This window comes from Primulina eburnea, chromosome 5 (genome assembly GCF_022965805.1).
Source record: "Primulina eburnea isolate SZY01 chromosome 5, ASM2296580v1, whole genome shotgun sequence".
NCBI classification, from domain to species: domain Eukaryota; kingdom Viridiplantae; phylum Streptophyta; class Magnoliopsida; order Lamiales; family Gesneriaceae; genus Primulina; species Primulina eburnea.
Genome location: NC_133105.1, coordinates 11662648 through 11734736, shown reverse-complemented (window position 1 = coordinate 11734736; position 72089 = coordinate 11662648). Strand labels below are relative to the sequence as shown.

General features: G+C 34.5%; 5 protein-coding genes across 5 annotated transcripts in view; 2 read left to right on the top strand and 3 right to left on the bottom strand.

The window, feature by feature from the left end:
• Window positions 1–1820, top strand: part of LOC140833011 (pentatricopeptide repeat-containing protein At4g32430, mitochondrial-like) — a 2866-nt gene extending 1046 nt beyond the window's left edge. The window contains 3 exon segments of the mRNA XM_073197371.1: window positions 1–598; window positions 600–1191; window positions 1194–1820. The exon segment at window positions 1–598 is cut by the window's left edge and continues 1046 nt beyond it. Coding sequence (XP_073053472.1) covers window positions 1–598; window positions 600–1191; window positions 1194–1510 — 1507 coding nt within the window. The 3' untranslated portion in view covers window positions 1511–1820.
• A 474-nt stretch (window positions 1821–2294) lies between these two features.
• LOC140833010 (uncharacterized) lies at window positions 2295–7440 on the bottom strand. The gene is given in 7 exon segments (XM_073197370.1): window positions 2295–3711; window positions 3714–4325; window positions 4327–4518; window positions 4520–4789; window positions 4791–5278; window positions 6169–6337; window positions 7171–7440. Coding segments are annotated over 7 exon segments (3021 nt in total). The 5' UTR covers window positions 7285–7440; the 3' UTR covers window positions 2295–2535.
• A 19989-nt stretch (window positions 7441–27429) lies between these two features.
• Window positions 27430–28437, bottom strand: LOC140831369 (protein ANTAGONIST OF LIKE HETEROCHROMATIN PROTEIN 1-like). Its single transcript, XM_073195119.1, has one exon. The coding sequence runs from the start codon at window positions 28435–28437 to the stop codon at window positions 27430–27432; it is 1008 nt and encodes a 335-aa protein (XP_073051220.1).
• A 4247-nt stretch (window positions 28438–32684) lies between these two features.
• On the top strand, window positions 32685–36561 carry LOC140833009 (auxin-induced protein PCNT115-like). Its single transcript, XM_073197369.1, has 5 exons — window positions 32685–33063; window positions 33512–33712; window positions 34475–34647; window positions 34776–34878; window positions 35987–36561. The coding sequence occupies exons 1-5, from the start codon at window positions 32848–32850 to the stop codon at window positions 36317–36319; spliced, it is 1026 nt and encodes a 341-aa protein (XP_073053470.1). The 5' UTR covers window positions 32685–32847; the 3' UTR covers window positions 36320–36561.
• A 24619-nt stretch (window positions 36562–61180) lies between these two features.
• Window positions 61181–62596, bottom strand: LOC140831755 (ethylene-responsive transcription factor ERF062). Its single transcript, XM_073195500.1, has one exon. It carries the CDS (start codon window positions 62507–62509, stop codon window positions 61295–61297), a length of 1215 nt encoding a protein of 404 aa, XP_073051601.1. The 5' UTR covers window positions 62510–62596; the 3' UTR covers window positions 61181–61294.
• Between the last annotated feature and the right edge of the window lie 9493 nt (window positions 62597–72089).

Here is a 72089-nt window from a genome sequence, read left to right as displayed (position 1 = left end):
ATTCACTAGCGTAATTACAGCTTGCAGCCAGAAAGGAAACTTGGATTTTGGGAAGCAGGTGCATACTTTGTCAATGAAAAGAGGGTACAGAACACATGTTTCGGTTTGTAATGTTCTGATGTCATTGTATTCAAAATGTGCGATTGTTGAAGATGCCCAATTGATCTTTGAGAATATTGTTGACCGGAATGTAGTTTCGTGGACCACAATGCTTACCATAAATGAGGCAGATGCTGTGAACATATTTAGGGAGATGAGAAGACATGAAATTTATCCAAATGATGTTACTTTTATTGGGTTAATCCATGCCATAACAACAAATAGTATGGTGCGAGAAGGCCAAGTGGTACATGGATTATGTATCAAGTCAAATTTCCTCTCAGAATTGAATGTCGCAAATTGTTTCATTACTATGTATGGTAAGTTTAACTTCATGGAAGAATGCATTATGGTTTTTGAAGAGCTCAACTACAGAGATATTATATCATGGAATGCTCTATTATCCGGGTATTCGCTAAATGGAATGTATCAAGAAGCTTTACAGGTGTTTTTATTGGTTTCGTTTGAGTCAAGACCAAATCTTTATACATTTGGAAGCAGTCTTGCACGCAATTGCCTCTTCTGAATCACTTTCTCTAAGGCAGGGACAACTTTGTCACTGTTTTATAAGAAAACTAGGATTGAATACCCATCCTGTTGTTTCTGGTGCACTCCTCGATATGTATGCAAAGCGTGGGAACATATGTGAATCCCAGAAGATCTTCAGTGAGTTGACAGAGAGAAGTCAAGTTTCTTGGACTGCAATAATCTCAGCCTACTGTAGGCACGGGGACTATGAATCAGTCATGAATTATTTCAAAGAAATGGTTATGGAAGATGTGAAGCCTGATTCAATCACATTCCTCTCAGTGTTAACAGCATGTAGTCGGAATGGAATGGTTGATTCAGGGCTTGAAATTTTCAGTTCAATGATCAATGACTATTCTATCGAACCTACTCCTGAGCATTATTCTTGCATTGTTGATATGTTGGGCCGAGCAGGTAGGCTGGATGCAGCTGAACAGTTCATGAATCAGATTCCTGGAGGTCCAGGATTATCTGTGCTCCAAAGCTTGCTAGGTTCTTGTAGGATTTACGGAAATGTGGAGATGGCTACGAGGGTTTCCGATGCTTTGATTGCTATGAACCCAATGAATCTGGTTCTTACGTATTAATGTCTAACTTATTTGCTGAGAAAGGGAAGTGGGAAAAGGTAGCAAAATTGAGGGCCATGATGAGAAATATGAGAGTGACAAAAGAAATAGGTTTTAGTTGGGCAGACATCGACCATGTCGATGATTCAGCATATTTGCATGGATTTTCGTCGGGTGATAAGTCTCATTCGATGTGTAAGGAAATCTATTGGATGGCAGAGTTGTTAGGATCAGAAATGAAAAGAAGAAGAGAATACCATGCAACATTTGTTAACAAGAAACAGGAATTTTCGGTCGCCTTAATATCTTCAAGTTGATCACTCTGTGAAAAGAAAACAAAACTATTTATGTTGCAGATATGGTACCATTACCTTATGAGCTCCACGTGAAGGTCATGACAATCAATTGTATTTGTATTACCAAGTGAGTCACATTCAAGAAATATGACATCAAAAAATTGCTCAAATTAAGACCTCAAGAAACCTTCGGCTTGATTTTCTGGTTTCTATTAATTTTGTTATTAATATTCGCACGTTCATTCAGGATGTATTATAATATTTTGATTACCAAGGCCTGTCAAAAATTATATGTTCACCTTCAGCGATATGTTTCGATGTAATTTTTTTATTTGATGGTCTGATCGATTTTTTAAACCAATTATTTTTGTATACCAATGGAACTTTTGTGTTTTTTTTCTTTTAATCATATACCAATGGAACTTCTGAATAAGTATATTAGTGATTGAAAACAAACTGAGCATTGCGGGCCCCTCGGTCATTTGTCCTTTCACGGGTTCAAAATTCATCCTTGTATTCAGCTCGGGGATGGGATGTTTATCGCATACCCAACCTGGACACGGCCATTGAGTAGGCAGCACATGCTACGTGCACTAGCACGTCTTTTATAAATACATATTAAAGTCGGACATAAAAGAGTTAGATGAGTGGAGCTACATGTCCACATCTTACCCCAGCAGGTAGATTCAGTGCACAAGTTCAAGCTTTAGGCATTGCAGGTGAATTAGCTTGCACAACCTCAACCGATTATAAGAACGTCACACTCTACATGCAAAGAAGAAAAAGGCAACACATTTTTCACAACAAAAACACAACATGGAATCCATGTCTAGATTTTAGCTTGCAACAATCCTTTCATAATCGTGAAAAAGAATACAGTGTCTCGTATAATACAACTTCACGAAAGACACGGCACAAATTGCTTAAAGTAAAGCACATTTCAGATCTAGTTTCTGGCATAAGTACGCAGTCAACTCAAGCTCATATTTAAAGTAATGCTCCAAATAAATTGGACTGTTACCGCTCAAAGAATTACCAACAATCCATCATCTTGAAGTTAAGGACTGCAACTTCTTCTCGTAAAGCTTGGCACGTCGAAGGGCATCTAACGCCTCAGATTGATTTCCCAAACGTTTCAAGTTCACTGCCTTTACCTTCTCAGCCTTCCACAATTCCATTAACTGATCTCTCTCGCTGTTACTATTATCTACGTTAGACTTGGGTGGCTCTGGTATTTCGGCATCACGATATGTATTTTGGGAATCTTCCAATCCAAGTGACCGCAAAGCAGACAATAGCTGAGGATCCAGAAAATCCTCGACACCAACATCATCAACTGGTTCAGAAATTTTAGAAGAATCCAAAGATTCTGACTCTTGCAACTGAGATTCAAGGGCTTTTGCCAATTCTAATTCAGCATCAGCTTCTGCTGTTTTTCCTTCCCTTCTAAGCTTCAGTGCTCGTCTCTTATGATTAAGGGACTCCTGCTGTAATTTAAACCGTTCACGACTGGATAATGGTTTCACTGCGGAACTAGTATTAGCCTCTTTCTTATCCGAGGAAGAGACCTTAGTTATTGAAGGATTATTAAAGTTAGTGCTTGCATGAGATGTTTCCTCCTCCACACGCTTTTCCAAGAGCTTTGCCTTCCGAAGCTCCTCCTTTGCTTCAGCCAATTTTCCTTCTCTTTTACAGGTGATTGCCTTCCTCTTGTGAGCCAAGATTTCTGTTTGGAGGGAACTAAAATGCGGTTGAGTATCTCCAGCCTGAGAGGAAGTCAATTCATGAGTAAATGACTCGTCATTCTCATGAGGTATCTCTTCAGGTTTGTCAAGTCCAACATTTTCAAGGTTTCTTGAATCTCCAATTTTGTTCTTATGCGGATCGACCCGAAGGCAAAATACGGTATTTTGGAGGGCATCAACGGATGCACTTCCTTCATTATTTCCATATGAAACTTCTGGTTCTGTTGGTTCTTCGTATGCTTGCAATTGTGCCTCCAATGATTTTGCCATTTCCAGCACTTCATCGGCCTCCTCGGTCTCCCCTTGGCGTCTCAAAGTGAGAGCTTTTCTTTTCAATGTTAGCAATTCCCTCTGGATTTCACTCTTACTTTTTCTATGTTTCTCAGCTTGGACATCAAAAATAGATTCTATATTAGAGGATCCACTCCTGTACTTTGAGCCCTTGTTTATTTCTTTAGATGTATTAGATGAACTTTCGCATTATCTTCATCCTCCCACCCCATGTTCTTCAACAGAGAGAGATAAGACGGATCATTCATATCTTGATCAGTCACGTCCTCTTCATCTCCGTCACCGGAAGTCATATTCCCCTTGTCAGGAATCTGCCTGTTTCCGGTACTTGGCAGTGTGATAGAGGGAGTTTTATTCATATCCTCAAGCTGCTCCTCAAGAACCTTAGCCCTTCTCAGTTCTTCTTCCGACTCATCGAATCTGCCTTCTCTTCTGAGAGATAGAGCCTTCTTCTTCAGGGATATAAGCTCTTTTTGGACAGCCAGTTTACTACTGCTGGTATTGTTCGAGGGGTTCAAATTTTTGACAGCTTCCTTAGCTGAAAAGGACGGTTCACTCGCAGATTGGGAGATAGAACCTTGGTTAACTACGAAAGATCCGTGAGTATCAGAGCCCTCGAGTTCCTTCTCAAGTACTTTTGCCTTCTTTAGCAGTGCCATTGCCTCTGCAGTATTACCAGCCCTTTTTTGTATCACAGCCTCTCTTTTTAAAGATTGAACCTCAATTACTAATGATTCCCTGTTAGAAATCACATTATCGTCCAGAAAATCCCCACCATTGGTATCTTCAGTCCAACCCAAGTGATTTCAAAGCAGAAGCCATTTCTGGATCATCCATATCTTCATCAGTCACTTCAAAATTACCATGAACACCAAGATCATCGGAAAGGACTACAAACTGATCTAAATCAAAATTAACATCAGATTTAACTCTTGCAGAAAAATCATCATTTTCATCAGCGGTCATACCACGCATCAGTAATGATAGTTCATCAGTCAGAATCATCAGCCTGACCCAAAAGTTCCTCCTCTTCTATCTTTCTCTCTAGAACTTTTGCTTTTTTTAATTCTTCCTTGGCCTCAACGAGATTCCCCGCACGCTTCAATTCAAGAGCATTTTTCTTATGAAAAATAACCTGAGACTTTTCAACACTCAAAGCTTGGTTTTCTCGATGAGGTTTCTGTGAGACTTCTTTAATGAGAGTAGAAAGCTCACCCTCTAAAGTCAAAGCCACAGGCTTTTTTTCATGTGTCACGAAGATCTAAGTCCGACCATCCCAATTCTTTGAGTTCGGACGAAAGATCATCCTTTTCTTTAGTAATCCGTGTTACAGACTTATTCTTTTCAATAGGTGCTTTAAAATCATCTTTATTTTGCTGAATATCATCCATGCTACTCGAAGATAAAGCCTTTTTGCGATTTTTTCTGATAGATAACTCCAGCGCTCCAGCCTGCCTCTCAAGTTCCTTTCCCCTTTTAAAGGCTTTCATTGCTTCTTCAGATTTTCCATCAGCTTTTAAAGTTCGGTATTTATTCTTTTCAACCAGAGCTTGGTGACGCAAGTCTTCAGGGGTAGCTGCTCCAACATCTGAAAATGATCGAGCAGGCTGCTCAAGAGAGAGATTTCTAACTATATCTCCTTCAACCTGAGAAACTATTTCTTGTATGTTCGAGCATGATGGTGCCGTGTTGTCATCACCCAGAACTTGGTTAAATGTTTCCTCCTCTTTCTTTGAAGTGAGTTTGGAGCCACCTGCAATGAGAGACATATTGTACAATGAGATACAATCTGCAAGATTTAGCATATACTATAACCTGGGAATTAAAGAATCTTGACAACTCCATTTCCCACTCAGGATAGACATAAAAATTTGGTACTTAATATTTGTTATTTCATCAGCTGAAAGGAATTTAGAACAGCAGACATACATTGTTTTCAAAATTCATTCCCAGTTTTACTCACAAGACAAAAGATTTCAACAAAATCTCTTATCATAAATTTGAAAGATGAGTAATCTAAAAAATATTTGGAACTTTTCTCACCTAACAGTCAACGTAACTAAATTAGTTGAAGAATTAGAAAGTCGCTTTGGCCCCAGTCAAGTAACAAAAAGAGCTCATGTGACTAGAACTTCGACTAAAATCATTAGCACAGATTAGACTAAATCATCTACTGACAATCGTGGAGTAAATTATTTAGAAACACAATAATTTTTATCACTTTTAAGAACTTTCTATAGTAATAGAGCAAAAGAATAATCTACTCAGTTAAGTGTATTGAAAATAGGAATTCAAAAACTGATCCAATGGTGTGAAGAGAATATCTTATGCTATTTATGTAACCCATTTGTTTAAATAAATTCAAGAAAAGATCTTATGCTTTAACATAAAATAAATCTGGTAATATAAAGAGCTATAATCCAAGGAATAAATCACAGAGTACGTAAAACAAGGACAAACAATAAATCAACAGGAGAACCTCCATGAAGAGAGTCAAATTTTCCATAAATGATAAAAATTAATATAAAAAAGATCCCCAATCGAAGGCCAATAGTGGATACATGAAATTACAGCACTAAAATAATCAAAGAATAGACATCACAACCTTGAATAGCATAAAGTAAGATAAGTTTGAAAAAATACCTTTCCCAGATCTATTTTTATATCCATAGCGCATTTCAAAACGCGCAGCCTCTTCTAATGCTTTGCAAGATTCACAAATACGCACCGGTGAATCACCTTGTCCACGTAACACCATTCTTGACTGGGTACAACTGTTACAGAACAGGCCCCCACACCTGCGGCAATGGTGCTGGAAATTCATTGAGAACTTCAATAGTTAACACTGAGTGGAATTCATATTATTCATGGGGTATTTCTTACAAAAGGAGAACAATAACACGCTTTAAAAGACACCAAAGTAAGTTATGTGATCTTTACAGTACATTAAACCAACTTCTTTGGAAATATATGTCAACCTAGATTATATTTAGCGAGATATTCGAAAATATATGCTATAAGAAAACATTGAAATCAGAAAAGGTTCAGCAACCATGAATGATTGCATAGTTCACCTCAAGAACAAAATTCTACCACCGAGCCCAGTGCAGAACATCGCATGACCGAGTATTAAGCAAAAATATGAAGATCACCACTTCGAGATCATTCAACAGAATCCAGAAGAAACAATTTGGTGGCCAGGTGTTTGTATATATTATTATAGATATACTAGGTAGCTACCTAGCTATATCAAATTTGCCATGTTTAATATACAAGAGATAACAAGACCTTTCGAATCCACTTCCAACTTAAATATCATTGTATGATGTGATAATACAATCCATGGTTGCGCACACTTGGCCACGGATCTAGATTTGCCCCTAGACCAGCTAGGGGAAAAAACTAAACCAGCCTCTGATAAATGATATCTCCATACACCAAGAGCCACTAAACCCCAGCAGGAAAAAACTTCTTCAGACATGGGTATCCGAGAAAACCACAAAAAAGGAAGACTTTGATCATCAGAATATACGAAAGCCACAAAAAACTCAAAATCATCGAAATGAATCACATGGGAATCAAGTCAAGAACGTAAAACAAGAAAATCAAAAGGCCCAGGAGTCAAGGAAGATGAACTAAAGGGACCTTGCGGTTGATGAAAGTGAACTGCGATGAACATCCCTGGCAATGTGAGGCGTCAACCACCCAATTATTCCCCCTCAAAGATGGCTTCGGCGGCAACCCAATTTTCTCCAACATCTTCCCCCTTTTCCCTACTCGCTTCTTCGGTTAATTTTCAGATTCTTTGATCCGCAACGCTTATGGGAGGCGATTTTGATCGATTCTTTTATCGATCAATTAATAATAATAAACTGAAAATCGCAGAAAAATCAAATTTGGGATGGATAATAATAATACTAATACATAGGGACCATCGGTGAAGTTTCCTCTTGACTTCAGGCCTCAGCACAAAGACGACGTCGTTTCAAAAAGTCAGGAGAATTATGATTACAATTAGGAACTAAACAATCGAGTTGTTCGAGAGCTATTCATAGCTCGGCTCAGTAAAAAATTCATTCGAGTTAAGGATATTCGGTTCGTAAGTTCATGAACTTGTTTGGGAGCTCGATCTCAAGCTGACTTGTTTATGTGGCCCGAGTTCGAGCTCGACTAGTTTATTGAGTTATTTTGTTGAGCCGTCAATATAACATGTGAATGTTTTATTTGTTTTGTCTCCCACTAAAATAAGAGTAAAAGACAAGACATAGAAATTATATAATATGAGAAGTCTGCTCCCTAAATTTTCATATATTAGTTAGTTTTTGGCTAAGAGTACTCAATGAGCTTGAAAATAAATTTGTTTAACGTGCTTGCTTCAAGAGATGAACTCAAGCTAAACTCGTTAAATATGATAATCGAGTCATTAACGTACCGAGCTTGAGCTATTAAATATTAGGCCTCATATGATATGGTATCACATATTTATATTCGTGAGACGTGTCAATCTGATTTATATTCATAATTAAAAGTATTAATTTGATAATAAAAATAACATTTTTCATTAATCTGATCAGATCGAAAACTCATCTAAAAAAATTTGATCCGTGAAACCGTTTCATAAAAATATTTTTAAAAAGAAAAACTAGATTCATCTCTAAAAAAAATTTAAATTATCGATCATTAAAAACATTATTTATACTTGTGTCTCGCTCCTTCCTCACCTCATCTCGTTGTGTGTTTATCTTCTTTCCTTTCTCGACCTCGTCGACAAGCAAACAAGCACTCGACTATCATTATTTTTCCGGTCTCTCTCTTTTTGTTCGATGTTCTTTGATTTAGAGTACAAGATGATCTAACAGTGGGAAAGAGTGTTGGCAAATCACCAATTTTCAGTCATATCGTTGAATTTTTTTTTTAACAAAAATATCTTTTGACAGATTTTTAGCACACGTTGATTGTTTTTTTTTTAGTTCTTGTAGAATAGTTTTAATTCATTTTTAGTTCATGTGGATTGATTTCGAATGATTTTAAATTTATTTGATTAGTTAATGTGACCATTGAAGTAATTAAGAAGAAAAGGTTACACTTTCACGTGTACTGATTTTTGTTTATTTTATTTAAATTATTTACATGTGTTTATCCCAAATAGATGAGCCATTACCCAACTTGTAGTTATTTAGCCAAAGTCTTGGGAGCCCAGGAGATACAGCCCAAGCAGAGAAAAAGCCCAAGTAAAAATACAGTGGCCCAATGAAGAAACGTGATAGCAGTTCACTGCCACGGCCCGACGTGGAAGGAAGTGGAAGAACGTGGAGTGACGGGGGAAAGGAAAACTGTCGTACAGAGTGGAACAAAAGTGGGTGAAGACGATCAGAAAAGGACTCTCAACAACTACACACAAAAATCTACAGTAAAAGCTCTGCAGAATTCTATCATCAATTGCACGCTCATTTTTCATTTTCCAGTATTTTAGTTTCTTCATATTTCGCATATTCCTCCAACTTTCTTGTGAAAATGTCGTTCAAATTCATAGCAACGTAATTAAATTTGATGTTGTTAATGGATTCCTTCTATAATTTTGTCATATTCCTTATTTCGTGTTTACGTTTTTGAGCCATTTCGAAGGAGTTATAACTTACGGCCGAATCGAGACCCGCAACGCTTGGTAAACAAAGTCAGATTAATTCACATTTGGCACGAATACGTGCCTGGCACGCCCGCAAATTTTCGTGACAAACAAGTTGGCACGCCCGGTGGGACCAAATGTCTCCAAAGCGTACTGAGAAGAATGAAGGAATTCCTCCATCACATGGAAAAAAATCATCGTTCACAGGAGGAAGAAACTGATGCAGAAGGAAGAACGGTTGAAAGGCTTGTACACCAGTTCGAGGAAGAAACTATGAAAGAAGGAATTGCTATTTCTGGTGGTGACGGGTCCTCGCTGAACTTTATGTTGGCTATGGAGAAAAATATCCGCTGTGATTTCAAGAAAATGACCCAAACTTTCTCTACTGTTATGATGGAATTTGTGGCAGAAATGAAGGAATGAAGGAAATCTGTAAGAGGAGAGGCTGTTACACCAGAAAATGCTGAACTCCAAGAAACTGACGTTAAATTGCTAAAAGATCAAGGCCAGGGATCAGGAATTTCTCAAGCAGGTGAAAATCGCCGCTTGGGGGAAACACGAATTCCAGAATCTGTCAGGGGAGGGAGATACACTCCTCCGCACAAGAGGGATGAGGAATTGGGATTGAAGTTCCAAAACTGCAACAATGGCAAACAAATGGCTGGTAACGTGTTCTCTGTGACATCTCCTAACTCACATCCAGGGATGTATGTTGACGGGAGAGTGCGTGGATATCTAGCGCCAGGTTCGGGGAATAACACTCGGGGGGCAACCTATTCTCCTCACCATTTAAGACAAACTCCAGCGTTGGATTTTGAGATGGTACGTGATGTGATTAAAGAGTTGTATGGCCCAGGAGTGAGGCCAATCAACCGACCAAAATTCCATAAACCGTATCCTGATATCGTGGATCATGAAAACCCTTACCCAAGAGGATATCGCATTCCAGACTTCACGTTATATTCCGGGGAAGACGGTCAATCCAGCATGGAACATGTAGCCAGGTTTACAATTTAGTGTGGGGAATTGGCAAATTTGGAGAACTTTTCTAATTACAAGTTACGTTTGTTCCCAAATTCCCTGACCAGTACTGCTTTCACATGGTATGCAACGCTGCCTCGGAACTCTATTATGACTTGGCATGATATGGAACGTCAATTCCATACACAATTCTTCAGGACGTTACCTGAGATTAGTATAGCAGAATTGTCAAGAGTGGTCCAAAAACCCGGGGAATCTGCTAATGATTTCATTTGTAAATTCAAGAAGGTGAGAAGCAGGTGCAGAGTTTTCCTTCCTGAATCAGAGTACGTGAAGATGGCACAGCGAGGACTCGATTTTGAACTTAGAAAGAAGTTCCAAGGGATGGAATTCCGTGACTTTTATGAACTCGCTGCCAAAGTGTCAGAGTATGAGGAATTGTTACGAGAGGAGAGCCATAAAATAAAATCTACAGTGGGCTCTTATTTCCAGGAAGTGGAGGAAGTTGCGTTGGCAGAAGTAGCAAATTCCGGATCACGCACTGTCCCTTCGTTGAGGCGCAAGTGTGAAGAACTTTCCAAGAAAAACATGCCTCCAGCGCAAACTCCCTATACGTTCGATGCATCAAGGACGGAGGAAATCTTTGATCATTTAGTGAAGGAAAAGTTTATAACATTCCCCCCAGACCATAAGCTGCCCACTAGGGAGGAATTGAAAGGGAGAGATTACTGTAAGTACCACAATTCCTTCAATCATAATACTAATGCTTGTTGGGCTTTCAAGAATGTCTTGCAGGAAAGAATCAACAAGGGGATCTTGAAATTCCCCGAAAAAAAAGAGGCAATGATCGTGGATGAAGATCCTTTTCCCCCGATAGCCAATGTGAACATGAGCAGTACTGACTTGCGCTTCTTGATCAATGAGAGGAGGAGGAGTGGAAACAGGGACATGTCCATTAGGCCAAGAATTACTGTAAAGAAGTGTTGGGTGCCTCGGAAAATGATGTTTGAGGATAAAGAGAAGAAATCAGAAACTTGTCATGGAAAAGACCGCTATTACAGTGAGGAAGATCTGCATTATACTGGAAGGAATATGAGGTATGACAGGGAATCCATGGCCAGAAGGCCGGTGAACCAGTACCTCAGAAGGAGCCCGTATTCTTGGTCGATGAATAACGAGAGAAGAAATGGCCAGCAGTCATCTCATAAGATAATACAGAGGCCATCTTTTATGAACACTGATAAAAAATATGAGAGGAATTCCCGCTTTGTTGTTCCTCCCAGAGCAATCCCTGATGGTGTATGGAGGCGAGTAGAACATCCAAAATTCCCAAAGCCTCTTTCTAGAACCCAAAAACGACGTTTGTTGAGAGAAAAAGTTGCCGAACGTAGGTCTGGGGTAGAGGAGTCATTTAAAGAGAAGAAAAAATTTGGGAGGAAGGCTACTGAAGATAATGAGGAGGAAGATGATGATCTATTATCGGAGGAAGACAGTGAAACAGTCAAGAGGGCTACTGTCAAAGTGGGGCAGATTTTGATTTCATTTGAATGTGCCACTGGCTCGTTAATGTTGCCAGAGGAATTCAAACGCAAAAGGATGTGTGAGTCCGAAGTGTTCGCTGGAAATCAAAATGGTACACAACCTGTTCAGACTGAGATTTTGAATGAAAGCGTCGGTGTTTTTGTCGATGAAGAGAAAAGAGTATTGATGAAACGACCCACAAATGAAATGACTCAGCATATTAAACCACTCTATATTGTAGCGCATGTGAATGGAAATTCGTTGTCTAGAGTGTTAATAGATAATGGGTCTGCTGTGAATATTTTGCCGTACAGAATTCTTCAGAAATTGGGGAAGGAGGTGGAGGATTTGATTCCCACCGAAGTTTCTGTGGCAGCCTTTACCGGGGAGTCTACAAAAACTCTTGGGGTGTTGCCAGCAAACATCACTGTAGGCTCCCGATCTTCGTTGTCAGCCTTGTTTGTGGTAAATTCAGTGCTAGTTTCCACGCTTTGTTAGGAAGAGATTGGATTCACACCAATCATTGTGTACCATCATCCATGCACCAGTTATTGTTGATGTGGAAAGGGAATGAAGTGGAAGTGGTACAGGTTGATTCACAGCCGTATCAGTCAAACTCCAACGCAGTAGAAGCTAGATACTATGATGGAGCCTTCGGACCTATCAGAATTCGTGATTACAAGGTGAATGGGCAGCAAGGAGCAGTCTACATGGACGCCAAGAAGGTAAGGGAAGCAGTTGAAAAAATTCTCAAACCCACTGCCATGGTCTCTCCTAGACCCATGGTTCGACCTATTATCGAGGTGGTCGATGATTAAATTCACTAAAGAAGAAATGGAAGTGGCTGTAACTTCCGAGTGGAAAGCCACATTGCAGCAGCTGGTGACTGAAATCCAATCTCAGGAATTATGGGACATTGATGGAACTGAAGTAATATTTGAAGACGGATTTAATATTAGTGAGGAAACAGAGTTACAATTGGAAGACATAGTCTTAGCTCCGGCTCAAATGGAAGATCGGCAGCCGGAGACTCAAGACCCTTTGAAAGAGGTGAATCTGGGAACTGTGGAATGCCCTAAACCCACGTACATCAGTGATTTATTGGGGGAAGAGACGCAAAAGGAAATGGTGAAACTTCTCACATAATTCAAAGATTGTTTTGCATGGGAATATGAAGATATGCCTGGTATAGACCGTAAATTGGTGGAACATCGACTACCAATTAAAGATGGTTTCAAACCATACCAACAGCCGGCTAGAAGGATGTCCAAGGCGATTGAAGCAAGGGTGAAAGAAGAAATTGAAAAATTTCTTAAAGCAAAATTCATCCGTCCGATAAGGTACACGGAGTGGCTGCCAAACATCCTCAAGCTGACTCGTTTATGTGGCCCGAGTTCGAGCTCGACTAGTTTATTGAGTTATTTTGTTGAGCCGTCAATATAACATGAGAATGTTTTATTTGTTTTGTCTCCCACTAAAATAAGAGTAAAAGACAAGACATAGAAATTATATAATATGAGAAGTCTGCTCCCTAAATTTTCATATATTAGTTAGTTTTTGGCTAAGAGTACTCAATGAGCTTGAAAATGAATTTGTTTAACGTCCTTGCTTCAAGAGATGAACTCAAGCTAAACTCGTTAAACATGATAATCGAACTATTAACGTACCGAGCTTGAGCTATTAAATATTAGGCCTCATATGATATGGTATCACATATTTATATTCGTGAGACGTGTCAATCTGATTTATATTCATAATTAAAAGTATTAATTTGATAATAAAAATAACATTTTTCATTAGTCTAATTAGATCGAAAACTCATCTAAAAAAATTTGATCCGTTAAACCGTTTCATAAAAATATTTTTAAAAAGAAAAACTAGATTCATCTCTAAAAAAAATTTAAATTATCGATCATTAAAAACATTATTTATACTTGTGTCTCGCTCCTTCCTCACCTCATCTCGTTGTGTGTTTATCTTCTTTCCTTTCTCGACCTCGTCGACAAGCAAACAAGCACTCGACTATCATTATTTTTCCGGTCTCTCTCTTTTTGTTCGATGTTCTTTGATTTAGAGTACAAGATGATCTAACAGTGGGAAAGAGTGTTGGCAAATCACCAATTTTCAGTCATATCGTTGAATTTTTTTTTTAACAAAAATATCTTTTGACAGATTTTTAGTACACGTTGACTGTTTTTTTTAGTTCTTATAGAATAGTTTTAATTCATTTTTAGTTCATGTGGATTGATTTCGAATGATTTTAAATTTATTTGATTGATCTTTTAGTTCATGTGACCATTGAAGTAATTAAAAAGAAAAGGTTACACTTTCACGTGTACTGATTTTTGTTTATTTTATTTAAATTATTTACATGATTAATCAATAAAAGGCTTGTGATGTAGTGAATAATCTCCTCCCAATAGAGTACATGTTTGGATTCGAATTTAGGTCATAACATGTGGGGACCCAGACGCTAATCATACTCTTAATCATTATTGGGACAATTTAATTAATTATAATAAACAGGGTCTAAATTTTATTTTTTATTTTTATTTTTTGTAAACAGTATTAAACACGGAACGTAATGGAATTCAATTTAAGGTACATCTCAGTATAACAGTACAAGTCTTGTACTAAAAACATCAACTCAAACTAAGGTTCAACAACTAATGTCAAGTGCTGAATCCTATCAGCAGTAATGTCAAAGTCTGTGGTCTCCACTCTAATCACGATCTCTCTTCATCTCCTCGACCCTGAACCTGTCCCTACCTGTTGTCATGCACACATACAAACACGACAACAGCCGGATAAATCCGGTGAGAATAAAATCCCAGTATAAATCAACGAAACATGCAATCATATGATAAATATAAAAGCATGGACAGATAACAACAATATGTATAAAAATCTGAAATATAATAAATATAAAACAGTCAACGATACTCGTGACTCCACGACTCAGACTAGACTCAATCCTAGTCTAGGGATCCCGGTTTCCAGACGTTGGTATTCCTATATCGACCAACAGTAATAGAAGAAACTCCGATTCTATCCACGTCGATATAACCAAACATCCAGTGTCTTGACCTATCCGTCACAGACTGTGGCACTATCGCCAATATACTATCTTTTGACATCGTAAAATGTGCCCGTTGCGATCCCATCACTATCAAGCACTTCTGTCACAAGATCACTCGTCTACTTACTCGTTTAATACATGCTTCCTATAAATCAATAGAACAAGCATATCAAATCAAATCAATGCATATAATAGCAATAAGTATGTGATTTAGGGAAACTCAAGTATATCCTACTTGAGTCGATCTCTCAATATCACATTGACTTATACATTTCGTTCGTAGTCTCGGTCTGAAGCAATAACAGTTCTGAACTCAAGACTGTCTCTGTAAATCTGAAACGACATATCCAGAATCATAATATCAATATTCCATTCTCAATTCAACACTGAATCTGATTAATCTGGATTTAATTCAAATCACGGCATAACGGACACAATCTCAGTATCCTCGTCAATACCATATCAACAGACATCAATTACAAATCATAACTCATATCCGATACAATTTGTAATTCATTCATAATCCAAATCCGTCCGATTTCAAATCATTATCATCAGAAAATCATAACAATTCCATAATCAATATGTTTCTCAATCTGACTTCGATTCTACAATGTCTAACATGCCAAGAACATCATCTATGAATCATATTCGATTCCAGCACTATCATAATTTCAAGACATGACAAAACGTAGTAAAACTTACGTCTGCTGTAGCTGTCGACGAGGGGATCACAAAACTGTGCTCGGATTCAAAATCTGACGGACGGATCGAAATATAAAGGCGTAAGGATTTTCAACAACTCTATGAAGACTTTTCTCGATTTTTCTTGCCAAATTTGAAGAAATGAAACGATTACATATTATATATGCATGTGAAGGGCAAATGGCTCACCCTAAGAGCAACACGTCTCGCGCATATGCGCGACATCACTCGGCGCATATGCGCGAGACATAATGTCTCGGCGCGTATCCTTCACTGCAGCTCGTGCATATGCGCGTCCCTCTACCGCGCATAGGCGCGAGGTCCTCTTGAATTTTACTTGGCTTCTCAGATGACTCGCGCATATGTGCGCACCACTTCCGCGCATATGCGCGAGACCCTCTGCCCCTTTCGCGCATGTGCGCACGTCTTGTCGCCCATGTGCACGAATGGTACTGTCCTCGCACATACATTATCACATGTTACCTCAAATCATGTCTCGGTTGGTCCTTTTCATAATCACATAAAATTATAAATCAATAATCATTAATTAACAGCGATTAACTTTCGGGCATTACATAACAAAACCAACCCTATATTAGTTGCAATTTTTTATAATTATATTAGATTTTATCCTTGGAAATATCAAATATTCTCAAGTTTCTTTGACCAAAGTATTAACAAATATAAAATCCTTTGAACAAAACACAAACTAAAATAGACCTAATTTTTTAATCCTCCCGTATTTTTTTTTAGTTTATTTAAGTTTATTTTTCTAATTCACCCATAGTTTCAAAATCACAAACTAAAATAGACATGATATATGTCTTAAAATTGTTTTGAATATTATCTACACCAAACATCTTTACAACAAGAGATTGAGAATTTAACAAAAACTAACGAAATATGGCGAAATACAAAGGATTTGACTAGTCAGGTGCTTGCTAAAAATCAAATAAAACTGGATCGATCGATTCCATTAATTTTAATGATTTTTATGATGATTGTTTGATAATTTTTTGTTTCATCATAATTTCTTATTTTTGTCAATCATATCAGAATTCAGCATATACACAATTTTCAATTGGTAAAAAGTTTGTCCGCTTTTAATTTTAATCCCACAAGTCATCGAATTCGATTTTGGTCAATTATTGATTGTTTTCTCTTTTGATGTCTTGAAGTTGTATTGGGATATTCATAACATTAAAAGATATAGGAAGAAAAACTGCAATTTTGGTTATTTGTTATTTATTGTCTAATTTTACTTTTAGTAGTGTAAATTTTAGTTTTTTGCAATTTTATTCTTTCTTATCATGTCGGAGTTACGTAAGCGTCACATAAGTGCAACATCAATTTCACGTTGGAAGAAAGGGAGCAAATAGAAGAAAATCAGCAAACCATCTCCAAAAAAATTCCGAAATATTTACATAACAATCATCTTTCATCAAAAATATCGTGTGTAGGTGATGTAACAAAATCATCAATCTATTTTGCACAAAAAATCAAGATCAACGAATAATAGTTTTTGGAAAAATTCCTGAAACTTGTTTCAAGTAGCTACTTCCATCAAGTTTTGTCCTTTTTGAACGATTTTCAAATCTCTAAAATTAAATTTATAGGAAATTATCTTGGCTTTGGATTGAAACCGAGAATAAAGTAAGCTACCAAGGTGATATTTCTCTATATCGTAAGGTTTCAACCGTCGAGTTTATTACTGTTTTTCTTCAATTATGGTCATTTTAGCATTCGTCTTGGAAATTCCAGTAAAGTTTCATAAACTACTTATTTATTCACATATCTATTGCATCATATCATGCAGATTTTATTTTATTGGTCATATTGTAATTCATATTGAAATTTTAAATTTATTGATCTTGGCTGGTTATGATTGAATAACTAAATGAATAAGTGACTGAATGATTGAAGCCCATGACAACGGTACATGCATCGGATTTCTAGTTCACTAGACAACACAACTTCGACCAGAAATTGTGAGTCCAATGAACAACGTATTTAAGACTTGGTATATGGTTCTTCTGAACAACATGACTTCGGTCCGGAAATGTGTGTTCAACTTGGCTTGTAAATGATCGATTGTACGGATCTTACTTGAATACGTGGGAAAAGTGATATACTGAATGTTTGTATGATACACCTCTTTAACCCATGGTATTCACTTCAGTGTCATGAAAAATCACTTCATTTCACTTGACAAGATATTTTGTGACTATACATTATTACTGATAAATATCATCTCATATTAAAATATTGCACTGAAATATTAATATTATATTTGTTAACTATATATAAGCCGAGTTTATTTCCTCATAAGTCTCCAAAGAATTTTTTTTCTATTTATTTTAAATTCCAGATACATGATTTCAAAACTTCGAATATGATGGAAATTGAGAATTGAAATGTTGGTTTATCAAGACTGTGAATTTTATGTTAAATTCATAATTTTTTTATTTTGTAAAATTAAGGATGATATGCGCTTCCAATACTATAAGTTGAATTGATAAACATAGTCATATTCTGAGTGTATCAAGCAGTGTTTATTGTTTATGTCCATTATCATTGAGAAATCCAGAATCAACTAGATTGTTCTAGCAGCTTCTTTCAAATTTTGATTCCTTCTCTCAGCAAAATTATTTTGCTGAAAGGTTCTAACTGCAGAGAACTTATGTTGGATTCCCTGATCATCTAGATAATTAGATTCAAGAATTTTGTTTGTAAACTCAGTGTCGCGATAACTTCAAATCCTATCAAGATTTATCATTTTGAATAAGTTTTAGAAATATGTTCAGCTTGACACTAGCATGAATTTTACCGCTTAGGAAGATTACCCAAGTGAATTTTGAAAATCATCAATAATAACAAGAGTGTACTACATTTCTCATAAGCTTAGTACTGATATGGTTTCGAAAAAATCCATGTGCGATAGTTCTAAGCATCTAGAGGTCAGTTTACTCCGTTTGTTCTGAAAATATATCTAAATTGCTTGCCTAACTAACAAGCTGAACTAACCTTATTTTTACAACTTGATATTTGTCAGACCAATAGTCAAATCTTTCTTATACACATTATTAATGTATTTAAAGTTCAAGTGATTAAGTCATTTATGTAATAACCAGCGTTTATCATTATTAACAACTGCAAATCAAGTCAGAGAGAGTAGATTATCGATATTCCAATCAATTTTATATTTATTGTCATTTCTGATTCGAGTCAGTAAAGATCGATTATTAGCATCCTTAATTAAGCAATTATTTTTATGGAATTCAACTAAATAACCATTATCACATAATTGACTAATAATGGTTAAATTATGACGCATATTTTCAACAAGTAAAACAACATTAATCACAATATTTTTTTGAGTATTCTTACTCTTACCCACGGTCTTACCCTTAACGTCCACCAAAAGTGACCTTGGATCCCTCACATTTGATCAAATCTATCATCATTTGGGCTTGACTAGTAATGTGTCTTGAACATCTATTGTCCAATTATCAGACTGAATTTTCTCCTTTTTGTGGACAAAAATATTATTAACTAGTACAATCATATTTGAGTTCAAATTGTATTAGTCTTTTTGGAACACACACTTGAATCAACCTAATTGACTGACCATTCTAGGTATTCACAAATGATTGTTCATAAATACGCTCATGATATGCTCTGTTTGTGTTACTGACTAAATGTTGTTTCACTTTTCTCGCCTCATTTTTCAGCATGTATCTCTTTTGAACAGGCTTGTTGTTATAGTATTAGTGATGCTTACCCTTCGTAGAGCTATACCTTGCCAAACTGTACTTGTAACCAGACCAGTTAGACTTGGTAAAAGAACTCTCAGGTGTATGTCCAATACCAAACTTTATACCAATGTTCATTAGTTCAGCAGGCTTCTCAAGTTGAGAAGTAGGATCATAATGTTCGTATATTGCATAAGATCTTACAAAACTAATTAATTTTGTTTTGTCTTTTTCTATACACACTTGAGATTTACGGCTAGTGAGGTTATTGTCATTACTACCAAAGCCGATACATGCCCTGTCTCCATATGAATTTTGTAATTATTGCATTTTCTCAAGATTGACAAAAGACTTGTTCCACATTTTGATCAGTTCAACTAATTTCTTATTCTCGTATGTTAGTTGTTAATTCTCAAATTGTACTCACTGAATCTCGGTTTTCAGCTTTGCAACTTCTGCCCTTAGAATTGAGACTTCTCCTATTTGTTCTTAGTTAGGCTCCATATAGCCTTAAATTTCTCAGACGATTGAGATAGCCTCTTATACTCATTAACAATACCATGAAGTGTTGTAATAAGGTCATCTCGTGTAAATTTATTTGAGTTAAAATCATATACCTCTTCAATGGTGGATTCCGTCTCGACATCTTCCATGGGGCAATGGACATCTTCTTCATCACTGCCACTACTGGAGCTCTCTGATTTAGATGAATCAGACACAGAGTTCGTCCACTTACTTGTTTTTTCTCCTTTACCGCCAACACTTTCTAATCCCTATTCTTTCAAAATGACTTCTTGTCATCCTTGTATCTTTTCTTTTTGTCATGGGACCTCTCGTCTTTTCAATTGACCTCTTCTTGTCCTTATTTGGTTTGGGGCAGACAGCTATGAAATGTCTGGTTCTTCCATAGTTGAAACAAACATTGTCTTCCTAAGTGGACTATTTCTTGTGACAATTTATTTGGTTAGAACTCTGAAAGTTGCCCTGATTATTCCTTAAAAACTTTACAACTTTTTTATGAATATTGACATGACATCATTCCTCAATTGTTCTACGGATTTTCTTTTAAAACAAGAGACTTAATTTTTTCGACAACCAGTGCTTTAGTCATATTTGAAGTGGACTCACCATTAGTCCTGATTTCAAGTTCAAACTCATTATCTTTAAGAAATGCAAACAGATCATGCAATTCTAGCTTATTTAAATCCTCTGATTCTCGCACGACCATTGTTTTGACATCACATTCTCTTGGGAGTGCCCTCATAACTTTCAATGTTATTTCCCTGTTTCCATATTATTTCCTAGTGAATCCAATTCAATTATTACGCTAATGAATCTCTCATAAAAATCAAACATTGATTCACCGACCTCCATCTTGATATTTTCAAACTTATGATTGCAATAGAAAGTTTGTTCTCTTTCGGTTGATCATTGTCCTCACATAATTGAATCACCTTTTCTCAATATCCTTGGTAGTTAAGCACATTTTAATCTTGATGAATGTGTTCTTATCCAGTGTCTTGTGTAGAATGTTCTTAGTCACATTATCTAAATTGGCTTACTTCTTTTCTTCAATGGTCTGTTCCATCCTTGGTTTTTCAACATCTCTGGCGCACCTTCTGTAATTGCAACAACCAAAATCTTCATTGGTTTGTCTATTACCATATATCATCATCTTAAGCAAATAAATGAGTATGCATCCTTATTTTCTAGTTATCGAAATATTCTCTAGAACATGAGAATCTTGTTGAGCTGACCATATATATATTTGATGTTTTGAGACAAGAATTAACCTATCTGATACTACTTACTAGGATCATGAGATCGACTAGATGAGGGTAAATAAGAAATCTACACAAAATCTCCGAAATTCTATTGGGTTAGAAAAACTTTGAATTTTTAATTCTTGTCGTTTAGGCTTAAAGAAGTAGTAAGGTAACTGTGCAAAAGTAGTCTAACTGAATTGGTTGAAAAATATAATCAGTAATGCTCAAAGATAGTAATGATAGGAAAATTGAAATAAAATACATAACACAATTATTTATGGAAATTCGGAGAATTAAATAATTATAATTCTCCCATTCTTTCGTTTTCGAAAGGATAGTACTAGAAGATTTTGGTCATTAAAACACTTTACTACAACACACTTCAGCAAGTATATCTTTGGCTTACTGAAACTCCTAGCTAATCTCACAATTTACACAATCAGGTCAGTAAGACTCTTACTATTAGTTACAAGTATTTTCAAACAAAAAACACTTAGCACAATCGGTCCTCAAATATGGGATATGAACACTTATTTTGTGCTTCAAAATATACTTGATCAGTTAGGCTATGAAAACTTAGATCACATAATTTACAAGTTATACAGAGCTCGTGTAAAAATGTAGAGTCTGAATGTCCACACAGCTAATCTATTTATAGCCAAAGATCTAACGATCGACCTTTTAAATCAGATATCCATTTCAAATATAGTAATGTTGTGCAACATCATCGTATTTTTTAACAAAAGGTACATTCTAGTAGTAAACATGAAATCTGACATTTTAATCGATTAAAATGCTGTTATAGTACGGATGATATTCATCTGATGATGTCAGTTGGGCTCTAATTCTCAAAAGGAAAGTTCTAAAAACTTTAGAGAATGTTTTTCGAAATGCCTTACTGATTCAGTTTGATAGAGCAATCATTAAACCTTATGAATCTGTGACATTTGATATTCAGCTGACTACCAATAATCTGTTATGTTTTAGTTAAGTGACAAATATTGTTATAAATCACAAATAATCATATACCCACAACTAGATATATTCCTAAATAGTTGACGATAACACAAGCTCTAGTTTCCATGCTCCTGTTGAGATAATCAAATTCAAAGAGTTGAATTTGGTAGTTGAAGTTTGATGTGATCAAATATTTTAGCTTGTGAAGGAATTTATGAGAGTATACTCACTCTTTGAAGGACAAATAATAGGCGTTCAACCAAGTTCAGTGAGCTTGTCTCTGCACATTAAGATATTTGCTCACTCACTACACTCAAGCACGACTAAGATAACATTTGTTGCTGCGAAAATACATTTTTGATCCTAACATGGAAGTTCGAAGAGTAATTACGACTTATAATAAAGAGTGCATTTGCCTAAATTATGTGAAAGTGTTACGAAATAGGCAGTTGCCATAAATATAATATGTCGTTCAGAAATATATTTTACATCATAATAACGAGCTATTTAAACTCGTTACATCTGTAATATCAAATCTCGATGAAGATTATGATGAGACCACTGTGATGGACTCGAGACACAAGGGCTTGGAGAGTCCAAGCCGATCGACCTTCTAGAAAGAGTTCTGGATAAGCCTGAGTCCACGCAACTAAGTATAAAACACTAGTGCAAGACCTTGATTTTTAACAACATTATATTCACCCTCTCTAGATCACATTTATTTTTTATTCGATCATAACAAGAAGTCAATATTTCCTAGAAATACTTACGTCAAAACGTAGGCTAGGATCACAACATATACATGTATCTGAATTTCGATGGGCGAATGGGATGGGATCTGACTTGGAGTCTCAATTCTCTCTCAATTTTCCAAAAAACCACAAAGAAAAATGAAGGGAAGACAGAAATCTGCCAATGTTAGCATGTATTGTAATGATTTTCGAGCAAAAATATTGATAAGAACTGGGGAGTCATTTTTTGGGTGCCCCAACGCTGAGACTCGTGCCTCAACAAAAAAAAAAGTTACTTGGGCAACCCGAACGCTATTTTGATGTTTCTTACATTGTTTCCGAGCTTTTCTTTGTCCATTATTATCTTATCTCAGTCGATATTAACTTTTAGAATATTTTAGGATGCCTGGATTAATTTTTGAAGTAATAGACTCAATTGTTCCTAAAAATGCGAGTTACTAAATTTAATCCAGTCCAGTATGATTCAATATTTGTGGGTTATTTTATGGACAATTTGGAGAAAAATACATCTGCATATGATTTCTTTAAGATTCAGTATCTATGAGTTTTTTTTTTTGTATTTTAATACCTGACAAAAGACCAACTTAGTTTTTACTACATGTTTCATGCATTTTTACCTTTTTATCCTTGTAATTAATAAAAAAATATATAAATACCTATTTTCATTGGTTATCTTCTCTTCCACTCATCATTCCCGATGCATTTGGATGACATGTATATTTAATTTAAATATTTTTTATTTAAAAAAATAAATTCGCAACTAAGGATTGATCTTTTTGAAATACTTAGTTTTACTTGCGAAATATTTAATTTCAATTTCAAAATACTTGATTTAGTAAATGAAATACTCAGAATGTGTATTAAAATACTGGATATTCGAATATGCAACGCAAGTTCACTAAATGCTCTCATTTCCATGCAAGATGCATTTGGATGACACGTTCATTTCATTTATTTATTTTTTTATTGTTTTAAAAAACAAATTCACAACTAAGCATTTAACTATTTCAAGTACTTAGTTTTACTTGCAAAATACCTAGTTTCAGTTTTAAAATACTTGATTTGGTAAATGAGATAATCAGAATGTGTATTAAAATACTAGATATTCGAATATGCAACGTAAGTTCACCAAATGCTTCGCATTTCCATCTAATATGCATTTGGATGACATGTTTCATTTAATTATTTTTTTTACTTTTAAAAAAACAAATTTGCAATTAAGCATTGAACATTTTGAAGTATTTACTTTTATTTGCGAAATACCTAATTTCAATTTTAAAATACTTGATTTGGTAATTGAGATACTCATAAAAGTTAATAAAATACTAGATATTTTAGTAGACAATGTAAGTTCACCAAGTGCTCGCATTTCCATCCAAGATGCATTTGGATGACATGTACATTTCATTTAAATATTTTTTATTTTAAAAAAAAAAAACAAATTCGCAACTAAGTATTGAACTTTTTGAAGTACTTAGTTTTACTTGCGAAATATCTAATTTCAATTTTAAAATACTTGATTTGGTAAATGAAATACTCAGAATGAATATTAAAATACTGGATATTAAAATATGCAACGTAAATTCACCAAATGCTCGCATTTCCATCCAAGATGCATTTGGATAACATGTTCATTTCATTTAATTATTTTTTTATTGTTACAAAAAAAACAAATTTGTAACTAAGCATTGAACCTTTTTTAAGTACTTAGTTTTACTTGCAAAATACCTAATTTCAATTTTAAAATACTTTATTTGGTAAATGAGATGCTTAGAATAGGTATTAAAATACTGGATATTCGAATATGCAACATAAGACGACTCGTTGACAGAGTGTAAGATTTGTCAAAATTCTCGGTACATGCGTAGCAGACGTCGATCTACTAATCGTAAAACTCAAACTCCGGACAAAAAAATGTATTACTTTCCAATCACTCAACGTTTGCACCATTATATGCGTCAACAGCTACAGGCTCACATATGCGTTGGCACAAGGAACATCATTTCGATGGTGACACAATGACACATCCTTCGGATTCTCTAGCGTGGCGTCATTTCGACGCTGATGCATTCACCATTCACATCTGAGATTCAAAATGTGAGGTTAGGAATGTCAACCGATGGATTTCAACATTTTGGTCAAAGTGGTCAGCAATATTCATCATGGCCTGTCATTGTCACGCCATACAACTTACCCCCTTGGATGTGTATGAAAGAGGAATACATGTTCTTGACGGTGATTGTACCTGGGCCAAATAACCCGAAAGAAAAACTCGACGTATTTATTCAGCCGTTAATTGCAGAACTCCAATCACTATGGTGTTCTGGTGTGCAAACAGACGACATGCATCTGAAACAAAAATTTAGTGGGGTGTATTCAATTCAGAGTTTTGATGACTTTTAATGACTTTTTTAAATGATAGACTTTTATGGATTTGATAAATTTTTATTGACTTTTATGGAATCTCACAGATTTATAAACAGATTTATGTGGATTTCTGTAGACTTTTTTGCAAGATTTTTATAGACTTTTGTAGATTTTTTTTATAGAATTTTATAAATTTTGTACTTAACTATAACATGTGATTTTTTTATTAATTTCTTTGAACCAATAATTAATTGACATATATAACATATTCAATTTGAAATTATTTTTAATATTTATATTAATAAATAAATTTAATTATTTAAAAGTTAAATCGTTTAATCCTTACATGTATATATATGTGGGTTTATATGTATGTTTGTAAATTTTTTATAATACATCAATTGATTAACATGTAATCTTATTTTTAAATTGATAATATAAATGTAAAAATAATATTATTTATTATTGTGTGAATATAATTTTGTATAAAAATATCATAGCTTACATATTAATTAAAAATACGAAAATGAATTTAAAAAATCATTGTTGTTACGAAACTATTCAATTATTAAGAATTAAACAACATTTTTTTGATCATCTTTTATTATTATTGAATATTACATTAATTTGTATAAATCATAAATTAAAAATCACAAAATCAATTCTATAATTCAAAATTTCCCCTTGTTATTAAAATAAAAAATTATTAAATGAACAATCAGCCAAAAAATGAAAAATTTGAAAAAGAAAGATGAAAATATATATAGAGATACACTTCGAAAATTTGAGAGAGTAATAGAAATAGATGAGAGGAGAGAATATATGAAGATATGTGATGTGAAGCGATAGAGAGAGAGAGTTAGAAGTTTTAAAAATCCATTCAAATCTTTGGGGTGAACCAAATACAATTTTTTACAATTTGTAGTTATACCTTAGGCTTTAATGTTTGTATGTCAATGAATTCCATGGAGTTATTAAAAGTCCATGGAAAATTTGAATACATGTAGACTTTTATAGAGTTTATAAAAGTCAATGTTGAATACCACTTGACTTTTTAAAACTCCATGAAAGTCTATTTTGAATACCACAAGACTTCTATAGAGTATGCAAAAGTCTTGATTGAATACCTCTAGATTTTTAAAATCTACAAAAGTCATTAAAAGTCAATAAATTTCCCACGTTAGTTTCATGATAGATTTGTTTTATACTACTTATTTTAGTGATTGTAAATAAAATATAATCTATTAATGTAGATCTGCACAGATATTGAGATTTATGATCTTCTTCCTTGATTTATTTTTCGAAAATTGAGTTCTAGTTCATATATTTCTTCAAGGCTCTGGATGGAGAAGAAGTATACTGTGAGAACTTCCTTACTAAAGTATAAACTTGATTCGACACAACTTGGATGTGATGCATGTTGAGAAAAATGTATTCGACAATATCTTCAACACTGTTTGTAACATACAAGGACGCACAAAAGATAACGAAAAATCAAGGGCAGATCTTGTCGAAATGAATACAAGACCAGAGTTACATCCCGACGGAGAGACAGGTGAATATCCTAAAGCATCGTACACTCTTGACAGGAAAGGTCGACAAGTTTTACTCGGTTGGCTTAAGGATGATAAATTTTGTGATGGTTATATCTCCAAAATGGCACGTTGTGTGAACATGCAGAAATTACGAATGTTTGGGATGAAAAGTCATGACTGTCATGTGTTCATGCAACGTTTGATTCCTATTGCATTCAGGGAGTTGTTACCACGTCATGTTTGGGAAGTATTGACAGAGCTGATGTGAGGACCCGGGGCCGAAGATGGCGGGGGGTGATCGCCGGTACCATGAGGAGGCACAGACAATGAGTGGCTCATGGCAGGCTTCTAGGTGGAGGGAACATGAATGAACCGTTCTTAAACCGGAAGGATAGGCATTCCGAGACTGTTAAATGTAATGGACCTGTACAGTTGAAGAGGGCTTAACCGATTTGATTGGTACTACTCATATCAAGAAGATGCATCTTCTTTTCGGTGGCTCATCACATAAAAACTCCAAAGTTATCACAGAGTTATGTTCCTCCGACGCAGGGGTACGGGGATGGAGAGGACGACGACGACGACGATGAAGAGACCCAGTCACTGGAGCCACGTTTTTTTCTTATTTTTTTTCGACATTTGTACGAAAAACTTGTAATATTATTTGTAGATTAATAATATGATTACATTTCTCAAATTTTGTTGTTAATTTTATTTTCAATTATACTGGACAAAATATATTATTATATCACTAAGTATTTAAGAATTTTTTTTAAAAAAATAAAGCGACGGTTTTGTCAAACCACACTTTGATAAATTAAAACTAACATATGAAATACTCACGGATTGTTGTTGTATTGCCCTCAGATATGCTCAACTAAGTCTGCACGAAGTTGGTGATGAACTTGAGTGTCACGTAGCTCAGAATTTGTCCGAAGATAATCCTGAAATCCTCGGTTTGAGCCATGGATAGGTTGTGCAGGTTCGTCACCTTCATCGTTGTACCAATTTGTCACGTGACCTCTCTCATCCTCAACGATCATGTTATGCAAAATAATGCATGCTAACATGATTTGTTTTAACTTTTTCCTATACCAATAACAAGCTGGACCTCTGACAATCGTCCATCGAGATTGAATCACCCCAAATTCCCGTTCGACATCTTTTCTTGCGGACTCCTGTCTTTCCTTAAACAACTTCCTCTTGGGATCCTCCGGGCAAGGAAAAGCCTTAACGAAAGTAGCCCACTCATGATATATTCCATCTGCTAGATAATAAACTTTCGTATATGCAGTGTCGTTCACCGTGAAATTGATCTCTGGCACATTTCCTTGCAAGACGTTGTTGAATATGAGAGATTCGTATAACACGTTAATATCGTTACGTGAACCGGCGATCCCAAAGAATGCATGCCATATCCACAAGTCATGAGACGCGACTGCTTCAGGCACGATTGTTGGTGACTCATGTCCCCTTGTAAATTGACCTTCCCAAGCAACTGGACAATTTTTCCATTTCCAGTGCATACAATCAAGACTACCCAACATGCCAGGGAAGCCGTGGATCTCATCATGCATTTGAAGAAAACGTTGAACATCATCATCATTTGGTCTCCTCAAGTACCTATCACCAAATATTTCAACCACGTATTCGCAGAAATTGAAAAGACACTTGATGACAGTTGATTCACCCATACGAAGGTACTCGTCAAGATTGTCGGCGGGGACTCCGTAAGCCAGTTGACGAGTCACAGCTGTGCATTTTTTTAGTGGTGAGAACCCTTTTCTTCGCACAACATCGTCCCTCTGTTGAAAAAACGTTGAATGATTCTCTAATGCATTCACTATGCCGAGGAATAACTCTCTTCGCATTTGAAATCGTCTTCGAAATATTTCATCGTTATACACCGGGTTCGTAGAGAAATGTGACCCGTAAATTGGATTAAACCTGCATACTGTATTTAAATAAACTTTTATTATGAGTATTTAATTCTTATTTAAATTTTTTATTTTGCAGTACCATTGATCTTTCAGCATAAGTGGCCGGACTGGAATGGAGTATGAAATAGCTATAGCTTTTAGAGTGGTAATTTAGAGGTTCATTTTTAATTTGTTTATTTTATGATAATTAGCAATTGTTCATGAATTTAATTCGAAGAATTTAGATATTTCGACGGGATCGAGACGAAAATTTGTATTTTATACAAGATCTATTTTTATAAATTAAGTTAAAATATTTTTAAGTGTATTTTTCAAAAAATAGGAATTTTTGGGGTGTAGATTTTTTTTTTAATCGGTACGCAAATTTTATCGAATAGGGGAACTTTTAATGGTTCGACCAATATTTTAAAAATCTTTTCAACTCGATATATTTTTCGAGAGTGCGTTTGGATTTAATGGGCCCACTTTTGGACTTATTGGACTTAAAACTCATTTAAAAATCTTTAAAGTACAATTATGGCCCATTAACTTAGTATTACCTATATAATTAGCACTTAATCACCAATTACCCTAAACCTAAACTTGTATCAGCCGACACTCACCCCCACTCTGATTCCCTCCCCTCGGTTCCAGCACCCAGCAGCTGAAAGCTTCGGCTTTTGGCTTGATTTTTTTGCAAGAAAAGTTCATCCGGGTTCCATTGTCTCGATCTTTCTCTACAAACGCATCAAGGCACGCATGTATTCTTTCCTTTGTATCATTCATGTCATTATTATGTAAATTTGAGTGTGAGTGCATAGCAATCTTTCGATCCATCATGGGAGTACGTTCTGTTGAAGTTTTGACATGAAATCTTATTCTTTTGGTTGCATGTTCACGTTTTTTTTGAAGGCATCTCACGTTCTGATTGTTTTGGTGCAAAGGGCCGCTGTTGTATCGTTGTAGGGGCTGAATGTTGTGCAGATCATAGAGGTCTAGGGCTGTGCTTCGATCGTTTCACGGCTGGTAGAAAGGGCCGTGAGTTTCGGGTGCAGCGTGAGTTTGTGTACAGCGTGAGATTTGGGTTGTGCTGCATGTGGCCGATCATGTGACTAAGGTAGGTCCTTTAAAGTTTAAGCTAGGTCCATGTGGGGGAGTTAGAGAGGACCGAAAGGTTTTTGGAGTTGGGTGACATGTGTTGTGATGAGTTTTTGGGAGATTAGTGGGCATGAGGTGGTGTGTCATGAGAGGGCCGAGAGTTTTGTTAAGTGCTGGAAGCTTCGACGTGAGTTTAGGGGCTTAATGACAAGGTTTTAGGAGTATTCTAGTGTTTGTAAATTATGGTAAAAAGTTGGGGCAGTTTTAGTTAATTTTCGATTCGATTCGGGTTAAAACCGGGACCCCGGTCCAAGTTTTAAAACAAATAGACTAAGTTGGTTTTTGGGCTCGAGTTTACGACTAGGGATACTTATAAAAATATTTTGGGATATTTTAAGGAGTTTGGTAAGCTTCGGGTCAATTTTAGAGGTCCAGGGATAAAATGGTAATTTTCGGGTTTTCAGGGGCAAAATGGTAATTTTGCACCCGGGATGAGATTTTAGTCCTAGCAGCGCCCTGAGCACGAATCATAATATTTTTAAATGTTCATGCATCACGTTTACGATTTTTACGCTAGTATATTAATTATGGTGCATGCTTAATTTAAAGGAATTAAGTGAGAAAGTGAAGAGCACTCCTTCTCCGCCGCGCCGAGTCGTTATTTTGTTTGTTTTCAGTCAAAACAAACCAAGGCATGTTTATATCTTCTTTCACTCTTCAATCAAGCCATATAGATATTTTTAAATATCTCAAGTACATGATTTTAATACAAGATATTTCAGTATGCGATTTAATTATATTACTTGCATTAAACAGAAAATGATTATTTTTGAGATTTATGCGATATGGCTTGTGGTTCATTCACTATGTGGGAGCATTATTTATACGGTCGCCAGTGACCGCTCAGTTCAGGTTGGTACCATCAGGTCACCAGTGACCGCTCAGTTCAGGTTGGTACCATCGGGTCTTCAGTGACCGCCAGCTCAGTTCCAGGCTCCCCGGTAGTCAGTTACCGATCAGTTCAGCTTAGTGCAGTGGCCACAGGCTTAAAACATAATCTCAACAGAAAATTTTACCAGTTATTTCAGTACAGGCTCCAAGGAGCAAATATTTTTACTATGATTATCAGTTCAGTTATGCACGTATTATAATTGCTCAGATCAGTTTAATTTCAGCATGATTACAGATCATTTCAGTATGCCTCAGAATTTTTACCCCATGTAATATTTTATTCAGATTTATGTTACCTCGAAAGATCTGAGTTTTAGATCACTAGACTGATTGTTGTAGGTTTTGAGGAGGGCCGAGGGCGGGGATGGCCAGCTTGGTCGGCAATGGCACGAGGACCTCAGGCAGAGTTGCTATTTATCTCAAAATATTTATTAGTCGTTGGATTTTAAATTTGATTTGCAACTTATTTCTTCCGCTCGATATTTAACTTGAATCAGTTGATTTATAAAGAGCATTTAAGTTCTTTTAAAAAGAAATTTTCAATTTTCGCAAATTAAGCAAGGATTTCGGTTGACCAGCCTCTCATTCCCGACCTCACGATTTCTTTAGATGAACCTTCTTCTTCTGCGTGTTTCCCTCCTCTGATATAGTTCCATAAGTTTTTGGTGTTGTTGAAGTACCAATGACATCATTTCGTCAACCGGATCATAAGCTTGCGCATCGATTTCGACATGGATTTCGTCTTCGCTCGTCGAGCTTGAATTTGAGCTAGAGCTGCCTGTAGAATGAGACATTTTAGGAGGAATGAAAATATTTGTGCACATTTGTGGGTATTTATAGAAAATAATTGAAACTAGCCGTTACAATTTTTTTGAATTTTTATAATTTAATTCGAATTTAAGTAAAAATTTAAAATAAAAAAATATATATATATACAACAGTTTACAAATGAAAATAAAAAAAACCAATCTACCGTTGAAGGAAAAGGCAAAATTTTAAAAATTTTAAAAAAATTAAAATAATTCAAAACACTTGGGGCCTGCATGTCAGCGACGGTTGTTCCAGAAACCGTCGCTAATTGTCCAATTTTTTTTAAAAAATAAACTGACAGAGGAGCGTTCAATTGTTTGAACGACCCTTCTCTGTCCTGTGAGTGAGCGTTATAGGTGTTATAACGCCCACTCACAATGGACACTCATTTAACACCTCATTGTGGGTGTCCTAATTCGACCAAATCTCAAATATTAGGACAATTTCAATTAATAAATTCTTAACTAATTCATTTATTGGGCTCAAATGAGACCGCTTTATATCTATACTTCTATACTATATTATTAAGTAAGAGGCCTCTAGAGTGATTAACTTTTGGTGTCTTGATCTGTTTTACTGATTATATATATTAATAAAGTGTTAAAAAATTAATTTGAATCCTATGTAGTTTAGTGGATTAAGCCTATGTTTCTTAACAATGAAGTTGTGGGTTCAATTCTCATTTGGGTCTTCTTAATTTTTTTTATTTTTATTTTTAGTTCATATGTCAAAATTACAATGTAGCCACTCATTATTTTTTATAAATATATTTTGATCCTCATTTAAATATAAACCAAATAAATTATAAAAACATATCGTACAAGCACGCAATGCGTGCGTAGGTGTACTAGTATATATATGTGTGTGTGTGTGTGAAGTAATACGTAAACGTAGTGTGAAGCAATATGTTTAACATAAAAATAATAATATTTATCATAGATCAGTTCAGGTCGTAAACTTATCTCACAAAATGTGAGATGATCTTATAGAAACTTTTGTTTTATAATAAATCAAAATTTTTTTTATCACGAGATGGCTCGATTCATTCACGTTCGTTGTCTATATTGAAACATCTTTGGATCAATTGAGAATGCAAAATAAAAATTCCAAATTTTCAAGCATGCATTAGAATAATTTCACATGAGATGGTTAAGTCATGTGTAAACGAATTGAATGTAAGTGAAAATAAATAAAGTTTTGATGATCGAACTAGGCTAAATTTAGATAAAATGAGCTCGAGTTTGATTAAAAGATTGAAAATTTTTAATTTTTTTTTTCGAATTAAAATCAAATTGAATACGATCCAAAATATTTTTTATTAAAAAATTTGAGCTTCCAATGATCCTCGAACTCGAATATATGTCATTGTAACCTATAAAATTGTTGGTCGATGAAAACAATTCTTCACAGACAAATATATATTTGATGAGGAAGTGGGTTCTGTCTCCGCCTACTTCATAGCTCGGTCCACCCATTTCTTCCCAGCGAAGGACGAGAGATCTAATGGCAGGGACTGTGGACAAAATCAAGCTGGGTTCACAGGGATTGGAAGTATCCAAACAAGGGCTGGGCTGCATGAGAATGTCATCTGGTGACGGGCCGCCGAAGCCCGAGTCCGAAATGATTTCCCTCATCCACCATGCCATCAACTCCGGCGTCACGTTTCTTGATACCGCAGACATCTATGGCCCCCACAAGAACGAGATTCTGGTCGGCAAGGTTTTGTGTTCTTCTTTCTTTTGCTTTTGGTGTTTTTGCTATTTCGTTTGTTGAAAAGCACATGGTGTTGGGTTTGTTTTATTTTTTAATATGTCTGATTGTGAGATTATCATCAATTTGCGTATATAATTAAGGTTTGGCTATCAATTTGAAAAATGGGAGAAAGTTGTTTACTTCAACAATGGAGTTATTTACTAGCCGATTGGTATTTGAAAAGCTTGATATATATTTCGCACTTTGGTTTGCATTTGTGACACAACCAGGCTTCAAAGTTGCCGTTTTTTGTATGATTTAAACTGTAGTGGTGCAGATTTCTCATAGAATATTATGATAATTTTTTTCAAGTTTAATCAAGATTAAAAAACGCAGTGTTGCCCAACTTACTTCTTTTTTTGGGGTTTGACTGAATCATAAATTGTCTGAAATTGAGAATTTTTAATAAGTGTAGGCTCTGAAAGGAGTATTGAGGGAAAAAGTGCAGATAGCAACCAAGTTTGGGATAACATTCAAGGATGGGAAGATGGAAGCACGTGGTGACCCTGCATATGTTAGAGCCTCATGTGAAGCGAGCTTGAAGCGTCTTGATATTGATTGCATTGATCTCTATTATGTTCATCGGATTGATACCCGTTTGCCTATTGAAGTCACGGTGAGCAATGTTAACTAGATGATATCTTGAGAGGAAAATTTAGGAATATAATGTGCAATTATTGTCTCTCCCTACTTTTTTGTTATATATACTTGTAAGTAAGATGATTTTCTCCAAGTTATGTGTGTTTTTTATAGTTTTTGGTACGCTGAGTAAGCTTTTGGATTTGTTGGAAGAATGGAAATCTTGCATTAAGCAGGATTGGCATATGCCGAAGTAATAGCATAATGAAGAAATTCAAGATGTCGTATGTGTTTGGGGCTAAATAATTAGTGAAAGAGATGTAGACCCAATAGTTTATATTCGGAGTACCCAACTTTAGCTATGACATGTTTTTGGAGATGAACAAAAACCTTTGCCTGTTTTAGCCACAACTTTGGAATAATTCTACTTATGTTTGTTTTTTGATCATGGCCAATTATATATTCTGTTTCCATTTTTCGATATTTTGTTTCCTGTGATAGTCATGTTCTCACAGTTTCACTGATGCCATGGAAAGTGTGAACAAATAACCAAGATAATGATGGGTTATGATTCATAAAATTCTTGGGATAGATATATCTGGCTTTATAGGCCTACATCCACTCATAAACATCATAGCCCTGGATTAGCAAATTCGAGTGTCAAGGAATTGAAGTTTTGTGATAGCCGTAGTTGATCTTGATATCACAGTGTTTTGTTTTGAAATTTATGGCCAAGTTTTATTCGCCTTGTATCTTGTGGCGGCTCGCTGATATCATATCCTTTTGCGTGCCTTTCCAGATGGGAGAACTAAAGAAACTTGTTGAAGAAGGGAAAATAAAATATATTGGCCTCTCTGAGGCTTCTGCTTCAACAATCAGAAGAGCTCATGCCATTCATCCCATAACCGCTGTTCAGAATGAGTGGTCCTTGTGGTCTAGGGATTTAGAAGAAGAAATAGTTCCAACTTGTCGGTGAGTCCCCTCTCTCTCTCTCTCTCTCTCTCAACACATGTTGTGTGTGCTACTGTGCACGTATTTTCTACTGTTCTAGTGTATAGAAAATAACCTGATTTTGTTTCTTTCTGTTTTATTAATTCCAGTGAACTGGGAATCGGTATCGTCTCATACAGTCCACTTGGACGTGGTTTCTTTTCATTGGGTCCTAAATTGGTAGAGAATTTACCAGAGAATGATTACCGCAAGGTTAGAGCATTCTCACTACTGTGGGACTACCCTTTAGAAAACCACGACGTTATTGATTATTTACGCATGAAAAATTTTCCTAGAATCATGGTCTTTTCATCCATCAACTTGTTCCTAATTTTAGCCTCTCTGTTGTTTCTTGTTAAATCATTTGAATTCACAATGCTTAGTTCACTGCTAAGGAAACAAATCTTTCTATTGAAATCACAGGGGGGGCTCAAATTTTATATCAGAATAGCTTTTCGGCATACAAGGAGCATGAGTTTGCTCATTCAAGTAATTAATGTGTTAAGTTTTTTCCATTCAGACTTGGAAGAAACCTTAATTATTTGCCTTGTAACATTTTTCTTCTCAATCCTTCAGTTAACATGAGTGCATGACCTCAAGTAAGAATCATGACTATAAATTGTATTGTGAACCAGTAGACTGACTGTCACATATGGGCGTATTAAACTCTTATAGACCAATTTAGCCCCACTGAAAATGGATTTATCCCTCGTAAACTTTCTAAAATGCACGAATTGGTAGTAAAAATTCAAATTGATGGGTTAAGAATAAGAAGTGTTTGTTTTGATACTTTTACACAGAGGTAGTGTCGAGGGGCCCATCAATGTTCATAATAATGCTACTTTCCTGATCCAAAATGGATGGAAACCATTCTAAGAAGTCCATCCATCCATCTTCTGCACAGAGAAAACATTTTGTCATATTTTGAATGCCCAGCGGAGGTACATGATCTATTGGCCTGACAGTGCTATATCTGACTGTAATGTGGGAGAATCAGCCCCCTTCATAATTTAGGGTACTCGGTAAAGGTGGTTTGGTGCAGTAACTCTTGTATAAATCATTATTTCATAGAAATTATTTTACTAGTGTTGTGACTTATAACATGTTCAATGAAATGATGCATTTGATAGAATAATTTGAGTTTATTCATCAACATTTTGATGGGAAAATCTAATCTACAATTTGATTGTGGTGGGATGTTTCAAGTTTATTCTTGATGTCATATTTCTTTACATTCTTCATGGCCGTGTTAAAGAATAAAGGTAGCTATCCTAAATAGCTAAAACTACCTGCGTTTATAATGTAACATCCTATTATGCAGAATGTTCCAAGATTCCAAGGAGAAAATTTTGAAGCTAACAAGCTTGTATACGAGCGGATTTGTGTGATGTCCACAAGAAAATGTTGCACCCCGTCACAACTAGCATTAGCTTGGGTACAACACCAAGGAACCGATGTTTGCCCTATACCTGGCACTACCAAGGTCGAAAACTTCGACGAAAACCTTGGATCTCTGTCCGTGATATTAACTCAACAAGAGATGTCTGAGCTCAATTCTTTTGCTGATGTGGTCAAGGGAGACAGAAGTCCCTTCATGGGAAGCACTTTTTTCAACTCGGAGACGCCTCCATTCTCTTCTTGGAAACATGAATAGGGATCTGTACACCGCATGTTTTTTCTACCACTTCTAAAGTTGGTGAATCCAAAATATCAGCCGAGTAAGCACATAATACTGTGGTAAAAATGTGAACAAATCGTCCAAGAAGATCTCAGTTTTTAGTATGGACTCTTGAACTTTTCGATAATAAGCGTCTAAAATTTCCCTTGGTGATTTCAGACCGAAATAGAAAGTTCAATGTTTGTGTGGCTTTGAATAAGCAAAATGGCTCTCTTCTAGTTGTGTCGTCTCATGTCCTGTCGTAAAGTTAATATTTTCGAACCACATGATTCTATGATTGAAGTGGATCGTTTTTGCGCGAGCGCCATGCTAAAGTCCCTTCGAGCCCGAAGTGAACGAAGTGGCCATTCACACAGCTGGTGGCCCAATAATGCTCTGCCCATGATGTAGGTTCACATGGCATATCATGTTGGATCTTGGCTTTCTCGTGCTCAAATCGCAGCGGAAGTTTTAAACATTTTAGATCTTGACATTAAAGATGTATTTGGACACTCGTATAGTTTTATAATTAAACATATCTTTGGTGAAAGAATCAATAAGCTCCAACTACTCCGGTATAAACGGATGTAGCTCTTGTTGTGAATCCATACGAATGATCTTCAAAGAACTCCTTTCTTCAATCTTCGAATCAGTTTCACGACTAGAAGATTTATTCATCTTTTAATTTACACTAGAAAAATTAGAAGATATTTTAACGTTGGAGATCAAAGTTTGAGAGACGGCTCAAACTCCTTTTCAAAAGAGGGCCGAAAATTGAGACTTTGGGGAGGGGATTTTCGAAAATCTCAAGGAGATGGAGGCGAGGGTTTTTCGAAAAATTGTGAATGAATTGTGTTTAACCTTAAGCCTAATACACATATATATAAGCTTAGATCTCATTAATTAAAGTAAATACTCAATGAGCTTAATCAATTAATTATTCTAGTAATTTAAAGTCCAATTAATAACTTTAATAATATGTATGTTGGTCTTGTACTCCTACAAGCCCATTATACATATACTCATATATTTAATTTAAATCCCTTATAAATTCAACATATGAATTTAATATTTAAATTATAAATTCAACTCCTTGAATTTATGACTTCAAAATTTAATATTTAATAAACTCAACTTTTGAGTTTAATAAATTAAATCCTCATATTTTATAAATTCAACTCCTTGAATTTATTCTCTCCAAATTTCATAAATTCAACTCCTTGAATTTATTCTCTCCAAATTTCATAAATTCAACTTCTTGAATTTTGCTATCTCATAGATTCAACTCCTTGAATTTATTTTCTCAAAATTTAATTATTATAAATTCAACTCTTTGAATTTACTATATCATAATATAAATTCAACTCTTTGAATTTATTCTCTCAACGAGAACAATGATCCAGTGTTTGTGTGACCCTTAATGGTTCAGAGATATAGCTAGCTGTGAGTTCACAACTTCTTGTGATTCAGGACATAATCATTTATTCGGGCTTACCCTAATTTGTCTCATTCTATGTATCAACAATTGATTATGAGAATGTTAGAAATCATATTTCTGATTAAACCAATCGAATCATGGTAAGAGCGTCTAGTAGCATCGTCTCATGATTCCCTAGGAATCAATGATAGTGTCTGCAAGAATCACTCGATTATTATTAACGTACATTATAGTCCCTTCAGCTCATATATCCCGATCGAATCTGCAACCATTGGTTCATCGAGAGTTGCGTAATAAATCGATAAATATGTGACACATATAAATAGTGGCATCACATGTACTATTGGAGAACTCCTTCTCTAACGTATATCTCTTACTCTGGCCAGAGATTTTATGCACTATTATTTCATCAGATCACATAGGATATCCACACACGTTGATGAGCGGTGAATTCCCGACTACAATGCATTGGCTTTTATATGTGTTGTAACTGTACCCAATCTCGCCACCTGATGACTCTCCTAGAGCCGGTAAACGAGTCAAAGCATAACTCTAGCATATAGAGTCTCAGTGTTGTCTCGGGTCATAAGGACTAATGGTGTATAATAATAACTACGGACTTATCCTCTCGATTAATGATAACCACTTGGAAAGTCCGAGGTAGGGTTGTTCGATATAATCATGATTTATGGAAATGTTAAGTTATTTTCAATTGTTGGTTTTCAAATTAATGGATATAATTTTTTTTTTGTAGAATTTCAAAGTTAAAAAGCGATGGTCGTTTCAGGTTTATTTTCGATATGTTATTTTTTTCGATTTTAATAATTGACCGATGCTAGTTTAATATTTCTTGTTAATAGCTTGATCAACTATTTACATGTTTGTTAATTAATCATGAATCGAAAGATGAGTGGTTTAAATATAGCAACAAACACATCATCAACACATAGTTAAACTGACTAGAAAATAATATTCGGTTTCAGTGTGCGATTTTAGGTGAAAATTGAAATTCTACAAAGATCTAATGCATTAGATCTAATTAAATTCAATTAAAAATAATTAGACTGTTAGATTTAAATAGGTTTATTAACTCGAAGAATCGTTTAATAAATAAATTGAGGATTTCAACGTGATTATCAAAAATTAAATAATTAATTGAATTTTCACATGTGTCAACACAGTAGAGTTTGGTACCGTTGTGTGTTTTAATTCTTTATTTAAAGTTAAATACTTTTTTGATTTTTGAATCCGTTGTTTTTAGTTGCAATTATTTAGTTTAGATTAAATAATTCATATATCATCTTTTGTTATTTATTTATTTTGTCTAGCTTCAATTAAGTGAAAAAAATTCTAGTAATTAAATATTAGTCTATGTGGGATCGATACTTAGACTCGTCATCTATTTAGTATAACTTGACCTAATCTGCTTGCTAGATTTATTCCCAACCGAAATCATCGTTTCGTTCAATGACCGATAATGCCATTAAGTAGAGAACAAAAATATCTTGATAAATCATTAAGAAACAATCTTTCTGAATTTGGTAGATTCTAATAGATATTTTGACATAAGTGTGGGGTGTCTGCTGAAATGAGGATTAATGAAATTTCTTATTTAATAAATTTTAATATTTCATTTTTTTTACTTAGGACACATAACCCAAACTTATAATTACTTAACAATTTCATCTTTTTTCGTGATGTCGTAACTATGCACAATATAATTTAAATGTGCTTTATACCAATCATTAGAAATCAAATACAACTCAATCTTAAAAATAATTATGGGGGTTCTGGATTAGGATGCATATGCTTGGCATCCCTTGCATTTGAATTTTCAGGTCTTTCCACTTTTTTGGCATAAACCTCCTTTACATACTTAAAATAATTTTAAGATCTGAGCAATGAAGGAGGCTTACACATTATCAATCTTCTCAGAAAGTTATTGATGATTCTTCTGCTAACTATTTTCTAGTTTATTCTAAGTTCCCTTGAATTGGACAAATTGTTTTTGTAAGGAGACAAGATCAACATCAATACGATCTATCTAACGAACAATCCGTGTCCTGCAATTTTCATATCAGTGTGATTATTAGAAACACCGAACTTGCTATCATATTAATCAGTGGTTCTAGAGTCTTTCCCAGATGTTCAAGATCTGCTAACTTAGCTTCTACTGGAGGGATAGACTCCAATTCAGGATAATCCACTTATGATCTAGCAAATCTTTCCCTCATAGCCTAAAGACGAGAAGATTTAGCTTCTGGAATCTCATCTGGATGAATAAATGAAGGTTCAGGATCAGCAAATAGTTCGACATCAGAAGAAATCAGTGCAAGCTCAGTGCTAGGTTGAGGAATTTTCGAGTGAATCACCAGTGCTTGAACATGAGAAGAGCATTGGACGTTCTCTTACATAACAGTATATTTAGCAATCAATTATTCAGAAGGAGGAAAATAGACTAGAAAAACTGGCACATCAGTCATCTCCTGTGGATGAGATTCTGAAAATACAAGGATCTCAAAAGTAGAAAGAGTCTGGAGCTGAGTCTCTGGAAGAGGAAGTGAAGCTGAAACTTGATCATGCGGAGGATTAACCATAACCTCATCAGTAGTCAATGCCACTTGGGCAAATGAGTTAACGACATCATCCACCGTAGATAATACCAGATCTCTGGTGGAGAGGAGAGAACAGGACTAGTGAGGCTGAGAAGCAAAATTTACAGCTGACAACGATGGTGCAGGAGTACTAGATGCATTATCTCTTGGTGGAGACTTTGCAACTTCCTCTACTGACTTAGACTTAGTATGAATGTTCAGTGGAGCTGGTGCCTTGGAAGCAGCTATGGCAGTGAAAGCCACTCCCATCACCAAAATAATTATCACTAGAGTTTAAAGGTCATCGCTGAGTCATCGGATAACTGAAACATCATGGAAATCATTGTGACCCTGATGATCATAATTTGCCTTCAAAGTAGTTAAGGATTCACCGAGCTTTGAAACTTTCAGTTTTTCCAAAATATAGGCTGACAAACCGAGTAACGGTTCACATCCTTACCCATTCATAAAAAATTCAATTTATTGTTCAGTATATTTGTTGACTTCTTCCATATGTAGATATATCTGATTATGCGTAGAGTATTTTTAAGCTTCATCTTCATCAACTTCTTGAAAAAATGGTTTGACAACTATTTTTCCTTTTCCCTTTCAATAAATAGGGAGAAGCAGTCTAGATCGAGTGGTTTCCGATAGAGGGCCTTTAATGACAACTCATTTAGGTCTAGGAGCAAAGAGAACATTGGAGGAGGAAGTAGCTCTAGGAGGGACAAATGAAATAGGCGGTGTTGAGATAGAGTTTGCTAATTTCGGTTCACAATAAGTGAACATTCGGATGATTGGGAAATCATCAATAGGATCTGGAGAGACAGGTGGTCTAGAAGAAATTTCAGCAACAATAGTTGTCTTCATGGGAACCTTAACCTTGATAGTTCTTGTCGTCTTCTTGGTCGGGATATTAATAGGTGGAGCAGCAGAGCCTTCAGAGGCAATATCCTCAAAATCACCTTGCAAGATAAGATTCCTCTTTGGTTTCTTTTTGGTGACAAATGCTTAGGCTTCACCAAGCTCCTTCTTCACCAATGCAATGAGAACAATTGAAATTTTGGGTTTAAGAGCCAAAACATTGGCAACATCCAACATCTTTGTCTTGCTCAAGTCTTGAGCAACAGAGACAGAAACACCCAAAACAACAAATAATTTGCTGAGCTGAATAGAAAAAACAATAGATCTCCTTCGATAATGTCCACAACATTGAAGATAAGTGAATACCAATTCACTTTCACTCCCACAGTAATAACAGTCATCATCAAAACCTTCTCTTTAGTATTGATATCAAAAGATCATGCTTTGACCAATAGTTCAATTGAGATAAGAACCATAAGAACTTGGAATTCCATCTTCATCATCTTTTTTTTTTCATGAACTGAGATTGCATTGTCAGTAGAAGAGGACTTCGGTTTCATCTGAGAAATAACAGACTGGCATAGCTGAGAGATGTCAGAAAATCCCTTGTCAGGTAGACTGAAATTAGATGCAAATAGAGCTTCATCGATAAGAATGGTCTTACAACCCAAAGTGCATAAATTTGCTGGGCAACATCGATGATAGCACTGAAATAGAATTCAAAAATAGTATCCTTGTAGAAAATAACAAGGAGGCTGATAAATGCTCAAAGTTTAGAGCCTCCAATTTATTGACCATATATACCATAGACTCCATATATAGATTCAAAGTTCACTCGATAAGCGTTCATTTTGTTGGCAGTCATTTCTGCAGAGATAAGATTAAATTGACGTAAAAGAGTTAGAGAATGCAAGAAAACTATAGTAAGAATAATGAAATAAATAATGCGAAATGATAATGAGAAGAATGGTAAAAAAAAATATAAGTGGTGAAAATGTCGGCAATAGGTGGGGTCAAAGGTTGCAAACAGCATTTAATGTAAAATTGGTGCAGACTTCTTTGAATTGGCAAAGTTGGCAAATTTAAATTTCATACTTTGAAGAGGATAAAAACGCGTTTTTACACTGACAGAGGCTCTATAAATAGAGTTCTCCTCTTCATGCTGAAATCATCACACTGTTTGTTCTCCTGTATTAAGAGAGTGTGTGTTCGCTTTGGAAACACAGTGAGTGAGTTGTACACCACAAAATATTATATTGGAATTCTTTTCATCTTGCCTGTTGTTTTTACCCTAATAATTTTTAGGAGTTTTCCACGTCAATCTCGATACCTAGTTTATTCTTTATTTTCGGGTTTTATTATCTCCAATTCCGTGGGACCAACAAGTGGTATCAGAGCATTGGTTTAAAATTTCTTAAAATTCTGAGTATGCTCTGTGGTTGCAGGCTAGACTGATCTTCCACATCAGAAAAGATTTTTTGAGCTTTTTTTATTAAGGCGAGATTATTTTGTCCAGTCTACTAAAATTGTTGTAGACATTTAAATGGAAGTAATTTTATGCTGTGGAAAATAAAGATACAAGCATTTTTAAGAAAGAATAATGGCTTGGCAGCTATTGGATATAGACCGGTGGAGATTACGGATGATGGAAAGTGGAATGAGATGAATGATAATGTCGTTGCCAATTTACACTTGGCTATAGCAGACGAAGTATTGTCAAGTATCTCTGAGATAAAAACAACAAAAGTTATTTGGGATACTCTGACAAAGATGTACGGGGTCAAGTCACTACACAACATGATTTTCCTAAATAGAAGACTTTATACTCTTCGGATGGCGGAATCTACTTTGATGACCGACCATATCAACACACTAAATACTCTATTTGCTCAACTCACTTCCATGGGGCATAAGATAGGGAAAAATGAACGTGCGGAGCTTCTACTTCAAAGTCTACCAGATTCATACGATCAACTTATCATCAACATTACCAACAATATTCTTATGGGTTTCTAAAATTCGACGATGTCTTAACTGTGGTTCTCGGAGAAGAAAGCCGGCGCGAGAATAAGGAAGATAGGTTGGTAACTTCGAATCAGGCAGATGCTTTACCGATGATAAGAGGAAGATATATGGACCGTGACTCCAGTGGGAGCCAAAGTAAGAAGAAAAATATTTATTGCTTTAAATGTGACGTTAAAGGGCACTTCAAGAAAGAGTGTACGAGTATCGATAAAAGTTCTCAAGGAAATGTTGCTAGTACTTCAGGCAGTGGTGAAATATTATTCAGCGAAGCGGCAACAGTTGTAGAAGGCAGACACAAATTTTGTGACACATGGATTATGCATTCAGGAGCGACGTGGGACATGACGTCTCGGAGAGAATAGTTTGATCATTATGAACCAGTCTCAAGAGAATCTGTATTCATGAGAAATTATCATGCCTTGAGAATCTCTGGGGTCGGTACTATCAAAATTAAAATGTTTGATGGCATCGTTCGCACCACACAGGAGGCACGACATGTGAAGGGACTGACGAAAAATCTTTTGTCCTTGCTCCTTGGGGAAATTGGATGAAATCGGGTGCAAAACCCATATCGAGAACGAGATCATGAAAATTGTAAAGGGTGCGCTTGTGGTTATGAAGGCGGAAAAATTTGCTGCAAATATGTATGTACTTTTTGGAGAAACACACAAAGAGACAGAACTAACTGTTGCATCAATTGGTTCAGGAGAAGAATTAACAGTGTTATGGCATAGAAAGCTCGGCATGTGTCAGAACGGTATTGAAAATTCTCTCAGAACGGAAGCTGCTGCCGGGACTTACAAAAGTGTCACTACCCTTTTGTGAGCACTGTGTTACCAGTAAATAACACAATTAAAGTTTTGCACTTCTACTGCTAGAAGCAAAAGTATATTAGAGCTGATTCATTCGGATGTTTGTCAAGCACCGGCTGTATCCCTAGGAGGAGCGAAATAATTTGTCTCGTTCATTGATGATTTCTCTAGGAGATGTTGGGTGTATCCAATCAAGAAGAAATCAGATGTTTTCCAGATCTTCAAAGAATCCAAAGCACGGGTTAAACTTGATTCTGAAAAGAAAATCAAGTGTCTAAGGACTGACAATGGAGGAGAATATACCAGTGACGAATTTGATGCATATTGTCAACGTGAAGGTATCAAAAGACAATTCACGACAGCTTACACACCTCAACAGAATGGAGTAGCGGAACGGATGAATAGAACCTTGTTGGACAGAGCAAGAGCTATGTTGAGGACTGCAGGTCTAGAAAAGTCATTTTGGGCAGAAGCAGTCAAAACCGCTTGTTATATTATCAATCGTTCTCCGTCAGTAGCGATTGATATGAAGACTCCGATGCAGATGTGGACCGGGAAGCTGACAGATTATTCTCATTTGCATACATTTGGAAGTCCTGTGTACGTTCTGTACAATGAGCAAGAAAGATCGAAGTTGGATTCGAAATCCAGAAAGTGTATCTTCTTGGAATATACTGATGGAGTAAAGAGGTTTCGCTTGTGGGATCCTACTGTTCACAAGCTTGTCATCAGCAGAGATGTTATCTTCGAGGAAGATAAAGTAAAGGGAAACAAAGGCAAATTGAATTCAGAAACTACTATATTCAAGTGGAAAATTAGATGGACGAAAGTCGAGTTTCTTGTGAAGCAGTACCAGAGCACGAAGAACAAGAACACGTTGAGTCTGAGGTTTCCAATGTGAGGCAGTCAACTCGAGACAGAAGACCATCAAGTTGGCTTTCAGATTATGTCACTGAAAGCAAGATTTCATATTGTCTATTATCAGAGGATGGTGAGACATGGAGTTTCCACGAGGCTACTCAAAGCTCGGATGTATCCTTGTGGATGATAGCAATGCAAGAAGAGTTGGAGGCATTAGACATGAATAAAACTTGGGATCTTGTTACATTACCACAAGTGAGGAAAGCTATTGGAAACAGATGGGTCTATAAGATCAAGCGTGATGGTAATAACGAAGTGGAGCAGTATCGTGCTAGATTTGTGGTAAAAGGGTATGCTCAGAAAGAAGATATTGACTTCAATGAGATATTTTCTCATGTGGTTCGGCTTACAACAGTCAGAGTATGTTGGCATTGTGTGCGGTGTTTGACCTACATCTATAAAAGTTAGATGTGAAAACGGCGTTTCTTCATGGAGATCTTGAAGAAGAAATCTATATGCTCCAGCCTGAAGGTTTTGCGGAAAAGAGCAAAGAGAACTTGGTTTGCAGGTTGAAGAAATCTCTATACGGTCTCAAACAGGCGCCGAGGTGTTGGTACAAGAGATTTGATTCCTATATCATGAGCCTTGGATACAACAGATTGAGTGCAGACCCTTGTACATATTTCAAGAGGTCTGGTGATGATTATATTATTTTGCTGTTGTATGAGGACGACAAGTTGGTAGCAGACCCCAATAAAGAACATGTTCAAGGATTGAAGGCACAATTAGCTAGGGAATTTGATATGAAGGACTTGGGACCAGCAAACAAGATTCTAGGGATGCAAGTTCACCGAGACAGAAGTAACAGAAATATTTGGCTTTCCTAGAAAGATTATTTGAATAAAATCTTGCAACGCTTCAACATGCAAGATAGTAAGCCAATATCGACCCTCTTCCTGTTAACTTCAAGTTATCCTCCGAGATGTGTCCTAGCAGTGAAGCAGAGAGGATGTAGATGTATCAAGTATCATATGCATCAGTAGTGGAAAGTTTGATGTTCACCATGATCTGTACAAGACCGGACATTGCTCAAGCAGTGGGAGCAATTAGTCGGTATATGGTGAATCCTGGATGAGAGCATTGGAGCACTGTTAAAAAGATCTTTAAATACATTAAGGGTACCTCGAATGCTGCATTATGTTATGGAGGATCAGATTTTACACTCAGGGGCTATGTGGATTCAGATTATGCAGGTGATCCTGACAAGAGGAAATCTACTACTGGTTATGTGTTTACATTTGCAAGGGGGGCAGTAAGCTGTGTTTCAAAACTACAGACAGTTGTGGCGTTATCTACAATAGAGGTAGAATACATGGCAGCTACTCAAGCTTGCAAGGAGGCAATGTGGATTAAAATGTTATTGGAAGAGATCGGGCACAAACAAGAGAAGGTTTCTTTGTTTTGTGATAGTCAAAGTGCCTTGCACATCGCAAGGAATCCAGCCTTTCATTCCAGGACTAAACACATTAGATTCCAATTTCACTTTGTGAGAGAATTAGTAGAAGAAGGAAGTGTGGATATGCAGAAGATCCATACAAAAGATAATATAGCTGATTTTCTGACAAAGCCAGTTAACACTAATAAGTTTGAGTGGTGTAGATCCTCAAGTGGACTAGCAGAAACGTAAGCAGCAGGTAATGGCAAGATTGCAAGGATGTGTGGAGATGTGTTTGATTATAAATCAAATCTCCAGGTGGGAGAAATGTCGGAAATAGGTGGGGTCAAAGGTTGCAGACATCATTTAATGTACAATTGGTGCAGACTTCTTTGAATTGGCAAAATTGGAAAATTTGAATTTCATACTTTGAAGAGGAGAAAATGCGTTTTAATACTCGTTTTCACACTGACAGAGGCTCTATAAATATAGCTCCCCCTTTCATTCTGAAATCATCTATTCTTCGAGTTTTCTATCATTCTATAGCATTTGAGTGCTTAGTTCTATAATATTTGTGAGGTGCTTGTTCTCCTGTATTAAGAGAGAGTGTGTGTTCTCTTTGGAAAAACTGTGAGTAAGTTGTACACCACAAAATATTATAGTGGAATTCTTTTCATCTTGCCCATGGTTGTTATCCTAATAATTTTCAGGGGTTTTCCACTTAAATCTTGGTGTCTAGTTATTTTTTATTTTCAGGTTTATTATCTCAAATTCCGCACGTGGGACCAACAGAAATGAGTATATGTACATCTAAATGAGACAAAACGATGCCACATGATAGGATGTTTGTGGCTATTTCCTATAGTGGAATTGTAATAGGATTTGCTCTTGTATCTATGTTGTTATGTAAGTGTGTGTGTGTGTTGAAACAGAAAATTTAGATGATGAAATTTGTTGTATGAGGTGGAAAAATGTGATGTTCTTAATTTATTATCCGTTAATTTGACATCTTTTAGAATAATTATCGAGATGTTAAAATAAAATAATTATTCTTGTTAAATAAATTAGAAAATCGAGTTAAATATATGTGTTGTCGGATATAGGAAATTTAGACGAAAAAAAGTACATGTTAGAATTTAAATAACACATGAATATTGAAAAGAGTAGGTCGCTTGTGAGACAGTCTCACGAATCTTAATTTGTGAGACGGGCCAACTCAACCGATATTCACAATAAAAAATAATACTTTTTGCATAAAAAGTAATATTTTTCAAGGATGGCCTAAATAAGAGACTCGTCTCACAAAATAAGACCCGTAAGACCGTCTCACACAAGTTTTTGCCTATTAAAAATATGCAAAACCAGGTCCTTTTTGAGCATCTACTATAAATAGTATACGAGACACATCAATTCACACACACACATATCATAAATATATTCTCTCGTTCTCTCCTCTCTCATAAGAAATGACGATCCCTCTCCCCTAAACCCTAATTGCACCAATTTTCCACAGTATCGTCATTCTGTTATGTCTGAATCCGAAAATGGTTTAAGGGGTTTAGAAGCTGGAGTCCTAAGCTTCCTTCTAAACCTTAAATCGTTTGATTTGAGCTGCATATTGTGAGACCCGAATCCCTATCGCTAACAGAAGTTGCACAACTTTATCTTGCAATTTCCGGTCATTTCTTTGTGGATTTCAGGTCTTGAACTGTTTCATTTTGAACTTTTGAAGGATTTCAAGCTAGCCCCACATTTTTTCCTATTTATTGAAATATTCAACCGCGATCTCTATGAGATTTGGTTGTGCGAGTTCAATTCCTATTCAAGCATGTTGTCTTTTGATTTTAAGGACTTTTTAATAGTTTAATTTTACCCTCTAGTGTGAAATTATAGCTTGTTCGATTGAGATTCGACATGTGGACGAGGTTGAGGCCGAAATCACGGTGGTCTTGAAGGCCTTTATCGAAACCTCTAATTTCTCATTAATGAATCAAATCCATGATAGTGTTGTATCTGTGATGAGTTCACTTGGGATTGTGTCACATATTGTGGTATTATGCCTTCTTGTTCTATTTGATAACGGTATGAAGATGAGTTGTAGTTTCAGTTTTGTAGCACACCATGGAAATCCTCGCATACTTGACTTGGAAAGTTTAGTTGCATTATGACATATCTCTCTTGTGTGTTTTTGCTCGGTCGTTGTTTTGGTTGTTATCGTACAGCTTATTGGCTCCTGATATCTTGTTCATGTTGAGCTCAATTACAAGCAATTCATATTGTATTCATAAATATATTTATGCATTGTTTATGTTTATTATTATTGTTATTAAACTATTAAAAACTAGAATCTTAACCTTGGTATTTCTTGGGGGCTACTGTTGTGGTTGCCGTTTGCCACCATGGTAGGTCTCTCAAGAGGTTTTACAGCACCAGGTGGAGAGTCCTTCAATGTAGCTTGCAGCTGAGGTTGGATGTTGAAACGTCCACTAATCGTTTTTCTTAAAAAGTACTAGAATTTTTTTTCCAAATATTCAACCGAAACTACTAAGTATATACATATATATATTTTTAAATACTTTTGCACCATTTAAAATAAATCAACTAACTATTATTTGAAAATCCAAAAGAAAGCAATTCAAAGCATAAAATCGTAAAATGTCAATAAACTTAAACTAACATTATTTCAAAAATAAACTTAATTCTAACATCCTTTCAAAAACCTCTTAAAAGTATCATAAGTCATAAAATCTTCCAGAAATCATAAATCATAAACTAGTTCTATTTGCGGAAAACTAACGAAGGTCCATGGGTTGTGTGCACTTTCGGTCCAATAAGATCAACTATCAAGACCTCCATTAACATCAATCTCATGCTCACCTGCATCGATCACACCTAGTAAATCTATTGACTCAGCAAATCATAATCATGATAACAAGTAATATATATACATTCACAAACAACATCGAAAATACTTTTAATAATGTACTTTTTCATGAACATAAACTTAAACATATTTCCTTTCATTATATATTTTTCATTTTCATCATATACATATATGTTTTCCTTTTTATTGAATTCAAGTCATCAATTATGACTTTCGTATTAGCTGAAGGTCGATAGATCTATGTAAGTATTATCACGGTACCGGGTGGCGGAGACATCAGCGAAACTCTCACATGTCAACTGAACTTTGACCTTACATATCATCGTATTAGTCACAATCAATTCACCTCCTTTAATATTTCATATTTCCATCACTTATAAAAATCCATGCACGTATAAATCGTTTTTCTGTTGAACCAAGCATGTAATATATCTTTTAGCGTTATCATTTCATCATAAAATTTAATAAACATTTGACATAAACATTTTAACATTATTTACCGCATTCATGGATCTTCCAGGACGTCTAACATTTTTCAGGTGTAAAATGACTGTTTTGCTCCTGAAACCCTAACTTCCCCAATTTATTCTTAGATCAAAAAACGACGACCCAAATCATTCCAAACTTAACACAACATTTTAAAATACACCCATAAATATTTCTTAGACGTAAACTTAAATTTCTCGACTAATTTCCCAATTCGTTTTTAAACTTAGACGTACATCCCGGTTTTAACTCGTATTAACTCGAAACTTAAACAAACTCGAACCATAGCTTAATAACACCTAGTTATACCATATATAACCCAAATCAAGCCCATTAAAGCCTTTGAACAAGCCTAGGAAGCTGTTGGAATTTTATTCACAAAAGAACCCTAGCTCTAGTTGGTTCGAACTCTAGCTTGCCTCAGCTCCAGCCCTTAACCGCTATGACCAGACCTTAGTTGATCCTCCTAGGACCATGATCGAATCCTAGAATACCCACTGGACAGAACTGATGTAATGCTCAAGAATTTGATTAACGTAATCTGAAATGATTAACGTAATCTGAGATGATTTATCGATGATGAACTGATATGATTATGGATGCATTATGCTGAGACCGAACGGGGCCAAGTATATGAATTATACGAGAATTGGACAGAACTATTGGCGCCCGAGCGGTAGTTTTTGACCGCCCGAGCGCCAATGTTCAATAAAAGAAGCTTCGGGCAGAAAGCTTGGCGCCCGGGCGGTAGTTTTTGACCGCCCGAGCGCCATCGAGTAGTGCAGGGAGACAGAGCGCCCCGCGCCCGGGCGGCAGATTTTGACCGCCCGAGCGCCGAGCTCGCGCCCGGGCAGAAATTTATTACCGCCCGAGCGCGAGTCGTGGTGCACGAAGGTGTTAGACACCTGCCTTACATGCACGAGGTGTGTGTATATATATATATATACATATGCACGAAATTTCTCAAAGAATCAGAAGAAGAAGAAATCGAGAAAAGGGGTCGCGGAAGGTTATAGAAAATCCTTACGCCTTTTGTGAGAAATCCGTCCGTCTGATTTTGAATCCGACTTCGCTATCGAGTTCCTAGCAACGTAAAACTGGACGTAAGTTTTGCTACGTTTTAATATGCTTTGAAATTATGATATTGTCATAATGGAATGGAACTCATATATGTTGTTCTTGACATATTAGACATCATAGAATCGAAGTCAGATCAAGAAACGGACTGATTATGGAATTGTTATGATTTGTAGAGTTGAGTTGAATAAGAATTGATATCCAGATTGAGTGATTATCGATTATGAGATGTTAGAATTGATATCTGCCTGATATGGTATTGCTGGATATATTGAGATTATGATGTTATGCCGTTGAAACAGAATTTGATTGGATTCTGATTATATCCAGTATTGATTGAGTGGTGTATTGATATTGTACCCTCGATATTGTGATTGTCAGATTGAGTATTGACAGGCTTTGAGTTCGAGACTTCGACAGGGTCAGAATATCAGAAAGAAAGGTATAAATTAATGTTGAGTTGGGATTACACAACTCGAGTGAGGTTTGACTCGAGTCTCCCTAAATCACATACTTTCATTTATTGCATTGATATTTGCAATTGATGAGACTTATGATTGTAGTCTATTGATTTATAGCCACTGCATGTAATGACTGCTGATTCGCTAGTCATCGATTGATTTGCTTAGATACTGACTGTATGTATTGATTACTGAGTCGTTGAGTCACCGGCTGATTCGCCTAGTCACCGGCTGATTCGTCTGGTTATTGACTGATTCGTCTAATTATTAACTGATTCGTCTAAACTTAAGCTGATTCGCTTAATTACCGGCTGATTCGTCTGGCTATTGACTGATTCGTCTAAACTTAAGCTGATTCGCTTAATTACAGGCTGATTCGTCTGTTTATTGGCTGATTCGCCTAATTCTTGACTGATTCGTCAATTCTGCGGCTGATTCGCCCAGGCATTGATATATGAATTATATCGATGCCGTTTAGGGATTGATCCATTACTATCGACTGAGATTCGATATAATTACCTATATCCAAACATCGGGATCCCTAGGTTAGAGTTGAGTCGAGTCTGAGACGACGCGTCAGTGGAGTCGAGTCTGAGACGACGCGTCGGTTGAGTTGAGTCTGATATGAAATGTTGATTTGCATTGTTTATATCATTCATGATTATTGAATGCTTGATATTGATTTATGTTTCTGATTTGATATAGGTTAAGAATATTTCTTATATATGCTTTTGTATATGCTTTTATATGATTGCATGTATACATTGTTTATACTGGGATATTTATATATCACCGGAGTTATCCGGCTGTTGTCTTGTTTTGTATGTGTGCATGACAACAGGTGGGGCTGGATCAGGGTCAAGAAGAGGATGAGAGAAGATTAGATAGCGTGGAGATCCGGGCTTCGAAGCAGCATAAGATTCAGCACTGATATGTAGTTGAACCTAGTTGAATTCTTGTAGATAACACAAGATTTGTATGTTCATGTTTAATATGTAATTTGAGTAAATTACATTACGTTTCCGCTTTGTATTTAAAAAAAAAAATTAGACCCTGTTTTATAATTGATTAATTAGTCCCAATAATGATTAAGAACTTGATTAGCATCAGGGTCCCCACAACTGAACTCCCCAAACGTGCCCAATACTTCCAACCGTGCCCTAGGAGCCATGCGTGACTTTTCTCATGTGATCGCACCAGCCCTCGAACCGAGCCACATGCGACCACCCTTGAACCATCTTATAGCCCTTTAGGTCTCCTGGACAAACCCTAGCAGCTGCTAGAGACTGTGGCCCTAGAGGACTCCTAGCCGAAGAACCCTAGCCATCTAGGACTCTAATTTTCGTGCAACTCCTTACCCCTCACGTCCAACCCTTATGCAGCCACACTTAAAACTTCTAAACCCTCATAAATTCATCCCTTTTGGTGTCCTTATCGTGGCAGCCCCTTCGTGCATTAATAGCAAGAGTTTTAAATCATAAAAACTTGACTTCTTGGCATAATACGACATAAAAACAAAAATAATACAAGGGTTCATATTTCTTTCATGCAAACATGCATCAAACATATATTATGTTGTGATGGATGAGAAAAAATAATATTAAGGCGTGCATTTGTGTATATTTCGCTCGAAAACAATTTGACGATGCGAAGAACGTTGGCAGAGATGGACCTTGCTGAATTTTCTTCAAAGATTTTGTGTACTTGCCTTCCCAAATTCTCGTGTGTACGTGTGTCAATGGGGAGGGGAGAGTCCTAGAAATTTTTAGGTGAAGGGACGTGTGAATTATGGTGTTTGGGGTAGGGTTTTATGCTTTTAGTTATTAATTAAAACTCCTAGTTTAAGTTTAGGCTCATTAATATCGTATAATAGGCTCATTAAACCCCATAGTTAATATTTTAAATAATTTGTTTAGGAAAATTTGTGAAATTATTAGCCGTGTTCTCAAAAGTTCATATTTTCGTCGAAAATCTAATTATTTTCGTCGAAGATCTAATACCGTTTTAAAAATACGACTCGGCGTGTAAAAACACTTCTTTTTTGAAAATACCATGTAACATATACCATATATTAAATAATTAAAATTAATCATTTAATAAAATATTTTCTCTCATATGGTCAATGGTCTCCATTCCTCGATCGCGTCTCGAATACCCTTTAAAAACACAGTTTTATTCATTCTAAAATAAAACTACATTTTAAACATGTTAACATGCATACCATAATTAATTCATGTCCTTAAAACCAAGGTTCTAAAAAGCGCGAAGCGTCCCGAAGCGCGAACGTCGAGCTTCAAGCTTTTCAGGCTTAAGCGAGATTAGTACGATTTTAAGCGTAAAAAAGCGTTTTTTGATTTTTAGCATAGTTGTAATTATCTTAAACCAATAAATAGATAAAAATAAATACTTCATAAATATGATAAATAAGTATAATATATAACGCATTAATTTTCATTTTTATAGAAGTATAAGAATCTCAAAATTGAAATATTTAGTTGTTTTTGCAACTACACCACATCAAAAAATGCTAAATATTGGTCAAATCATTTTCAGATTCTAATCAAAATCTCCTTCTTCGTTTATTTCATCTTTTGTATCATCCGATATATCATCAAAGTCTCCTTGAACATGGACATTGATATTACTTTTAGGTTGTAAAGTGTCCATCTCCATCTCACCTTCATCATCACAATTTTCAACCATCCAAAATTTAGCTTTGCTAATATCACTTTCTTGTAAAGTCTCAAATTTATTATTTCTCTTTTTCTTGTTCATCAATCTTGCATTGAATTGGATATACACTAGATTATTCATCCTTGTAGTATCTAGTCTATTTCTTTTTTAGTGTCTCTCTACATTAAAAACAAAAGAAAAAATTTAGTAAGCTACAATATCATATTGCCACAAAAGTAAAGTATAATGAAGTAAATATTTACCCCTTCAAAGACACTCCAATTCCTTTCAAAACCCGACGAACTAGTAGTTAAACCAAGAATCTTTTTTGCCATCACTTTCAAATTTGGCACCTCATTGCCATATAAGTCCCACCAACTAACTATCAATTAAAGAAAAGAGATAAAAATATCATGATATGTGTCAACAATAATATATAAACATGAAAAGAAATAAAATAATGTTTACATACCTGGATTGTAAATTTGATAATTGTTTAGGCATCCGCTTAATGCTATTTTTTTTCCAAATGCTGCTTCTTTTTGTGTGTATTTTTGCAACTCAACATTTATCACATGATTTTGCATTTGAACATCAGGAAAGAACTTTTCAACAGTAGTGATCATATTATTTGTTATCAAATGATCATCTTTGATGCTTTGATTCTTGAAGAAATAATATAGATTCAGAAGATAAGTTGTCATATGAATTGGACTATCAAGACGACCTTTACTTTTTGCATCAATAATGTCTAAAATTGGCTCATAATCACTTTCTTTCTTCAACATTTTTAATTTCATCCTTTGCATTCAATAACTCTCCATACACAAAACCCATAAAAAGTTTCTCCTCTCTATCAGCAAGTCTAAGAACTTTTACCAATGGAGTGAATACTCGCAAGCACAAATCTATCGAGTTCCAAAAATCATTGGGGACAATAACATCAAATGCCTCTTTTCTTTTTTTGCTCCTAGACCATATAGTGTTATCCCATTCATTGCTAGTCATCATATTTCTCAACTCTTGTTTCTTATCAAGCAAACTTTGCAATGTTAAGAAAGAGGTGGCAAATCTAGTTACACCCATGATAGGATCGGTTAGGGGGGAAATCGATGAGCTACAATATCTCGGTTCTTGAAATATTGAACACCGATGAATTAAATCAAGTTTGGTTAAAAACCAAGCGGAAGATACTCGAAATAATCCTTCGTAGAAACCAATCAAATATTTTGTAAAGCATTTAAAATATATGCAAGTTGAATGAGTAAAAGTATCTCAGTTGAAGCATTTTATCAAACACTTGGTATACAATATTTTGGTATTTGAAGAACACAAAAAAATGCTTCAACAATTGCATCTTTAAAACTATGGAAATGATAAGTAAATGCAACAAACAAATAGACAGGAATTTGTTTATGGATGTTCGGAGATTTCAAACACTCCTACGTCACCCCTTCTTCCCCTTGGGAAGGATCCACTAGAAGACTTTGATTCATACAACTCTTTGTACAAACCCGATCCGGAAGGGCAGCACCCAACTAGAACTCCTAGCACTCAAGATTGTAGGCAGCACCTCACAATCAGCATATTGTTTAATGTCTCATATGCAAAGACTACATACACAAGTTTTACGTCTTTGTGCAAGACTCACTCAACTAATCTTTGAAGTTCAACTCTCTTCTATATGTGTGAGTGATTGTGTGTGAGGAATTTATCAGTTACAGTGTACATCTCAAATGTACCCTCACACAAGGGCTTGTGCTCTCAACTAGCTAATATATTCATGCTAACTGCCCATGCTTTGAATCCACTTCAAAAGCTCTTGTTTGATCTTCAAGATGTTGTATTTATAGGCTCCAACACTGATATATACGTTAGACACAAGAATATGACCGTTTGAAAAGTTTCTGTACTGTTTCCGAGATTGCAACGGTCAAATTCAGCTTGCTGGGCATTTTCCCGACTGGTCAACTCTGGTCAACTGGTCAACTCTGGTCAATTCAACTGGTCACTCAGTCGGACTGGTTCAGTTGGTCTGGTTCAGTTCAACTGGTCTTCAGCTGGTTCAGTTTCAGCTGGTGTGCTGAAATCAGCCTAGCTGATTTCAGTTTGTGCAGAACCAGTAGCTTCATCGTCATTTATCAGCATCATAAGCTTCGATTCAGACTTTGACTTATAAGAATGATTTGTAGATCTTTGTCTTAGCTTTCCAACGCATACTGAATCGCTTCGTTTCGATAACCGAGCTGAGAGATATGACCAAAATACGGCAGTTGCTCAAACACAACTGATTGCTGTTTTCGTGTGATCAGTTCGGTAATTGAGCGATCAGTTAGACCATGATAACATCCGATTTTGCCCAACTGACGTGAAATATGATTTGTTCCAAATTGCGTTTTCTAATCAGTCAATTTGGCGGATTGTCATTTGGATAATCCAGTTGAGAGATATCATCAAAATACCGAAGCTCGCCAGAAATTCAGTTTGTGCAAAATTCAGTTTCAGCTAGCTTCTTGTGTTTGCAACTTCACACTTGAGTAAATATGTTAGAAACACAATAACAAGTTTTGTTAACATCAAAATCAAGATTGCGAACTTAAAAAGTTCCAACAACCCAGCCTAACTATCTCTCTTTTTGTAAACTTTCTCATCAATTCCAAGGTCTTGTGATGAGCATAAATGAAAATACAAAAAAAATTTTGCCTTCTTGATCACTCCATTGAACATTTGAAGTTTATAAATTCCGTCAAGCACAAGATTTATGGTGTGAGCTGAGCATGATGCCCAAAATATGTTGGATCTTTCTAATGCTAACAAATTCGCGGCATTCATGTTGTTTGAGGCATTGTCGGTCACAATTTGCACCACATTTTTAGCCCCAACCCGATCAATACATGTAGTAACATATTCAAATATGTATTTTGCTGTGTGAGCTTCATTTGAAGCTTCTCTTGATGAAATAAAAGCAGTCCCCAACTTACAATTCACACAAAAATTAATGATACTTCTTCTTTTCCTATCACTCCGACCATCAATCATAATAGAGCAACCATTATTTTCCCACTCTTCTTCCTGCTTCTTTAGAGTTTCTTTTGTTTTCTCCACCTCTCTTTTTAAAAGTGGTTCTCTAAGATGGTATTGTGAAGGAGGGATATAGCCAAGACCATATTGTCCTAAAGCCTCAACAAATTTTTTGAAACTATCATTGTAAATTGCATGAAAATAATTCTGGCTTCATACACCCATCTTGCCAAATATTGATGAACTTGGAGCAATCTTTCTTTAGCAATTGCATCAGTAATATTTTGTTGTCTGATTTTCTTATTTGCACTCATAGAAACATCATCAACATTAATTGGCTTTGCAAATTGATCAATAGGTCCCATATCAGTTGATCTTTTTTTACTCCCTCTCTCAATGATGGCAATTTCATCATCTTCATATTCACATATAGTCAAAGACATAAACACATCATTCCTTAACTTAGATTCATTAAATAAGTTTTCCTGTTTCTTAGACTTATTATCCTCAATTGCTAAATGACACTTTTGTTTTTGCTCTCCAGTTGGCCTCGTACATGCTTTTACACATTTTCCTAGAATACCCGAAATGTGGATTTTGTGCCTATAAATTCCGCCGGTTGTAACTTTACCACACAAGGTACACTTCACAGATTTGTGATTTTAAGGATCTACTAACACAGCGATATCCCATCCAATATCCCCAGAGTCCCTTTTCAATTCACTGTCTGTAGAATGAGAATTTGATGTCATTAAAGAATCATTTCGTTCCATCGATCCCTACAAAATTCGAGCTAATAATACACGATGGAAGCTAATAAAAGAACTACATTTTTTAGAAACAATCCATTGTTCATTCTGTTTTAAAAAAAATCGTGGCAATATAACACATTCATGCTCAAACAAAATTTCATAATAAGAAAATTATACAGTAAGAAACTAAGCATAAATGGGTGAACAAAATGAGAGACTTACAAAAGGAGAGTTGTCGATTTCCATTTTGTATTTCAGCTTTTGCCCATCGGTAGTGCTATAGTTTAGCTGTTTATTATTGGTGATATTTCATGGAAAAATCAGAAGAGAAGAATGAAAGAAGAAACTTGTGTGAAGCCGTGAAGTTGGTAGGTGGAAGGTCAACATCTAAATTATAAATCAATTTATTTATTATTTTAAAATAACAAATAAAAAGACACGCTTAATTACGCTTAATTAAGTCAAACTATAGTTGACCGCTTATGTTCCGTTTTTTTCTCCAAAGCGGAGCTTTATCGGTGCGCTTCGCGTTTAAGCCCCGCTTTTTAGAATACTGCTTAAAACCATTTAATTAGTCATTTTTCATTTTCTTTAGATTTGCTATATCATCGAATTGTTGACTTACAAATGTTGTCATCTCCTCACCCATCTCTATCTTTGTATGTATTTTTGGAGTCCTATTTATGTTATGTCATAGTCACATTTATATATACCGAGGAGATACAATAATGCATAATCATTCTACACCAACAAATGACATATCGAGCACTTCCGTTTTTAATACAAAATCAATCATCACTATATAATATCGTCAGCCATTTTTAGTGATGTAGTGAAATAAAATTTTGCAAATGTATAAAATTTTAATACAAAATCAATCAATCTCACGCAAAAGCAAACTCGTCATCTATATTTTTTTTTTAAAAAAAAAAACCACATCACTACATAATGGATATTACAAAATTCCCACAAACAAAATATTGAAATAGATATAAAAAATGCCAAAAGAAACTCAATAAGTAAATGAATATTATCTTACACTAAATGGTTATTACATTATAATAACATAGATCTATAGTATAGATAATAATACAAAAGTCAATTCTAAAATTTATTTATGGCCTAAGGATTAATCTATTAATTTTTTTAATAATTCCAATCTTATCACAACCTTAACTAATTAAATTAAAACCATCTTTGGTGGGTTTTTTTTTTCTTATAAAAATTTTTGTTCATAAAAGGCATGATATGTGACGAGGATGAAAAAAAAAGTACAAAATTTTGACTTTTAAAAATTATATTTTAATTAAAATATGAATGGGTGTCAAGTCAAAAATAATAACTATAATACCCTGATCAGGACCAGTAGGTACCGTGGGCCAAAGGGGATGCCTTTGCTTTTAATAATGTCAAAATTTATCTTAATTCGATTATAAGTTTGATCCTAAAATACTTTTGATATAATATTTTGATAATAATATTTTGAGAGATTAGAACTAGTTCTTAAGTCAATCTTTCGTTTCATTTGCGCTTCTTTTAACATCTTGAAATTAATTACGAAATTTTTTCTTCATAATTCGATTTTATTCCATAATAAATTGTATTTATTTTTTCTTTTTTCCTTTTTGTGACATTCATGCATACAAACAAGCAATTTGATGATTAATTGCATGACAAAAACTTGTGTGAGACGGTATCGCGTGTCGTATTTTGTGAGACATATCTCTTATTTGGGCCATCTATGAAAAAAATATTATTTTTTATGCTAAGAGTATTACTTTTTATTGTGAATATCGATAGAGTTGACTCGTCTCACAGATAAAAATTCGTGATACCGTCTCACAAGAGACCTGCTCGTCATTGAATAGCTTTAATTTGATTTACAACTTCTTGAAACAAATTTGTCTTTCGTGACAATACACATTAAATTACTTAATTGTATTGGAAAATTTATTGATTATTTGATAACTTTTAATATAATATTTATTTGAAATAAAAAACTCAATATTACGTTTTGAAATTAGAGTGGATCTCATGTGAGACCATCTCACCGATTCTAATATGTGAGACGGGTCAACCCTACCCATATTCACAATAAAAAATAATACTCTTTGCATAAAAAATAATGAGTAGATCTCATGTGAGACCGTCTCACGGATCACAATATGTGAGACGGATCAACCCTACCCATATTCACAATAAAAAGTAATACTCTTAGCATAAAAAGTAATACTTTTTAATGGATTATCCAAATAAAGATCCGTCTCACATAATACGATCCGTGAGACCGTCTCACACAAGTTTTTGCCCTAAATTAACTAAATGGAATCATGAAATAATAAAGGAAAGTAATATCATTACTAACGTAAATAATTAAATAAAATAGAAAATTACAATTTTAGTCCTGTAAATTATCTTCTTTTTTTTGTGTTAGTTCTTAAATTTATCAAAGTTTGGTTTTCATCTAATAACTTGACTTTTTTAGTTTTTGTATTTTTTTTCCCAAAATTAATGAATACACAAGATATTGTTTATTTGACATTGATACTCTCCTACATGACTTATGTGACAAAAATAAAGCTTATATTACATAAATTAAATATACATAAACAAAAATAATGAGAAACACCAAATTTTTTTCCTCTTGTTTTGAAGTATTGATGTCTTTTTTTTTATGAGATGAATTTTAATTTGAGTATAACTTAATTCTAGCTACATTTGTCACGTATGTGAAAATCGATGTCAAATAAATCATATTTGATGGATTTAGCGGTTTCGAGAAAAAAAAACCAAAAAAAAATTTATGTTATTGTATTAAAACCAAACTTTGACAAATTATAAGACTAAAATCCAAAACAGACAATTGCCATTACTAAAATTATAATTTTTCCTAAATAAAATTTGGAATCAAATTTCATCGTGGAAGATGACTTACAAGCTACTTAGACAAGTTTTCCTCTATCTTGAAAAATCCGCCGGTTTTTTGGTCCGAATAATGAGACCTGATATCAAACTAAGTCTGTCATTAGAAATTAAGGCGAAAATCAGATTGAATGGGAAATTAGGATTTTGGTCTCGTAAATTTTAGTCACACAACTTGTCAGAGTTTGGTTTCATCTAGTAACTTATTTTTATCGAAATCACTAAATCCAATTAATATTGCTTATTTAATATTTATGCTTGGTTAATTTAATTTGAAAATAATAAAATTATACTACATATATTAAAATAAACTTATCCAAAATGAAAAGTTTTTTCTTCTCATTTTGAAATATTAAGACCAAACTTTGATAAATTAGAATGCAAAATCTATCTAGATCAACTTATACAACAAACTTACTTTGCCATTTTTCCAATTTGTAACCATATGAAATCTTCTTTATGTAACTTTAACTTTGAAATCCATCAACTTTTGGATTTCTTTTCTTCTCATTCTGGGCAAACTTATACAACTAAAAAACAATGAACACACATATGAAAAATCAAGAATCAGACAAAATAGCCCACAAAAAGAAAGATAAAGTAAAATTAGATGACATCTTATAAATTTGTGTTTTCACGAAGAAAACCCTTGTTGATTAACCCTAAATTAATCAGTACTGTATAATTTTCTCTGATTTCCAAGTTGTGAATCCGAGACAGAAAGTGCATCCCATATCATGTCCATATCCAAAGATGGCATTTTGCTCAGTTGAACTGGATCAAGATCAGATGCAATACCTTCTGAAGTTTTTTCGAATTCGATCATTTCTGATCCTGATTTGTTCTCTGAATCTTTCTTGGACGCAGATTTCTGGCTCATGCTTCTCTTCGAAACCGGCATCCCTTTCGAGATAGCTTGTAATTTGGCTTCAAGAAGTGCTGCTGTATGATTGTTCATCGAATTCTCCTTGATTTTCTGCTTCAAATCTGGGAAATTCAGGTGCCCATAATCACCTCTGAGAATGTATGAAGCTGTATCGTACGCGAAAGCTGCTTCTTCCGCTGTCTCAAAAGTTCCCAACCAAACCCTCGTTCGGTTCCGGGGTAGCCTTATTTCTGCAACCCATTTTCCCCAGTGCCTTTGTCTCACGCCCCTGAAAAGTTTCCCCGATGACAAACTAGATTTCTGTTGAACTTTTCGGCCCGGAAATTTCGCCGGTTTGGTTATGTTGAGCCAGTGGTGATCACTTGAACATTTTGAAGAGTAATTTTCTTGATTCTGATAGATTTTCAGCCATTCGGTGCTTGAATCAAGATGGTTTTGACCGAGTTGAGGCGTGGAAAATATAGGGTTCTCACAGAAAGATTTGGATTCTCGTCTTCCGCCGAAGCTGAGTGATTCTTCACACCCCTTTAGGGAGGATGGATCTTGGAGATATAAGCCTAGATTTGTGAACTTCGAGTTGACAGAAGAAGATGATACAAAAGGTTCAGAAACTTTGGTAAAAATCGATGATCTAAATGATTCAAGAAAGTTTTGGGGAACATAACTGCCTTCATGATCACACACTGATGATGAATCTTGATTGAGAGGATTGATGAATCCATGAAAGAAATAATGATCATGAAATTCATCGGGAACAATACTTTCTTTTGAAAAATCTAATAGCTGAGTAGTCGGAATAGTATCAGAAAAGACCTCGTTTTCCGGCGAATCACTAGTTTCCGGACTCGAAAACAACTGGATTTTGCTACCAACATGGCTTAAATTGGTCTCGTTTGTATCACAAAAAACGTTCCGGTTCGCAAATGATCTCCATCCTCCTGCTACTCCTTCCGAACAAGACGACGATCCCTTCGGCCTCGAGAAGAAGGGATCCATTTTTTGTTGAATCTTTTGTTTTCGAGAATGTTTGTAAGAGAAACGAAGTCACAGAAATGATACAAAATGGGGACAACGTGATATATTTATAGCAAATGCTTTGTTCTAGATCATGTCTTCTGTCCATAAAGACCAGAAATTTAAAATAAATAATATGATATTCGCTTTCGTATTCCAACATATATTCGTGCTCTCCATTTTCTATAATGTTGTGTTGACATACCAATCCATGACACGCATATTTTTATATTTCAAAATATATATATATATATATATATATATATATATATATATATATATAAATTGCGCATCCAATGGATGAATGACACCTCATCGGTATCATTGATGATGTTCATCTATTAGATGTGGTTATGTTCACTGTCCATTTATTGTATGTGATGATATTGTACTTCCAATTGGTAGACATCATCTTAGCATTGTTCATTATAGTGCGTGTTCAGGAGATCAAACCTATATATATATATATATATATATATATATATATATATATATATATATATATATATATATCAAATTCATTTTATATAAAATTATATAATTTCAATAATAATTGATGTGATCTTGATTAAGAAATATAAGAGATCAAAGCGAATAATGATTTTTCGCGTGCTATAATGCATGTGAGTAAGAAGAATGTAAAGTTGAAGATCATGCAATTGATGATTTCAAGCAACTCGAAAATCAATAATTGGGGTGGATGTATTTGAAATTCATCTATCAAATCAATGCCATCAATCCAAACGCAAGCTAAAAAACTCAATGCGACCTTTACTATATGTGATCGCCGTTGAGTCCCATTCTCGATCTTGGTCTTGCGCTCGGTCTCGTTGAATCGGAGGTTTTTAATTCAATCCCAAAGGGAGGTTTTCCATCTGGAGCTTCTTCCCGGGGAAGGTCCGGCCGGCCCTTCGGGTTCAATTCTTACAAAACCCCTTGCCTTGTAGCTAAAGTGACTTCTCACTTTTCCGAATTGATTTTCAATTGGCTTATTTTAACAATTAATTAATTTCTCATTCACATAAGTTTGATGCGAGGACCTGTGAGATAGATTTTGTTTGATCAATACAATTTTCATTTTCAACAAACAAACCCCATTCAAATAATTGGTGAAAGTTGGGTCACATCCAACCAATTTCCTAGGTTTAGAACCTACCTCCTCTATTTAAGTTCTATTAATTAAGTGGGAGAGGAAATGCCATCAAGCCATGAGACTTTTAAGTGGTTGTGATTTTAGTCTTTAATATTGTCAGATTTTGGTATTATTCCAATATTTTTTTCCCTCGATTTTTTACTATTTTTTCAACATGGAACTAATGTGACACCAATGCAGGTTTGATGCGACGTTAACGTGTATAGTGTCATACCAACGTTCTGGATAAAAAAAAAAAGCAAAATTTGTGTGAGACGGTCTCACGGGTCGTATTTTATGAGACGTCTCTTATTTGGTTTATCCATGAAAAAATATTACTTTTTATGCTAAGATTATTACTTTTTATTGTGAATATCGGTTGAGTTCCGTCTCACAGATAAAGATTCGTGAGACCTGTAGGACCGAGTGCTTACCGCTTTACCAAAAGCTATAGCTAGTGGTAATGGTGCATTTCAAACTTTTAACCACACAGCAGCACAAGCACCACGGTTCGATTGCTCTACCAAGTAAGGACAATTATTGCACCCAACAATCTCCCTCCCAATAATTTCACTTCTTGTAATCAATGGGAATCGAACCCATGACATTGGCTCTGATACCAATTGTGGGACCGAGTGCTTACCGCTTTACCAAAAGCTATAGCTAGTGGTAATGGTGCAACTCAAATCTTTTAAACCGCACAGCAGCACAAGCACCACGGTTCGATTGCTCTACCAAGCAAGGACAATTATTGCACCCAACAAAACCATCTCACAGAAGACATACTCTAAAAAAAAGACTAAAATGCCAAAAATCGGAAGATATATTATTAAAACTCAAATTTGAAAATATAGAAAATCAAAATCGCAAAATGATAAAATTACGGGACAAAAAAATCATCTTTTCCTTTAATTTATTATCACTCTTAATTAGAACCACCCCTAAGCTAATGGTAGGTTCTTAATTTTTTTTCTTTATTGAAACATCATGTGATTAATTTATCGATTAGTCACATGATTTACTTTGCCCTCTTTTGCTTCACTGTGCTTCGAATCTGATAGTTGGATGTGTTATTTAATTAAAATAACGTACTTGACTCTTTGTATAATTTTTTTTAAGAGAGATAATTAATAAAGAGTTCAACCTAATTATCAACTAACTAATCTATTTTATTTTATTTTTTCATATTTTTATTATAAAATGTGTGTCATCAAATGATTGGCTCTAATTAATTTTAAATACAATTTGGAGAGGCGATTAGTATTCTCACGCCCTTTAGTGAAGTCCAAAAAACGATAATTGAGTCAACTATTTAAAATAAATAAATATGTAATATAAAGAAAAATAAAGAGAGATTATCACCACCACTATTAACAAAGTAAAGGGCTTCGTAATTAACAAGGGAATTGTCATTTTTATTTTGTATTTTTGAAATTTTCATTCTCTATATTGTCAAATTTCAATTTTTGTCGCTCTTTTTTTTTCCTGTACTTTTACTATTTTTCTGATATGGATAAATTAGGAAAAATGATATTAGCTAAAATAGAACCTCAAACTTGTATCATAAAATGTTCCAACTCAAACTCCAAGAATGAATCACATATCCTCAACTCGAATCGATCTTTCATCTAACATAATCGAGATCAAGAAATACATCGTGAAGTTGTGTTTAGGCATTACCAGAGTTCGGAAGGATGTAACTTAATTCACAAGGGTCTTTGGATCTCAAAAAAAACATAATGGTTGTCGAGAGACACACATGATCTAATGTTAACTGGTCGTCTGGTGAAATTTCACTTGGGGGAGGACGGAAAATTTTCTGAAAACCATTTCCACCACAAATACAGAACCTCAAATGATTGCATATATCATTTTCCAATATCGTCAACTTGCAGCCTTCAAAATCCCACGCCCCACATAATTCACTTTTATGCTCTAATGCTGCATATCCCTCCAAGGGGGTTGAATAAACAACAATGAGACACAGAAAAAAGGGGGAAAAAGAATCTCAATTTTCCCTTTATTTTACTTTTATACCAGTTCAAGTTATTCCAAAGATTAATGGTCCCATTTTTGATAATTTATTAATATATCATAAAGTTATTATAATATTAAAAGAGAAGTAGCACATGCATATAATAGTGTTACACAAGCTAATTAATTCTGTTTTTACCTTTGATAATTAATTATTAGGAGCAAGAACATGAACTTGTGTTGCTCAAAGATGCTCTCTCTTTGGGTATTAATCCCACGAATGATCCATGCCGGCTTCGCCTCAACCCATTCCCGAACTTAACGAGTTCGATCTATATATTCGAGACGATTATATATATATATATATATATATTTTTAATTACGATTAGAAACAAGAATACATGACCCCATGTCGCTCAAAGTTGCTTTTGCCTTTTCTATTATATCCATCACATATATACTATAACACTTTATTCCTTACCATAAATACTACAAGACAGATTGGAATAACAAGATTCTTGCATGTACCAACACATAACCACTTCGCTTTAGTTTGTGAATTAAGGTTTTAAACTTATGGATTATGTTGGGATCATTAAAAAAAAAAAATAGAGATTTAGAATTATATATATATATATATATATATATATATATATAGCATCGCTTTTAGAATCGGTTCGAAAATCGTTTCTATTGTTTATTTTTAGTCAAGGGTTTATTAGAGTATTTTCTTTTTTAAATCAGCATAAGAAACAATTTATAAACCTCAATTCGATTTAAAAAATATAAATTTTATATTAAACATGGAATATGATACCTTTTCTATGGAAATTGAAATGGTACAAGTCATTATCAAAAATAAAATAAAATAATGGAATAGGTCACATATATGTATATGCATGTTTGTATCCCATGACCCTAAAAATTCAGGTTTCACTTCTCCCATTTTTTAGTTGAATTTGGACAGGAAAATTACAAGCTCTTTACAATTTTTGGTTCTCTGTCAAAAATTTCAATTGTTTTAGCATGTTATAATCTTTGTTTTTTGAGTAAATCTTTTATGAGACGGTCTCACGAATCTTTATCTGTGAGACGGGTCAACCCTACTGATATTTACAATAAAAAGTAATACTCTTAGGATAAAAAGTAATAATTTTTCATATATGACGCAAATAAGAAATATGTCTCATAAAATACGACCCGTGAGACCGTCTAACACAAGTTTTTGCCTTGTTTTTTTACCTTAATTTTAATATTTTCTGACATGGCAGCAATGTTGTGACAATGAAGTGCTAGCGTGCACGTGTAATGTCACATCAACAATCTCTATAAATAAAAATAAAATTTGCCAAAAATTTGAAAGGTGTTGGACTAAACTGAAATTTGATATTATATCGAAGTAAAATCGTATAAAAACAAACATGTATATGATTAAAATTGCATTATAAAGAAAAATAATTCTGAGCTATAACATTTAAATATAAAATTAGTTGCAGTCCATATATATATATACAAACTAATGCATTAACATTATCTTTAAAGAGACTATTTTTATATTGAAACGCATTATTAGTGCGAGAATTAAAAAAAGAATTGAGCTTTTGTAGTTAGGATTTATTCTTAATTAGGAGTTATTCTAACTTTCCAAATATATAATAATTATTCAGGAGCTTCCTTATTGTTATAATGGTGTATTATGCTTTTTACTATCTTGTCACTTTATATACACACACACACTATATACTTCCATCCCATGAAAATGCAAGCCCCCGCACACACACACATACACACTATATATATAGTGTGTATGTATATATATATAGTGTGTGTGTGTGTTTGTGCGGGGGCTTGCAAAACAGTACATTATAAATAAAAAAAAATTCTAACTAAAAGGAATTCGCGTTTCTTAAAATTTTCAAACTCTTCAATAATAACATCTATACAAATATTTTAAGCAATTTTTCTTTCAATAAATATCATCAATACATCCGAAAGAAAATCATCATCCATTTTGCTCTGAAGCCTAGTTTTGACGATATTTATAGTTGATAATCATCATTCTGTAGTAAAGATAGAAATTGAAAGAGTCAGAAGACTCAGCACAGCACCTGATAGTAGAAAATGTTTTGCATAGATAAATTTAAAAGTAATAAAATATTAAAAAAATTAAAAGTAAATCAATTATTAAAAAAAGGAAAAAAAAAAAACCCTAAGATACGAACATGGGTTTACACGTACATAAACTCTTCGTGTGTATGTGAGCACCCGCGCTTACATTCGCATGTGATGGAAGTACATGTGTGTGTGTGCCTGCCCCGCGCGTACATTCGCATGTGATGGAAGCAGTTTTTCCGCATTCTTTTCATCAAAGAGTTCTAAGTTATTTAGAAGAAATTTAATATATATGTGTGTTTTCGAGCCCGTGAATACATTCGCATGTGATGGAAGCTTCTATACTATATTATAAACTTTTTTTTAATATATTTTGAATGCCTATTTTTTAAATGGCCATACTATCAATTTACCACTAAAAAAAATAAGTTTCACATTATTGTATGACACATGTCTAAAAAAACAAACTATACATAAATTTTATATAATTGTTAAGTTTTTATATAAATAGTTTTATTCAAAAAAATTGATTAGGTCCAAAATATATTATCCAAAAAAAACTCAATCGTACAAGCATGCAATGCATGCATGTGGACTTTAGTATATATATAAGTTTTTTGGTGTTAAATAATTTTTAAACTATGGCTTTTATAAAAAAAAAAATTATGAGGAAATGATATGAACATTTAAAAATTCAAAAATATATATAAATAAATACTAGCAAGTGAGACATGCGTTTTTATGCAAATCACAATAATAAATATTCTATTGTCTTATTATACAATAACAATTGCAAACTATGTGAATATTTATCTACTTTATTGATCTAATTTTGGAACAAACGATATCTTTCACTTTATCATTAGGAAAAAAAAATGATATTTTAATTCCTCAATCAGACAATACGTATTCCAACATTTTATATTTCGTACAATCTATTATAAAATATCCACCCACAAAGCTGAGAATGAGAAAAATTACAAAATATAAATGAGTTTTAGAAAGCTACAAAAAAAGTTGTATGTGTCATTTTTTTTTTCTAAAAAAAAATTTATGTGCAATTATTTTTATTTGAAAACAGATCCAAACAACAACAATAATATTGTACCGACAGGGAATCATATATATATATATATATATATATATATATATATATATATATATATATATATATATATATATATATATATATATATAATTCAAACGATTCTTCACTTAAATTGCACAATAAATACAGTTTTAATTTTCTTATAACAATCTCAACATTTTTGCACGACGCCAGAGAATCTTTCTATCTTTCTATATATTTGTGGTACCCAATCTTTCAAGAATCAAAACGAGAAATTCATTTTAATCTTGATGAATTTCGAAAGAAGATAAGGAATCAATTTTTCGTTGAATTTTTTTCTCCTCCAAAAACTAAGGATGAAAAATATATATGAATTATTCGAGACCAGTTTTTGTTATATGCATAACAAATTCTACTAATAACTACGCTATATTCACTCTTCATCTTTGGAGATGGTGAATTGAAGTTGTTATGAGTATATTGTAATATATTATAAAAAGGCAAAACTTTATGTGAGACGGTTTTACGAGTCGTATTTTTGAGACGAATCTCTTTTATGAGTCATCCATGAAAAATATTATTTTTTATGCTAAGAATATTACTTTTTATTGTGAATCTCGGTAGGTTTGACCCGTCTCACAGATAAAGATTCGTGAGACCGTCTCACAAGAGACTTACTCTTATAAAAAAACCTAAATATCTTTTGTAACAATAATGTTTGGATCAAACACTTACCACTAGACAAAAATCACTTCTTATACATGTGGTAGAGCAGAGTGCACCTACTTGAATGCTAATGGGTCAGGCTGTTAGGTCCATGAGTCCGGAGAGGTGCGTGTCTATTTGTTGGTGTTCTCCTATATCCCTTAGAGATCGGGCTTACTATTTTTCTAATGCACACTATGTCCCTACAAAAAACAATACTACTCGATAATATCAGACTTTACTCTTTTAGGGTCACTTAGCCTACTAAATCAAGCGATGCAACATCAGCAGTTTGACATACGAGAATTTCACAAGAGATCACTCATCTCATTACTACTCTCCCTCATATATGTTTAACCCGACAAATAACCTCTAATATCATTCTGTTTCAAGTCTGATCCCATATCATGGGAGGCCGATAATAAGTAGTGTAACCAGGATTTCAATATTATGTGAACAGGAAATTAAATAATATTTTTCTTGAGGGAAAAATATAATAATTTTTATTTAATTTTTTTATTAAAAAATAATAAAGATACAAGGGTAAAATCATATAATTTTAAAAAAAATTAACCCCCGCTTTGTCCCAAATTAGATCTGCCATTAACCTAAATTACTATAGACATTAGTCCATTGTAATACTTGATATACTAATTCTGACACATTTCGCAATCCGATGTAGAATAAAAGCATCACACTTTGGATGAATTGATTTAAATTTGACTAAATAATTTAAATTTATGGTGAAAAGATATGAAACTTAATTTATTTGATTGTGATAACATCTTTTTATTAGAATTTTTCAGATGTTGATATTTTTATGCCCATGTTCCAAGCATATACCAATAAGATCGAATCTTAGTATTCCTCTTCTATCAATGACAATGGAATCAGAAATTTTTTTTGGAGTTAGATCTTTTGAGATGATTTCACGGGTTTATATCAGTGAGATGCGTCAATCAGAACTACACCTAAAATGAAAAATAATATTTTTAACATAAAAAATAATATTTTTCATTAATTGAATCGAGTTGGACTTCGACATTTGTGAGACTGTCTCGTAAGAGTTTTTTTTTTATTATTATTTTGGAGAGCTACTAGATGTTATAAAAAAAAATTGGCATGGGAGATTCAAAATAGAATAAGAATTGGGCAAGAAAGCTATTGCATTTTACTTAAATTACATATATATTAAATATAATAAGAGTGGTAATAGGAAAAAAAAATTATTATTCATGAAAAAATAGTGGAAATAGAACAAAAAATTCTGAATCAGGGCAAAATGTCAACTCTAGTCTTGTATGTATTGGTGTGTGACATTTTTATCATGTACCGTTTGTTAAATAAATTATAGTTTTGTAAGTATGTTTTTAATCGATTTCAGTTTTTTTCGTCAAAATCATTTAACTAAATGACTAATATCATTATTAAAATTTATAATTACGTTCTCAAACACATGTGGATATCTCGAGAATTTCTTTTAACCATGTTCTTACAAAAATTTAAAAATGATATTGTTCTTTTAATCATAATTTTGGAAATGACTAAAATTTATATATACAAAAAAAACATAGTTTTAAGACTATAATTTTTTTAACAAACATATAAAATTAAAAATGTTACACACCAATTTATTCAGGACTAAAATGGACATTTTCTCCCAAATCAATGTACTTAATTTTCTTTTATTACGATTTACTGCAAAAATTTCTCACAATCGTAAATAATAATGGATAATTAAAATTTCTTATTCACTAGCTCTTTAAACAATATCCCCAAAAATCCATCGGATGGAATCGGGAATAACCTAGCTAACTTCGGCTAGCTTGACCTCGGTCCAAATTGATCGTCAACCAAATAGACTAGTTTCGTGCAATTTAATTCGATCCAGCTAAAACCAACATATAAATATAATATATGGAGTGTTCAATTCAAGTATTATAGCAGTTTGTTTCGGGAAAATTGTAATTTTAGTCTTATAAATTGTTATATTTTGAGTTTTAGTTATGTAAATTATCCATGTTTGGTTTTTATACAATAACTTGGATTTGTTTTTTATTTTAGTCATTTTTCTCAAAAACACTAAATTCACCAAATAATACTTATTTGACACTGATTTTCTTCTGATCATGTGTAGAGAATAAAAAACTATATTATACACACTAAATTTATCAAAGCAGTAATAAAAGGGAACGACAAGCTTCTTTCATCTGATTTTGAAATATTGAGTGTTATTTTATCTTTATTTTCATTTAGATTTATTTTAATGTGTGTAATATTGGTTTATTTTAGCTATAGGAGCTGCACAGTAAAACATCGATATCAAATAAGCAATATTTGATGCTTTATTGATTTTTGTTGAAAAGAGGACCGAAAGCTAAAAATAATCAAAGTTACTAAATGAAACCTAAACATCAACAAGTTAAAAGGACTGATACACAATTCATACCAATTTATAAGACTAAAATGAAAAATCATAATTTTTTTTAATGGAAGAAAGGGGTGGTAAAGATGTGGCCATTTAATTACAATTTCATGAATTCTCTTTTGAAGCAAAAGCAGGCATGCAT

What these genes read in the sequence shown, in the direction of transcription:
- LOC140831369 (XM_073195119.1), bottom strand. Translation starts at nt 28,437, where the DNA reads ATGCGAAGAGAGTTATTCCTCGGCATAGTGAATGCATTAGAGAATCAT.
- LOC140833009 (XM_073197369.1), top strand. Translation starts at nt 32,848, where the DNA reads ATGGCAGGGACTGTGGACAAAATCAAGCTGGGTTCACAGGGATTGGAA. An exon ending in ACGAGATTCTGGTCGGCAAG is followed by an intron (nt 33,064 to 33,511) that starts GTTTTGTGTTCT and finishes TAATAAGTGTAG; the next exon opens with GCTCTGAAAGGAGTATTGAG. An exon ending in GAAATAGTTCCAACTTGTCG is followed by an intron (nt 34,648 to 34,775) that starts GTGAGTCCCCTC and finishes TATTAATTCCAG; the next exon opens with TGAACTGGGAATCGGTATCG.
- LOC140831755 (XM_073195500.1), bottom strand. Translation starts at nt 62,509, where the DNA reads ATGGATCCCTTCTTCTCGAGGCCGAAGGGATCGTCGTCTTGTTCGGAA.